The sequence below is a fragment of the Zingiber officinale genome, chromosome 3A, assembly GCF_018446385.1.
Source record: "Zingiber officinale cultivar Zhangliang chromosome 3A, Zo_v1.1, whole genome shotgun sequence".
NCBI lineage: Eukaryota > Viridiplantae > Streptophyta > Magnoliopsida > Zingiberales > Zingiberaceae > Zingiber > Zingiber officinale.
In genome coordinates, this window is record NC_055990.1 from 4,735,157 (window position 1) to 4,807,245 (window position 72,089).

The window sequence follows — 72,089 nt, forward strand, 5'->3', positions numbered from 1 at the left end:
TTAGACTTGTATTTAGCTAGAGTCTTAGTCAAATAAGCAACCATAGCATATAACTTTTTAGTAATTGAATGTGTTACCTCGTCAACTGACTCGTCTGAGTCACTAATTTGACTTGAATCTAATGTTGAGTTGTATTCTGACTCACACTCTAAATTTGAATCTTCTTGGATCGCCATCAATGCTAACATGTTAACATAGTCAATCTGATTCATATTCAGATGATGACTCGTCCCAGGCTTCGTTAGGTTCTTTTTTTTATTTTCTAGTTCATTCTCTTTTTCTTCTAATGAGGGGCAGTTAATTCTTAAATGTTCTTTCTTTTTGCATGTGAAGCATCGAACATTTGCTAGATCTTTGTTCGAGATCACCTTCTTTATGAATCTTCGAGTGAATTTCTTCTGCAGAATCATTATTTACAAAGTGTGTGACTTTTGAAGAGAGCTCATCTTCATCAAATGTTTATTCAAGCTCAGATTCTGACTCGATCTCTTCTTTCAGTTTGGATTTACTAGAAATCAAAGCTATATCCTTCTTTTAATCAAGATTAGGTTATTCATGAAGCTTAAAATCACAAAAGAATTCATCTAAATTAATAATAGATAAGTTCTTAGATACTTTATATGCATCAACCATTGATGTCCACAAGGTGGTTCTTAGAAATATCTTATGTGCATACTTGATTAAGTCGCGATTATCTACCTGTTCGTCGACTATATGGATGTCATTTTGTATTTCTTTAACTGACTGCGTAGCAGACTTAACATTTCACCTTCTCTTATTTGGATAATTTGAAGTTGACTTAATAATAGGTCCTTTTTAGCCGTTCTTAGTCAGGTGAAACTTCATATAGTTCAATTAGTTTCTCCTAGAGTTGTTTAGCACTGTTGAACTGGCCGAATTTGGTCAGTTGTTCCTATGTTAGCCCTCACTACAATGTAGTTGTAGCTCTAGCATTGGATTGAACCATTTTCTTATGATAACTTTCCCAATTTTTAGAAGGAATTGCGATGGCATCTAAATTTTTAAGCATATCAAAACATATCTTGATGCTCAAATACTTTTCTATGTTGTTTAAGAAATAGTACTTCATTCTCCCCTTCTATTAAGTGAAATTATCGTCATTGAAAAGAGGAGGGTGGGTTGTACTGAATCCTTTCTGCAAAGACATATCTCAAAAGCAAAATTTATTCAAGTTGTATTAAGGTTTAGGACAGGATGGTTGTAATTAGAGTTTGGATTTGGGTTCAGGTTAGGTTCAAATTATTAATCAATTTGTTTGTTTGTTCCTTTTCTCAAAGCATAAAGTTTATCCTATGTTAGATTCATATTTTTCTTTGGGCTAATTGAGCAACAGTTTTCAAAATTGATTTTCAAGTCATGGCCAGACACAAGGGTCTTCTTGAGTAACGGAATAATGATCACTTCCTACGACAAAGACTTTTAAAGAAACTAGAGCTAAATTAATTTAAATACAATGCTTTGGTCTAACTTGTCTAGAGTGAGGTTAGTTAGTTTCTTATAGTTCCACTTGACTAGATGGACGAGGTAGGATACCCCTTATCCAACTTAGGCATGCACCTAACTAGGCTTTCCTAGTGTATTATCAGCTCAATCCATCCTAATACCAAATTGTAGGATCAAACTTGATGTTACAGGGAGGGGGGGATGAATAACATTACGAATTTTAAAAATGAGCAGATAATAAATAAAATAGTTGAATCAATTAGAGTTAGCATATTAGAAATAAAATTTACTTAAACTGATTCAATTAAGACAAAGATATTAAAATCATGCAATAGATTTAGCTAATAGTTTAAACATGCAAGTTGATTAATCAAACCAGAAGTATAAACACACAGTGATTTTAAAATATGATTCTTATTTCTAAATTCTCCTAGGTAGAGAAACCTTGTAGAAAAAAATCTAAAAAGTTTAAGCATAATAAAACAAATAAGACAACACTAAAACAAATAAAAATGTTACTCTAGGTATTGCTGAACAGAAATGAAGCGTGTGTTGCAGCACAGAAGGGGAAAGAACATTTAGAGCACGAGCACAAGAGATTAAAAGATGAGTGAATGAGTGTTTTTCAACCACTGCCTCGAAACTCCTTATATAGGACTTCTTAGATCACTTGGAGCCTTCCGATCGCTTGTATTCGTGCTGAAGTGGCTACAACTTCTATCTGTTTGATAAAGTTAATGAAGCTCTCCGGTCGACTGGATGCACTCCAATCGCCTACACAGGGGTTAAACTTCATATTGACCACCTTACTCAAATTGCTGATAACGCCATCTCCCGATCACTTGGAAGCTACTCTGATCGCCCCGACCCTATACAGTTATCTGGATTCTCTGAAATCTTTTCATCGAGAGTTATCACCAGCTAGTCGTCCCCGAACTCCATCTGATTGTCCGGAACCATCAAACATGCTTCTCTGTAATGATTACACTTAATGAGTAGGATACAGAATATAAAGTTACTCACACTTACGTTGGATCTAGATTTTTAGTCTCTAGCTGACTCATCTAGACTAAATTGTCAAGCCACAGCTCCCAGCTACTTCCACTTGTACTTGCTTGCCAAACCTTCAGCTCCCAACTGACTCCACCTGAACTTGAGTTACCTAGCACCCATGTAGGAATTTGTTTGCTAACCTTAATCACTTAGACTTGAGTCACCTAGCCTCCAGGTAGGAATTTATCTGTCAAGCTTTAATCACTTGGACTTGAGTCACCTATCTCCCAATTAGGAATTTGTTTGTTAAATTTTAATCATTTAGAGTTGATTCATCTAGTCTTCAGTTAGAAATTTATCTACTTGGTCTTCAACCAAGACTTAGCTCATGCTTGATTCCCAATCAGGACTTACAAATTCTTAGATCTACTAAGACTTAGTTACTGTCTGATTCACAATCAGAACTTTAACACCTATCAAGTATCATTCACCTTCAAACTTGATATAACTAGTTAGATCACAAAATAATCCAATTTTAATCTCAGACATGTATCGAAACTCTTTCTCAGATAAATTTTGTACACACAACACCAACAAGAACGATGTTGTCGGATTGATGCGAGTCAAACTTTTAATAAATTAAATTCTTGACTGCATTACACCGGCTAGAATCCCTGGGGAAGATGCCGTCGACCATCATCAATGGTCATAGGTTGAGCCATTGTGGTTGATAAAGAAGAGGCGACAATGGTGTGATTCAATCACGTGCGGAGCCGATGGGTGTTATGTTGCAACGGATTATTGGTGCAACTAATTGCCATCAACCTCTTTGTCCCACAGGGTCAATAGAGAAATTGCCCTTTTTCTCAATTGGTTTGCGCGAGAAGTGTAGCAACTTCAGACGATGGGTGAAAATGTGAGCTGGGCGGGTAGGTGGTGAGCTTGGTGATCTTGGGCAAGAAGAAGAGGCAAAAAAAAAAAAAAAAATCCTCTTCTAGGCTGTCAGACCTGGTCTTCTTGCGGGTCCAACAAGATGATGGCTCAACAAGATGATTGATAGTCTTCAAGTTCTCGACTAGATTGCTGTGGCATAAACCCCAAGTTCTGTGGGTGTCTACGATGATGCAAGAATGCCAAAGGTAGTGGGACAAAGTGGCAGGTAGAAAAATCATTCATGGAGGATGGATGAACAACATCAATAATTCATTCTGAACAAGATTAAGAAACTCATTTTGATACTGGATCAGGCAATTCAACTCTAAATACCTAATTCATCTTTAAAGATTATATTAAGTTTAACCAATATGATATATATATCTAAAGAAATAATATAAATCTTAAAACGCTTCTTCTTTTTTTTTTTTTATAAAAGATTCTAAATTTATCTTCAGTTTTCGAACCTTAGCGACTCTAACTTGGGGGTGTTTTATCAATTTAGATCGTGATTTTGCTCTTTAAGAACTAATTTGCACAAAAGATCCATGGATCTTAGAAATTGATGAACGCAATAATTCTGTTCCGACGCCATGATGTACACAGAAGAGATAGTTCTACAAACCTTTCGACAATCAAACATTTTTTTTTAAAAAAAAAAAATAGTTAATTGTTTATTTAGCAACAAATGGAAATCAATCTCGAATAGAATCTGGCGATCGACTGCTTTTATTTATGGGTGGAAGCGTTGATGGCAATTGTGGCAGGAGATCTCCAAGCAGCTGGAGTTCACTCTGCTGGCTATCTCCTTCATCCTCTCCACCTTCTCCATCTCTTCTCTGGCTCGCTCCCAGATCAGTCTGGCTCGCGCGAAGTCTTGCTCCGCCAACTCCAGTTCCCTTCTCGTCATCTCCCTCACTCTCTCAGCGTAAGCATTCTCCAGCGTGGCAACTCGAATCTGCTCCTCACTCTGTCGCTTCAGCTCACATCTCACAGATTCCTCGTTCGAAGACGGACGCAAGCTGCTGGTGCTGATCGACAGATCGAGGTTGAGAAGAGGACGGTCGGAGATCTCATTTCCCGTGAAGAACTTCTCTGCTCCGGCTTCTTCCATGGAGCAAATTAAAGAGACGCAACCGGAGATCGGTAGGAGTTGAGTAACACTCACTATGTACTGACTTCCTGTGGCTACTTTACCAGCATGCCCATGCTGTCATGGGTGCCTTTAGCACCTTAAACATTTTGGTGCGATCATATATATCAGCGTTCATCCAACTGATATCGCTGAAGTTCCTTGTAGGCAACAGGCGTGCTGCTCATACTTTGCTTTTGCCTCCAGGTTTTGGCACTTTATGGGTTGGCACTTGGCGAATGGCAAGGTGAGGGGGTGCAATAATTGCACGGGCACGTGTACCAGTTGGAAGACAGATCCTGTGTGTTTTCTGGCTGAAGCTTGTCGAGAAGAGAGGCAGCTAGCTAGCTGCTACCTCTCACCAATCACCATGAATGATGCATGTCACAGACCATGAATTGAAAGTTCAAATCATTAGTTGGTTCAGAGTGTGGAGAATGTTCAAGCTCTCTCCATTTCGCTTTCCTGCGGTTTCGTTGCGTGTGTAGTTTACCTGGGGATGGTGCTCCTTCTGCATAATTGGATTTGGTATATAGTAGGGGGATGTACCTCCCATCTGACGACGACCACATTTTGCATCTGAGCAGGATGTAAATTTAATGCATGAGTTTATGTCATTTTTCATAAATAGCTAGTTGAAGTCTCCTCGGGGTGGTGCGATAGTTAAGACATGGAGTGTTACCATATGAGGTTTTGGAGTCGAAATTCGGCGTGACCGAGCATAACCTCCCCCATGTCTTGGCCATTTGCACTAATGACTAGTAGTCATCCGTGATTTACCTCCTCCGTGTTGACCTAGGGACTAGTTGACAGAGACGCTGGGGGCGAATGAATCATCTTTTACCACATAAATAGCTAGTTGAAGTTTCAAGGAGACATTTAATTGCTCATTTTATGTTTCTTTAGTATAAATTGGACAAATATCTAAAGTCGCATCAACTATCTGAACCACAAGTGATCTCTTAACTTGTGCTTGTGTCCTAGCCACATTTTGTGCTCGTGCGCACTTAAAGTTTGGAGACGGATCTTCTTATCCGTAAAAGTTAAATTAATTCATGATTAAGTCTTTATATTGGTGGAGCATAATGGACCCCACCTATTAACAGATGGAGATCATTATCTTCCACAAATTCCTTTGTCCCAGTCTAAGAACGGATCAGGATAAGAGGACCAGAGGATCTGGCTCTTTAAAGTTTGGGGTTACTAAAAAGCATCTAAGATTTAAAAATATCTAAAAAATTTATAATTTTTTTCCTCCCATTTTATCCCGGTAAAATTTAAATTTTTATTTCTCTGTTTTTCCTCTCACGTATACATGTAATTTCTCTTTTTTTTCTCTCTCTTCTATGCAATCTCTTCTCTTTTCTCCCTTTTATCATTTTTTTTTCATGCCTACAATAATTATCAAGATTTTTAAAAATCAATATCATAACTTAATTACATAGAGTGCTGATTCATACCACGAGTCTGGCCTGATTTAGATCAGGCCTAATATGGATTTAATATTTTTAAAGATCATGATCATATTCTAGCTGAAAGTTAACATAATATTGTATTATATCTGAATATGGCGAAATAAGTAATGAAAAGTACCGTTGAACTTGCAACCTCAAAAATCTATAGAACTTGAAATAGATTCGATCGGACATGTCTAAATCCATTAGTAGATTTCAACCAATCCTGATCTTTGAAAAATTAGACCCATGTTGAGCCTTATTTGAATCAGATCAAGCCCAGAGGATCTGAATTAGCATTATCACGGGCATGGTCTGATTCAAATCCAAGCTTAACGTGGGCCTGATTTCTCAGAGACTAGAACCACATTGTAGTTAAAAGTTACCATAACATTGTATCACCTTCGGAGAGATCGAACTAAATAATGGAGGACACCGATAGACTCCTTACCGTCTTAAAAATCTCACATGATTTGAAATGAGTTCAATCGGATATGTCTAGGGTCATCAAATGAGTTGAGGTTTCTAAGACTGTAAAGAGTCCTACGATACCCTCCATTATTTATTTCGGCCTCTCCGAAGGTGGTACAATGTTATGCTAACTTTTAGTTAGAATGTAGTCATGGTCTATGAGAAATCAGACCCACGTTAGACCTGACCTGAATCAGACCAAATATATGGTAGTGCAAATTAATACCATCAATGGTGCTAATGTAATTAAGTTGTGATGATGACTTTTAAAAATTATCACTCTAATAGTTATCGCATGCATGTAAAAAAGAGAAAAGACATGATAGCAAAAAATATTAAATGCATAAGAGAGAGGAAAAAAAGAAGAGCTAAAGAGAAAAAGTTTGATTTAGTAGAGGGGTAAAATAGATAAAAGATACACCTTTTGAATATTTTCAAATCTTAGGATCACTTTTGGACAATCCCACACTTTATGTGTGCCTTTTAGACAATACTAAAGTAATTAATTAATAATTGCCAAGGTAATTCATAGGTTTTTCTCAGGTAAAGGACCGGATCATTTCCTTTTCTTGAAATGTTAACATGTCCAACATGTATTAATTAACAAATGAGGTAAGTCTAATAAGGAGTCAACAAAGGGAAAAAAACAAATGAATTGAGGTTAACTAGACATTTGATAGCGGAGAAGTTCAATACGTGTTGATAGTAGTCATAATAGGTTAGGAAAGCTCCCACGGGTTAGTACAGTTAGTACCTATATAAGTGTTTACTCCAATAAGTCGGGTTAATTCCCTACGAGTGCAAAATAATTCATTGGGTGTTTGACCTCCTAATGGAAAGGGTTGCTGTGCTAGGGTAAAATGCCCCTCATGATTTATCTATATATCGATCTTGCTGTGATATCAACTATATTGAGTCACTTGGGGTGAGCAATCATCTTTTGCTCCAATAATAAGTCGGGAAAAATTGAATGTTAAGCATATGATAGAAATCTAAATAGGTCAAGGTGAACTAAATGTTTGATAATTATAGATGTTAAGTATGTGAAGGAAATCTAGGCAAATCATAAAAGACTGATGCTTGACAGCTGGAAGTCTAAATAGGTTATGTAGAACTGAATGCTTATAAATGATGAAATCTAGATAAATCAAGATTAACTACATATTAGGTAAAATTAAAGTCTTAGAAGGGTAAAATCTAACCAAGTGGAAGTCTAAGTCGACCGACATCGACTATATGCTAAGCAAGTGATAAAGCCTAGAGGAGTGAACTCTCAGCATTAGATGTCCTAGTAGATTGAGATAGACTAGATACCACGTAAAGATAAAGATATAGTAAGTTGAGATTTGTACTAAGTAGATGAGGGAGTCTTGAATACCTAGAGTATCTTGGCACCACAAATTCAATCTTATAATGGTTTGAATCAGAGTGCTAATCCAACCGGTGAAATAGAGCAATCAACTGATGAACTTGAAACCACGAAATTACGGTTTGGTTAGATTTAGGATTTACTTCATTTGACTAATGGAGAGGTTGATTGACTAGTGAATTCAAGTTAAAATTCCAACAAACAAAATATTTTGGTTTGGGGACTAATTGATTGGGTAGTCGACTGGTAATGAAAATAGTTGATCGATACTTAAGGAAGTTAGAAAAGGGTTGCTTCTATCAACAATTGAAGTCCCAATTTTTATAGTGTTTAGTCGATTGATAATGCACAACAGTCAACTGCTTGATGGAATCTAACTTCAACAAGATTTTATAAAAGGGGGAAGGCTTGGAATTTTTGGCTAACATTTGTGGACTGTTCTTGGGAGAGTACCATTGCATTTTTGGGCCTCCTTGAGAAATCTAAAGCAAGAGAAAGAAAACAAAGCAAAGATCTCATTGTTTTAATTTCTATTTCTTGAATTGTTTTATTATTGCTCGTATTTTTTTTATTCCCTCTTGCATTTGAGCAACATGTGTTGTAAAGGGTTTGCAAGAGTGATCCAATTTGAGGCTCTTAGATGTGGAGTAGTGGTTGAAGGGAGGATGACCAAACCACATTATATCAGTTTGTGTTTTGTGTATTTGTGCTTTCGATTTTTGTTCTCTATATATTTTGTTGTGTACTTAAAAGCATGAACAAAGTTGAATGGATGAAAATGAGTGAGCATTTATTCACTCCCTCTAGCTACTATCAACGATCTAACAAATGGTATTAGAGTCGATTGACTCTTAATTAGAATAACCATCGAGAAGGCAAGGTGATAGAGGACCGGAATCAAGATGAATTTTAGATATGACCATAGTTTTGATATTCGAGCACCACCATTATTTGGAATAAAAAATTTCACGCATTGGAGGTTAAGGATGGATACTTCATCATGGGGGATATCAAATTTGGTTCATCTTGATTGATGATTTTGAAGTCCTGAAAGACAAGAAGGGGAACAAATGGACCAAGGAGAAAATAAAAGAGTCTCAATCAAACACAAAAGTAATTGAATTATTAATTAGGATTTTGCCTAATAATATTTTGTGTAGGAAAAGAGAGTACAAGAATGCTCATGAATTATGGATAATCAAGTTTCATAAGAGCCCCTCACCATCACAAAGGAAGTAAGAACCTAATGAAAATAACTCATTGGCCAAAGAGTGGTATAATTCAGAAGTTGAGAGGTACTCAATAATATATGAACTGGAAGTTCAAAAATCAATGACTTTTATTTTGAGAGTAACGAGGAAGAAAGACCATTGACATTGAAGTGATAAGAAACCTCAATCTCGGGAGTCAAGGATCATGTTTCAATTGATAAAAGTTAGCATAGTATGCTTTGAGTGTAGAGAAAGGGGGCACTACAAGAATTGGTATCTCACCTTAGTGAGGGAGAAGGTTAAAGTGACACCTAAGGCCAAGGAGAAGCTAAAAGGAATTGTGCCTATGATACACCAAGGAAATAAGCACATAATATGCTTCACTTAGAATGACAAGGGGCACTATGACAACCAATGCCCCACTGAAAGGCAATCCAAGGAGCAAAGGAAAGGAAGCTAAAATCAAGAGAGAGTTTTTAAGGTAAAATCAAAGGTACCATCTTCTTGCAATGTTGCATTTCATAATGATATATATTTGTATAATGATAAGAAGCATACCAAAATTAAGTATTATGATTTTAGTACTTGTTATCATGCAAATGAAAATTTTGATAAACCTAAGGATAATTCAAGATTTATGCATGGTAGGCATGAAACAATCTAGGATTAAGACTTTAAAGAAAGAGAAACAAGTTTGAGGTCAAGACTTTATCAATTAGAAAATATACCGTTAAGAAAAATGACAAAATGATATAATGAGTCTAAGAAGATAAACTTAGATCTAGATCTAAAGAGACATTCAAGGACAAGAGAGGTTTGAGAGACATCATAAATCTAAGGATAATGTGTCAACCTACCATAGAGTTTCCTTTGACTAAGGAACAAAGTCAAAGAAATCTTCTAGGCCTAGGAATGGGAGTGAGGTAACAAGGGAAGTCATTTCTAGAGTTGGCATTGATGAATTATCAAAGTTAAGGCTCCACAAAATCTAAGAGGGTAATTAAAAAGGTATTAAAGGAGGTTATCTTTAGTAAGTGTCTAGCAAACCCAAAGAATTTTAATAAATATTAACTTCTTGAAAGTGTGATTTCATCATACTAAATGTGTATAGGATGTGTCAACTATCAATTGGAAGAATAATTAACTTAATCATAATAATTTGACATTTTAGGATATTTTGAGTATTGTTGGGATACCTAAAAATGAATATTCTAATCCTACTTTAGAAGGTTCTAGAGTGTGCCGATATTTTTAGGAATCACAATTTGATAAAATTGACACATAAGGATGAGTAGGGAGCTTATTTTAGGAAGTTGATAGATTAGATATAAGTTTTATTCAAGGAACATTTGGAATATGTTCAAAATGCACGAAATAGATACCGAATAAACTAATGTAATGGTGCATTCCAATTTGGCTTTGGTATGAATGACAATTAGAACTAGGACTTTAGGTTATTGTTTATTTGAACCTTTTAGCAAATTTTGGATTTTGTATCTTACAAATTAAGAGAATTTTTAGAAAAATGTTTTTTACCAAGTAAATATGGATTAAACAAGCCTCTCTAAAAAATTCAAAAACTTTTAGGGGTTTGATGAATTTTAAGAAAAAGGCATGGCCAAAATTTTCAAAACTGAAGTCAAAAATTTAAGTCAATCAATTGATACTATATCAATCAACAAAGGGATCAATAGAAATCAATTATCTTTAGAGAGCAGTCAATCGATAATTGAATCAAAATAGTTGCACTTACATTCTTGATAGTTGCTTGATTCTTCCGATGCTCATTTCCCTAGTTTTGATTCATTCCTACCCATTAAGAACCTCAAATTGAGTTAAAGTGGTTGCCTTACATTCAAAACACTCCTCTAAGTCCTCCCAAGTTCATTTTTCCTAGATTTGATACATTCAACTCCATCACTAACTTTCTTCCATCAAAGATTTTTGGCAAAAAGTCCTTGATGGATATAGAGGACTTAGACGGAGTCTAAAATGTCACCCTTACATTCTTGAGATTCTCCTTAGTCTTTCTATCTCAATTTTCCTAAAATTGAGGCTTGCATGTCGTTTAAGTACTTTTACAAAAAAAAAGGTTGTGATGGACTTGAAGAGATTGAATCCAAAAGATCACCTTTACATTCTAGACATTCGACTTAGGGAGTGCTTTGTAGAGCTTCTACTAAGCGCTTCTTAGATTCTAGTTATATGAAAACACTTTTAAGTGTTTGTGAAGTTAACTTCTGCTTCAGCTTCTCTAACTTTAACTAAAAGCTGGAAGTAAAAAATTTGATGCTTTTTCTTATTTTTTTTCCTTTTTTGTTTATGGTCTAAAATTAAAAGTTAACATTTATATCCTTAATAAATTTATCATTTTACATAATTTTCATCATGTTTTTTACCTTAATAAATTTATCATTTTACATAATTATTACCACATTTCTATGATATTTATTTTTTAAATAATATTTTATATTTTTATATAATTTGTATTTCTATATTTTTTATGCATATTTTTGTGTATTTATATAAATTTTATCATTTTTTATTTTTTTTTATTAATTTTATATCTTTTTCATTATAAAAAAATAATTTTGATACAATATTTACAATATAATAATAATTATATAACAAATAGTATATCAAAATTATATTTAGATAATTAAAAATGATTAATCTATATAGTTTAAGGATATTGTTGTTATTCAACTAAAAATTAAGTTTGAAAGTAATTATTAGTCAGACACTCCAATTTTATCTTATATTGGCTTTTGACTTCTATTTCCAAACACTTTATACTTTAGCTTCTTAATAACTCCAAAATAATCTCTATAAGAATCACTTTTAAATAATCAAAAGCTCTCCCAAATACTCCCTTAGTCTTTCCATACATAATCTCTTTGGATTTGAGGCTTGCATGATATGGAGGACTCAAATTGAGTCCAAAAGTCACTTACACATTCATGGCATTCTCCTTAGTCTTCTCATACTCAAACTCCCATCATTTGAGGCCTCTATGTCTATCACTGATTACTAAAAAAAATCCTTGAAGGACTTAAAGGGCTTAGATTGAGTTCAAAAGGCCAGCTTTACATTCCTAGAATTCCCCTTAGTCTTCCCGTGATTATTTTCCTTGGATCTAAGGTTAGAGTGTTCATCATGAGCTTTTTGTCAAAAGACCTTGATGGACATGGAGAACTCAAATTAGATCCAAAAGTCCAGCTTCACATTCATGGAATTACCCTCTATTTTTCCATGCTCATTTTCCTTGGATCTGAGTCATGCATGCGTCTTTCCCACAAAAAACCTTAATGGACCAATTAGAGGACTCAAATCGAGGTTAAAAGATCATATTCACATTCCTAACGTCCCCTTTCAATTTTCCCATACTCATTTCTTAGGATCTGAGGCCAAGGGGTCACCTTTACATTCCTAGCATTTTTAAGTCTTTTTTATGCTTAGTTTCTCTAAATTTGAGGCCTATACGACCATCAAAAGGCCAGAAAAGTTCTGGATGGATCTAGAAGATCAAGGTTGACTCCAAGAGGTCACTATTATATTTCTAAGAGCATTTCCAATGTAAATTTTTTAAAAGATTTGTAAAGTTAAAAAAAATCAACAAAAAAGTTCTAATGAGTATAAAAATAAGCTTTGAGATTTTTAGTTGAAGAATATGTTTAATTTTTTAAACTTGTTTTTTTCCTTTGAAGATTGAGCTATTAATCATTAAAAAATAATATTGCATGTTTGACTTTTTAAAATTATTAAATATTTTATTTAATAGTTAAATTATACATATTTTTTAAAAAAATAAATATATTTTATAAGTTAAAAAAGTACAAATGACTATAATTAAATTAAAATTCATAAGTTAATTAAATATTAAATAAAAATTATAAATTAAATTAAATTAAAAAGCATAAGTTCATTAATTTAATAATTAAAAATTACAAATAAATTAAATTAGATATGAGAATTAATTAAAATATTAAGTAAAAATTATATAGAGATATTAAATAAAATAATAATAAATAAAGATATGTGATTTGTAATGTAGGATCTATAACAATTTGTATGGAGGTTTTTTTATTGTGGAGAGAATAGTTGATTTTTTCACTTTTGATATAACATTGATGTGGTATATTCGAAACTACAAAAAAACTTATAGAGAAAGTTTAATTATTGGAGATATCGTAACATTCCTCTCAGTTTGAATCTGAGACCTTTAGAGTTTACCTCACCATACGCCTATGGCCTATGTGTTGTTGCAGGAGAGCACTAGCACGGTAATATATTTGCACCAAAATAGCAAGCATGCTATAAACAGGTAAATAAAAAAATAAGATTCAGAAATTGTTATCTTCCGGTTGAAGCGTCGGCGTGCCGACTATCTTTATAGAATTTATTGTCGTCCACGGTGCAGAGGCTCTTCGCCAAAATTCTTCCAAGATCCGACAACCACTCGCGTCGTCCGTAGGTGCACTCCAAGACGAACGTCGCACTCAGACTCAACCTCAGATCGCGGAACCAAGCCTCAGGACAGCGTACGCACACACAGAGAGAGAAGAAGGAGAAAAGTAGACAGACTATTCGAGAGCTACTGAACGAGGAACAGAGGCGCAACATTTATTCACTTCGAAGAAGTAAGCACTGCTTCGCCAACGAACAAAAGCGTCGGTTCCCTCACACGCGGGATACTGCTTCGCCAGCGAACCAAATCATTGGTTCCCTCACATGCTGGACAGAACCAAACCGTGCGTCGCTTCCTCACGCGCGCGGGACAGAACCAAACCAAACCAAAGACTGGCAAAAACAAACCAGGCCGCCTGCAAGCGTGAGACCCAAGAGCTAGGGATTTGCACCCCCCCCTGCGAGCGATGATCGCGCCCGATTTATGTATTTCCGGCTCGAACCCCCCCCCCCCCCAAACCACCTGATTTAGGCTCGACCCGCGCATGCGTGTAGGTCCCCTTAACTTTGCTAAGCAAGGATGGAAGAGCTCCATATATAAGGTATTCCAACCTTCTTAGTTTAATAATGTGGGACTAAATGCATACATATATGCATTACTAGAACAACAACAAAAAAAAAAACAAAGAATAGTTGAATTAAAAACACGGAACTCAACACTATATACCTACATGTACCTCCCTCTATATCTGTAGCGTCAATACTAAGGGAGCCGCTAAGATAACGGATCTATCTTAAATTTGAGGCCTTTATATTCATTAATGACTTTGGAAAGAAAAAGTCTTTAATGGACCTGGAGGGACCATGATCCCAAAAGATCACTTTTACGTTCCTAACATTCCATTTAGTCTTCCCATAATTGTTTTCCTATGTCAAAAGTTCTCGATGATAAATTTAGTTAGTCTTATTGGCTAGCTTTGGGATAGCAGGTCTGGTCCTAAGGAATTTTTTCACCGGCTGGTAGGATAAATCTAGTGCGAACAATTTAGAAGTTCGCCATCTTTTGATTGTGTGCCTCATTTAGAGGAATAATTCTACAAATACGCCATAGCTAGGGATATAACCGTGGATATCTAGATAACAACTTAGACACCCTACCGCTGCACTATACCCCTGGGGCATTGTCAAAAGTCCTTTATGAATCTAGAGGGGATACAGATTGAGCTCAAGTGTATAATGAAAGTTAATTAGTTTCACACACACACACACACACACACACATATATATATATATATATATATATACTGAGACTAGCCCATGCGTCGTCCACTGAACGACCGTGCACGTGAAGGATATCAAAACTCTATATATAGAGAAAGAGTTTTAAAATCCACTCGAGACGCCCGGGAGTAGTCAGGGGCCCAGATTCACTGAGAGTCGCCCCTGTGTCGCCCATCGAACAGCCATACAGGATAAAAAAAAACCATATATAAAAGAAACTCAAGCAATGCAAACACTTTTCAATTAAATGGTTTGACACCATTGTTTCTACTCCACAGGCTATATATGACTCGTCAATGAGTCACTCCCCAAAGTCCTTCTATTTTTTCTCCTTTAAGGAAAGCCCTTATAGCCTTACAATTAGAAGAAGACAAAAAGATAAGAGTATGAAATGCAATAAGAAAACAATACAAGCTTGGAGTTCATTTTTGTGGACTTGTTTTCACTTGATTTCACTTTCTTTCATTCATATTCATTCTCCTATAAAAGTCTTCATTGCTTTCTTACAGTATTTATGTTCTACTTCAAACCAATTTACTGTCTGGCTTGCTAATGAATACTTCGATTGATTGTTTCTTCTTCTAGTTACCTTCATTGCCTGCCAATGTATACTTCTTTTCCTAGTAAACTAATATACTATAGCTTATATATCATCTCCAGTTGCCTTCTTGCCTTGCTAATACATACTTCAGTGTAATGCTAATTTTCCAATTTGACTATTCAACTGTAGCTTATATATCATCTTCCAACCTTTGTCAAACAATAATTTTCTTCTAGATTTTCTATTAGATCAACAGTTGGCTAGTCGACTGACCTTACCTTAGTAGACAAACCTTCCTTAATTGACTATTCAGTCAATTGATCCATAAAAAAACATTTTATTCTCTCACAAATTATCCCAAGTTGATTCACGCAATAGTCAACTGAATCCAACCTTCAGTCAATCAAATTGTTAACTAAAACTAACATTAAAGTTGAGTCATTGCCAGATTGCCTAAGTCAAGGTGTACCCAAAGTATAAGACACTCATAAACTCTCATCTCACTTAGACTTTCTTGGCAAGACACCGCTCCAAAACTTTCTCATCTTGTCAAAGGGCCTTCCTTTGAGACCTCATTTAGCAAGAGGCCTCACCTCCATTACTATCTTTGCTAAGAGGTATTTAGTCAATATTGTTCTACTAAGACTTCTACTTGCTAGAACATCTTGCTCCTAAACATCATTTCATAAGTATTTGATCAATCTTCACATGTCATGACTTTTACTTGTCATGTATCCAATAAATCTTGACCTAAAGAGACTTCAACTTGTCAAACATCCAATCAACTTTAACTTACATGATCTTTCAACTGCCATGTACTACTTTGATTTCTTTCATTGTCAAGTATCTAATCAACTTTGACCAGGACCAGAACTTCCATAACCTCAGGGTGGTGTGGTGGTTAAAGCATGAGGTGTTGTCACATGAGATTTTAAGGTTGAAACTCGACGCGAACGAGCATGCTTTCCCCATGCCTTGGCCACCTGCATTAATGGCTTATAGTTACTCGTGATTTACCTCCTCTGTGATGGCCTAGAGACGAATTAACAGAGGTGTTGGGACGAGCGGATCACCTTTTGTTATATGAAATTTTAACTTTCCATTTCATCCCCCTTTTAGGATAAATTCTAACTCGTTCCCTACCTAGGTCATGAGAGTTCCGCCTCAAACCTATATTTACTTACTTCCAATTATAAGTACCAAATATTAATAAAGGTTACCACTTATGAAACCAAATGATAAAAACATAGGTCAAATTCAAAATACATTTGCTTGAAACCAACTATTTGATACAGATCAAAAACTCAAGTTGGAATCATCCGACCAAATGTTTTTACAAAAGCTTGATAAACCAATTTTAGGTTCTTTGTACCAAATACAATTGATCCCCACAAGGTGGATTACCTGTCCACCTTGTTTTATGATTCTCCCTATCAAAGTTTCTTCCACCTTAATGAAGCCATTCTCCCTCTTAGAGAAGCATCTCCGCTAAAAGAAATATCTCCCCCTTAAAAGATGTTTCTCCCCCCTAAATAAAGAATATTACACAAACAATATTCCAAAATTGAGAAATAATAAGAAATATAATTTTTAGAATCTTGTCTAAGTGTTGAGAGGTGAAAATTTGAATAAAGTAGTTTGATGTTAGCTAGAGTTTTAAACTGAGTTCAATTAATTGATGTGGTTGTTCAATCAACTGCTCACAAAATCAACCATCATTTCTAGTTCAGTTGAATGAGTTTGTTGATGGTGTCTCTTTTCAGGCTCCTCCTTACCTTCCTTCTATGGGGATACGGTCGCAACAGATTCTCCGAGAAGCCTGCGAATCAACGAGCATCAGTTGGGGGCTAGCATTGCCAAGGTGGCCCCTTCAACAGTCAAGTCAAGAGGCATTTGTGAGTGTCAAGAATAATTATATCTTTACCTACCTTTACAAGGGCTTATAAAGTTGCAGCGGACAAGGGTCCACGGTGACTATCATGCTAGCCTTGGACCAGTTCAAATCTTCTGTCCTGAAAACTCCTCTGTCCCTCTGTCTCACGCAGAAAATGACAAGATGGAATAGTGTTTCTCGTGAGAAACATGTCACGCCGAAGACCAAAAACGTCGAGAAACACTTTCGCGGCGCATCCCTCTCTATGCCCTAACCCTTTCTCCTTCCCATGGCTTCTGTCCCGACGAAGGCCCGCCGGTGTGAAATCTCGTCGTCTTCCAACTGTCGATGGCAACAGGTGACACCATCGAGGCTGCTCCCTTCTCCTTCCCACCTTCGACGCGACCCCTTCCCACCTTCGACGGCAACAGGCAGCACCCCACCTTCGACGGGAGAAGGTAGCACCATCGACATCCCCTTCCGAAGTCGACGACCTCCCCTCTCGAAGGCATCCAGGACCTCTAGCTTCGTCTCCGCCTTTCCTCAACGAAGATCCTACTTCGTCTCCGCCTTTCAGGTATATGGTTCTAGAAAATTCTGCTTCTTTTTTCAAGTTCTTTATCTAGTGGAATCATTTTGTTTTTTATTTTGTTTTTGTCTGTGTTTTTGTTTCTGCTTCTGGTGGAATCTATGTTCTTTATTTGTGTTGTGTAATTCCACCAGGTATGTGCTATGTTCTTGAATCTTAAATCAGTTTGGTTCTGTATCTATTTCTTATGCCAATTTGCACTTTCTCTTTATGTTTCAGTTTCTTGTGCCAATTTGCACTTGTGCCAATTTCTTGGTAAAAAATATGATCTGTGTAACCATTATCTATAACTATTTTGTCATCACATTGTAGAATTTGCATTGTGATATGTGTAGAAAATATATACATTTCTTGATTATTTTTTTTTTATTCAGGATCAAGGTAATTATCATGGAATTGTCGTTGGTTGAATCTACGAGTTGTCGTAGGTTAAATTTTGATGCAAACGAAGACTGTCGGGATAATGAGTTTGATGTTATTGATGAGGGTATGAACTCTACCATGTTATTGATGAGTTTTGACATATCTATCATAGAAGAATTGATGCCAAAAATCGGTATGGAATTTAAGACAAAAGAGAATGCTTATGAATTTTATTTGAAATATGCTAAACAAGTTGGATTTGGCATAAGAAGGAGTAAAAGCCACAATGATAAATCGGGTAAATTAGTTGACAAGATTTTTTGTTGTTGTGCACAAGGAAAAAGAGAAAAAGACAAACGAGATGTTTATGTGAAATCTCATCGTCCTGAAACAAGGTTTGGTTGTGAGTGTAAAATGAAGATTAGTTGTCGAAAAAATGGCAACTTGAGTGTGGAGCAATTTGTTAAAGAGCATAATCATTATCTTTCAAGTCCAAACAAAACTCACCTCTACAGAAGTCATAGGAATATATCTTCTTCTGCGGCAATACAGCTTGAGATGGCAAGTCATGTGGGAATCCCCCCAAAAGCATCTCATGATCTTATGGTGAAACAAGTAAATGGGAGGGAGAATTTAGGTTTTATTCCTCAAGATTACAACAACTACTTGCGATCCAAAAGAACAAGAAATATCAGAGTTGGTAATACAGGAGGTGTATTGGAATATTTGCAGAAAATGCAGTTTAATGATCCTAATTTTTTTTATGCTATTCAAGTTGATGAAGATGATTTGATAACTAATATTTTTTTGTGTGATGCTAAGATGAGAGCTGATTATGGCAATTTTGGAGATATTGTTTTCTTTGACACAACCTACAGGAAGAACAATGAAAGTCAACCAATTGCGTTGTTTGTGGGTGTTAATCATCATAAGCAATCCATAATTTTTTGTGCAGTTTTATTATATGATGAAACATCTTTGACATTCGAGTGGTTTTTGATACATTTACTAAAGCTATGTGTGAAAAAAATAAATAACTATTCTTACAGATCAAGATGCAGCAATGACAAAGGCTTTAACTTCCAAATGGCCTGAAACACATCATCGTTTGTGTATTTGACACATTTATCAAAATGCGGCAATACATTTGAGTGGAGTTTTTTCTGAGTTCAAAGAGTTTACTAAAGATTTTGTCTCATGTATATATGATTTTGATGAAGAAGAAGATTTTATTTCAGCTTGGAAAATGATGTTGACCAAGTATGCACTTGAAAACAATGATTGATTGAGACGTATGTTTTGTATAAAAGAAAAATGGGCTTTAGTATATGGATGACATATGTTTTGTGCAGATATGACTACAACCCAAAGAAGTGAGAGCATGAATAGTATTCTAAAAAGGTACGTCACTTATCAACACAAGTTTTTAGACTTTTTCGATCACTTCCAAAGACTGCTTGATGATCGTCGATATGAGGAGTTAAAAGTTGATTTTAGATCAAATACAAGTATTCCATGTCTATTGTATCCAATTGAAATTTTAAAGCATGCATGTTCTATTTATACTCCTGAGGCATACAAATGTTTTGAACAAGAGTGGTACAAATCTCATGATTCTATTATACAAATTTATGAGGATGTTGGATCGCATACAAAATACAAGGTTACTTCTCACAAAAAGAGTTACCATCATATAGTTACACTTTATTCATAGGGTTAAAAGATTGAGTGTAGCTGTGGAAAATATGTTTTTGCTGGGATTTTGTGTTTTCATATTTTGAAAGTATTTACGATGAAAAATATCATGAAAATCTCAAGTGAGTATATATTGAAAAGGGGAGCACAAAAAGCAAAAGATGGATACTTTGGAATTATTGAACTTGTTGCAAACAAAGGTAGTTTGGATCCAAAAACTTACAACAGTATGCGATATAAAGAATTGAGTGGATTGTATGTTCAACTGGTTACCAAGGCAGCAGAGAGGGAAGACACTTACAAGGTTGTTAAAGACGGTTTGTTGAGTATGTTTCAGATGGTGGATGAGAGGTTACAAGTTAATGAAGCAACTGTCCAACACTTTATTGAAAGAGAGTTTGAAATTGGCGAAGGAAACTCTCTTGGAGTCAAAGGAATAAAAACAAAGAAGAAAGCGGTTTCAGGTAAGAGATTGAAAAGTGGCTTAGATAAGATTTCAAAGAAAAGAAAAGTGGTGAGGAAAAATAACCAAACTTCAATAATTGTTAAGGTTTCACCCCCTTTCTTATTAAAGTGTTGTTTATTTGTTGTCATTTCATTTGAGAAAATATATAGAATTAAATCATTCTATTTTTTTTTGTATATCAGGATATAGAAGAGCATTATGAAAGTATATCCAACATGCCTAGTGTTGAAGGTTTGAGTATGGCCAAAACTCAATTTCAACTACTTTTATCAACACAACTATCTCAGGTTCACTCTGATATTAGTTATTTTCAGACAATTGACTAGGAACGATGGTAAGAAACTAACTCTTCTAATGGATATTTAATTGTTTTATAATTTGAAAGGATTTAGAGAGTATCTAAGGAAAAAGTAGATTGGAATTAGAAATGTATTTTTTTTCTTCTTGAATTCAATGATATTTTTGTTAAACCATTGCCCTGGTGGCTTATATCATATATGAAAGATCCTTTTTCTGCTCTATAAATAACAGCCTATCATGGTTTTCATATCTCATCAGAAACTGTTCCCTTTGCATTTCATTGCTCCATTTTGCATTTGTCCCGTGGCCACACATGGAATACTCTAGTTTGCACCAATAGCTTGCCACAATGAAGAAGAGTTTCTTTGATCAGGTTAAATTTCTATGCTTCATCACTTTAGTATCTTTGTTTTTTTGTAGAACTCACAATTACTTGTTTCCTTCCTAAGGGCTATAAATTACTGTTTGCCAACAACTACAAGACAGTAATACAAACAATAATTTTCTTCTAAATATAGTACAGCAATAGCTAACGGTGTAAGAATAAGCATCCTGCTATCTATTTAATTCTCCCGTTTTATGCTTCCTTACTACATAAAGAGTTTCTCATGTAATGTTTGTTGATGGCTAATGCAAAGTCAACATTGTTTAATGAGCAACTAAGACACACATATTGTCTGATGGCTAGTTTAAATGCTTAACTTTCCTGTCTCAGTCACTTCACAGAATGTTGTTGTCAGCATGCAACATTGTCAAATACTCTGAACACTAGCACTGAGTTTTTTTCTCAGTCTGATGGTTAGTTTTTTTCTCTCAAGGGACATCAATTGTGTGGATGTTGAAATGCACGTCAACAAAAAGTGATTGATGTCAATATAGGTATATGTTTCTATTATGTTATATTAGCATGTATTGATGTACACAAAGATAATTGTTTCCTAATTATGAATATCTTACTTTTGCACATCATAGGCCGGAGGAGGGTTATTCTTACGCAACAAAGAGTGATGATTGATGTCTCCTTTCCATTCTAATGCATGTGAAATTGTGTTCTAGTAACTAAAACGACATTTGTAAAATATACATATTTCTTGTTATTTAGTGAACTATGAGTCTGCAATTTTGGTTGTGATTGAATTATGTTTCTCTATATTGTTGATCAAATTTGCATAAACGTTTTCAAATTTGTATAAATAGTTGTGTGAAAGTTAGTAATAGCAATAGTATGTACATCCATATCCATGGTAATTATCATCTTACAATTTTGCTTCTTGTTCTTGTAATATAAAAAAAAATAGCCATGGTAACAATTTTGCTTCGTGAATTTGTTCAATTCTTCCAGATTCCTCATCTTCCTTGTCCCTATCGATCAAGTCCTATAAGTTCTCTAAAAGCCATTAGAAAAAATGGTCGTGTATATCAATAATATCTTTGAGATTAACAAAGAACAATTCAAAGTGGGAAGCAATCTCGGCAATGCGTGCTAAAGATGGCTTAGACATGGATAAGCAAAGATAATATCATAACATCATTTGTTGACATACGAAGCTAACTGAAGAATACATAACTAATATCCATCCATAAACAATAAAATCACATGTCAACATCATCCATAATTATATTTCTTTATCACATTACTACTAAACCAGACCAACTAACAAACAAAACAAAATATGATAAAAGAAATGATCCCTTGTCACTAATATCCAGATGATAAAGCAGTACATTAATTTCTCATATTGTGTCGGGATAATAATGTATTCACTTCCTACTCTCGGCTCCACTCTTGCTTGTCAGCAGATATATTACTAGTGTCTTGTTTAATTACAAATATAGACTCTTACACTTCAACCATCCATGTTGCCCTCCGTATATAGAATATTCACAGGTTGTTGATTGATCTGAATACCAGCACCAATGTTCTTAATCGGGTACATTACCTGCATCAAATTTAGTATGAGTCGATACTACATTACTTGATGATGTCGTTCGATAGCAACCTAAAATAAATTCAATAAAATTAAAAATGATAAAGGAACCCTTGATCAAAATGACCCCTCTTGAATCTTGAAAGTAAGAAAAAAAGTATCATCAAATTTAAGTGCAACTTATAATATGATGTACCTCCTTAATAATGTGCCGATTATGTCCTTAGGCGCTAGTGTTTTCTTAGTAAAATGTTTAAAATGAATCTAAAGGAAGATTCTTTCTTTATGTTGTAGTTTTTAAATTTATCTTTGTTTTCAAACATGTTCTACGACTTGAAGCTAAAATATAATTATAATTGGTTGTAATGGAATAAATCACACTTCATATTGCTTACAATTGCAAATTAAAACATTTTCTACAAAATACTATATGTAATTAATCCTAAAATACATATAACCTAATAATATCTCAAAATAAAAATACGCAACAATGTATTTGCTTTCTAGTGCACAATTTAGTTTTATGTTGCTCTAGGTATTAATTGGTTAAATTCTTTTTTCTTAATTTAACAACCTTATCCTTTTTGTGGATTCTCACCAATATTTATCTATAGTTTATTCTTACGTAGAGGATTTAAATATTTGTTTATCTTCTATGTTGCTAGGTTTTATTCTTCACATCAATTGGGTGGTGGAACACTAGAAAAGAACAAGACTTGACATTGGTGAGGAAAAAAAAAAAGCAAAGTGTTTCAGAGCATGTATACTGGTGAGATCTATACAACTAAGAACACGGATTCTGCTAAGGCGAGAAAATAAACACGAGGCAAAAACGAAATAAAAACAAATAGTTCCACCCGGATAAATAGCGAAAAAATAATGTAAAAAAGCCATATACTTGAAAAGGTGAAATGACCCAGGATCTTCGTTGAGAAAAAATATTCTAGAAGCTGAAGGTCTGGATGCCTTCGGGAGGAGGTCGTAGACTTGAGGAAGGGCGTCGATAGTGCGCCTTCTCCGTCGAGAAGTGGGGTGCTTCACTGGAAGGAGTCGGTGGGAAAAGTGCCATGAAGGTGGGAAGGAGAGGGCAGCCTACGATGGTGTCTCCTGACTGGAAGGCAGTTGAGCGACGAGTTCGCACGGCCGGGCCTTCATCGAGACAGTAGGTAGGAGAGAAAGGGATAGGGCTAAGGGTTCTGTCGCGAAAGTGTTTGTTGGGGATGCCGTCGTGGGAAAGCGAAGGGGTTGGATGAGCAGCACCCAATCCTTTAACTACACTTGTTAACTAGCAATGAGCTAAAGAGGGTTGGCTAAACTAAAGACAAGAATGAAAAGAATACAAACCGCTAACAAGCTCGTTCATTGATTTCAAATAACACTCCCTACTCACGATTGTAGTAGATCAGACGATCCCTCGATCAGTCGGTGGTTAATCCCAAAAAAAACTCATTAACGATATCTCCTTGTGGAATTGGAAAACCTGCCTAGCTTTCGATCAAAGGCACTTGGATTACTGGGGCACTAGTTGACTACTAATTGGGGTTACCCACACTAATTTTAAATTTCCAGGATAACCTAGCCAGGCTTGGTTATATAGGTGAAGGTTGAAAACCACTTCTGATCGACGCCCTCTGTGGAAATTCGTAGTTACATCCCAACTGACCGATACTGATCGACTACTCAAACTAGCGGTCGGTAGCAAAACTATCTGATCGTGATCTTTAGCCGGCCGAGCAAACGAACAAGTGCTGCGCGCGGTCGACTGCGCGTTATTTGCACGATCAGCGCTGAATCGACGCCAATCATTGCTGTCACGCTCTGATAAAACCCTAAGGCAAACCGAGACTCAAGTACAATCTCTAGTACTCATTACCTCACCTTTATGGCTCACAGCCATGTTCTTGCAGCCTTGAGGCGACCCCTTAAACTTACTTCACTTTGGCTCCTCGTCCCTCGGATGCATTCAAGCCCAGCAGCTCGTCCCAATACCATCGCCGGCGCGTATGCCTCGAAGTTCCTTCCCTCGACCCTTGTCTCAACGCCTTGTCACGATCTCGGATGCTCCATCTGCGGACCCAGAGAGCCATCAGCACAGTCACATACCCTTTGCTTGGCGTTGGCAAAGCTAAGGCTGAAACTGAAAATTTGAACATGAAAACTCATATTCAATGCAAGAATATATTAGTTATTTGGCATAAATCACATATGTCTACATCCATCACAGATTTTTTTTCTTATAAAAAGTATTTGATGGATACAAAGAAACTAAAATTAGAAAAATTTAACATAGTAAGACTAGGGGAGTCTAAGAATACATTGGTGCAAGTTTAAAGTGAATTAGAAGCGTTTAGATCCATGAAGAACTTTTTGCAAAAATCCTTGATGGTTGCAAGGGCATAAAAAATAATGAATATGCGAAGACTCAAGGGTGCGCAAGGAATGCATCATTGTTGATTTGGAGAGAATCGGATGTGCCCAACTCCATAAAAGAAAAGAAAAAAAAAACCTTTTGCAAATGTGATGGCCCTTGTTTGGAGTGAATACTATGTATCTAGGCTCATTAAGAACCTTTTGCCAAAGTCCTTGATAGTCTTAGATCCGAGCATGCCTTCCTCTATATTTTGGCACTGCACTAATGACTAATAATCACTTGTAATTTATCTCCTCAGTGTTGGCCTAGAGACGGATTAGCGGGAGCACTAAAAGCGAGCAAATCATCTTTTTTACCACATTGATAACCTTAGATGGTCTGAAACAAGGAAAGTTATATATGGAAAGATATATGGAAAGATTATGCTAAGTGTCAAAAATGTATCTATGACGATTAGGAATGAACACTAGGCTTCCATATGTATCAAACACTTTGTTTGACACTCAACAATATCTGTATCGATCAACTAAAGACTCTGGAGCAGGCTAGATTAGTCTAGATATAGAGTCGGGAACTACAAGCAAAGAAACAACAAGAACACTCATTCATAGGACACCATCAAAACTTACATGATAAATTGTTAAGGAAATTTTAAAAGGTTTCGACAAACTTTACATTGTAAAGTGGAAGAATCTAAGGGGACTACGAATAGCTCAATACTATGGTGTGCTTTAGGTGGCATTGATGCTGTACTTGCTCAAGGGTATTTTTTTGGGGTGAATATGGCGCCAAAACAAGGAGATTAATGTAAAATAATGGCATTTTATATTTGTAAAGTACCATTTGGTGCAACAAAGACTGGAAAGTTCAAATATTACAAAGGTGAAGGAAAACAGCTTCCGTGGCCCAAAGGAATGAATGTGGTACGGTATTGATGGTTTAAAGTAGCAATACGAGTGGAGTATTTTTGAACTTGACAGACAACTATAAATTAATCTCATAATTTATCTTCTTTGATATAATATTGGGGCAAACTATAAAAGACGTCTAAGGTAAATGTAATCATCTTTTATTACAACGAGTGGAGAGTATTTTGATAATTGCGGTTATTTGTAAAATTCTGAACTCGATTTGAGTATTATTAAAATTTAGATACGGGATTTACTAAATTGTTACCAGAAAACTTTTTCAACTATCTCAATGAGCAGAGAAGATGGCATCAATGCAGACGAAGTCGAGCTGAAACTAGACCTCTTCTTCGATTGTCAAATGTCTGACTAGAACAAGAAGCTTAAGTTACGTTCCATTATCATGCCAACTTCATGATCCAGTGTCTTTTTGGGGTAGGGCATGCATGACACACCCTTTTTTCACGTTGAAAGGATTTGAGAGAGCAAAGGTACACAGGAACCCCCGCCGCTCTCCTTTTGGACTACGATTCATGTATCATGTTCTTCCACTACTATCAACGATTAATAGGCGATGGATTAGGTGAATTCGGATCGGATTGTAAATTGATTACTAAAAAAATTCTCAATCCCAATCTGACCAAAACTCAACCCAAAAATTTTAAATCCGAACCCAAATAATCCACCCAATTTGAAAAAAAAAATGTTATTTTTTTTTTAAAAAAAATTCTTTGATCTCAATATTTCATTTATACTACATTCTGTTATTTATGTACCTAAAACATTTTAATTTTTTAAATAAAATTTAATTTAATCCTAAAAAACTGTTAAATTCTAAATTTAGTTCAATCCGAACCCTACCTGAAACTAAACCAATCCAAAACCTCCAATCCGAATCCAAAAATCTCCAATCTAAATTTGATTTTTTTTTTTTTCGGATCAAATTAGCAGGTCATCATTTTTGAGACCCCTCACCGCCAAAAAGTCTGAAGCACAAGCTCTATTCTATTCAGTTGCATCACTTTGTGCTGGCTGGCTGCAGCACACACTGTGGTGGATGGGCGATAGCAACGTGAGTACTTGTGATCGGTAGGGCATGGCCAAGTGGCCAATGACTGATCAGCTGTCCTTATCTTTGTGGATCAGCCAATCTAAGGTTTTTGCCTCACCATCGTGACTGCTAGCTGACCTTCTGACTGCCGTAGTAGTGGCTCACTGCTGGTGTGGGTGACCACATGCCGGTACCTACCAGCGTGGTCCAAAAGTGTGGATGTTGATTTCATAACAGAGGAAGAAGGGAATCATGGAGCATAATTATTGCAGCAAGTTTTGTCCACAGATAGAGCCATGGAATAAAGAAGCAAAGTTAAGAGAGCTTTAGATAACATTTCACTTTTATGAATGAACACCACTGGAGTATAAGAACCATTACATGATAATGAACTTTTCAAGCCACATGATGTTGATTCAGTCTAAGAATTTGCTGCCTTGGGATTCTTGAAGTTACACAATGGATCTAGATTCTGAATCATACACAACTGAAGTGAAACTTCCCAGTATGCTCAAATTGGGCTAAGAATCAAACAGTATGATAGAACAGGGTAATCCAAGTAGGTAAATAGCAGCAATGTTGTCTACTCGCACTCTCTCCGCCCTCAATTTCTTTATACATTTAAGTTTTGTATTTGTTGTATTGGCTGGAATTTTTATTTTTTTTTGTAACCAATCGTGTAAGGCCCAATATAAAATAAATAGATAATGAATGTTGTTGAACATAAACCATCTATTTTGAAATTGTTTGAACAATAAAAAGATAACTGACGATGTAAGTTACATTCCTATTCATGTTAAGTTCTTCAATTAGAAAAGAGAGAAATAGCAGCAATAGACCATCTAGAGTGAACAACCTGATTCGAGCTTCTGACAAACTTGAGAAATCCACAGAAAAAAGTTCACAACTCTTGCATCCCTCAGCTTCTTCATTGAGCTCTTATAAGTGTTTGATGCTAAGTTGGTCAATTGTAACAATGAGCCTCCATTAGTTCCTCAAGAACCTCACTATGTGCCAAAGTGCCGACACAAAAGGAAATGTCAAGGTCGGAGATGGATTTCGTTTGAGCCATTGAGCTTATTTACCTTGGCTGAGTCAAATTGCTTCTTAAGTCGAGCTTCATTTCTGCTTAGTTGTGTCAACCCTCTCAAGCAACCTTCAGACATTCACTCAATGCCCCTTGCATTATTTTGTAGAGAGGTGCGCACATAAAGGAAGAAGACGGTGTCCTTCGAGGAACAAGAGATTAGACTTGAGGTGCCCATGCTTTAAGGGCAACATCACACCGTGAAGATAGCTTTGAGTATGTATGAAGCTCGTTGGCATCTTTGGTTTGCCAACAATATCAAATTACAAGGACCCTTCAAGCTCCTTAGCAATCTTGAAGATTTTCCATCCACTATGGTGTTGTGGATGACCTAGCATAAATAAGTACTAGGCAGGCGGGGGCAATTGGACATAGCACGAGAGGATCTATCACCTAAATCCTCAAAGGCTTGAGCATCAAGTGCTGTCCCCAAATTTTGGATAAGTTTGGCAACGTTGAGAGATGTAGTGGTAATTTTATTTCTAGCAGCCTTTGGAAGATGTTGATCTTTTCAAGTTCATTAGTCTCAATAGAAATTGGTTCTCATCATTAGGGCCATTAGGAACTCAGCGTCCATAGCTTATTGAGAGGGGAGCTCAACCCCAAGAGTCGACTTGAGGATATTAGGCCTTGGAATTTTGGGATGTGGACCTGAGGTGCGTCAGGAGATCATCTCATATGGTGTTTCTATAGCTAGTGTTATATCAGGGGAGTATCTAACATGGATCAAATTGCCTACTAATCTCAAGAACCACTAGATGAAACGTGCGTGCTCATTATGATGATTAATAGTGAATGATCAATACAAGCACCATGAGTTCGGCCAATGAAAGGTCAACACACATGTCCTGCTAGTTTAGTCAACAAAAGAGATCTATCACAAGGACGAGCTTGGGTTCCCTTAGGCTGCTTCTATATTTGACATTTCCCTAGCAGACAAATACTCATTCTAATGTCAGGGGATTAGCTACACTAACACAATGTTATGGCTATAGGAACGCGATGGTATGTACAATTTTTAGGCGTTAACAATTATTACCACTTTGGCATAATTGGCCCACGTCATCCTCCACGCCTTTTTATTAAACAAAATTTCACCCTTAACCCTTTCAACACTAAAGACAAATCAATTTTCATGCCCATTTCACCTTGAACGATCTACTGGCACATCAATAAACCTGGACCCACTTGAACCAAGCTCCTAACACTTTGGCAAACTTAATTAATTTTCTCAACTTAGATCCAATCTAAATCAAGAGATTAGCAGGCTGTCACATCTATTATAATTTCACTCATACAGGCAACAGCACGCTTGGACAATATAGACCATAGAGCCACGCAAATACTACTACGAATTGCAATGATGATAAAAGGGTGGTTACACAAAGGAAATCCCGCTACAGTGGATTGCAATGCACGAGATGAGCCCGGGGCAACGGAGTACAATTGTCATCGTTGGGTGCTGCTGAAAATTCACATTCGCCATCACAATAAAGAAAATTACTAGGGACAAAATTATATGTAAAACCTTGCTTGCAAACAAACAACAAAAGATCTTTATTAACTAATGATTCACACATTAATTCAAATGACTAGAAAAATTCAATAAAATAAGCATTAGGTATCCCTATTGCTGCATTTTCACTTTTATTCAATTCGAATTTGTTATGTAATTGAATAGCAGAGAAGGTTTCATATTGCAATTTTTTTTAATATGATTGATCCTTGGAATATGATGCGAGTCCTTGGGATATGATGCATTTAATTTAAATGATATCAGATAAAACATGCTACCTTTGAGATCATAAAGTTGAGCTTAAATGCCTTGAGAAGCATACCATAGATCCAATAGACTCTCGGCTGAATGTTTCACCTATTGGAGAATATATCCACCAGTGCAGTAATTGAATAAACGAAAATTTTAACGAAAATCTGTAGATAGAGAGCAAGAGGAAATGATGACTACTAGACAAGAAGGGCAATTGCCCTACTATAAAACAAAAAGATCTTTTTTCTTGTTTTTTTAACACAAATGAGACAGCAGATCGTTTTTCTCCAATATTTCCCACTTTTTGCTACCTATATGCTTTGCCAGAACATCTAAATGGGCTCAAGAAACAGTTTATGATACATACAATATGCTGAGATACATATGAAAATTCACCTTTAAATAACTATTAGTGTTCTGTTGATTTACAAATGTTTTTTACTTGAAGTGCCATGACCTCACATATGTAGTCATTAAAACACTTAGATGGCAAGTAAAAATATTCTCGACTAAAAATGAGAATCTTGTCAGGAAATTTTGTTAATTTAGGCCATATTTCCTAAAGGGAAGAAACGTGAAAGGAAATAAGGTATTGGGAATTTTTCACTAAGCTCTTCCCTCTATTTCCTTTTGGCCTTGTTTACTTGAGAGCGCGGAAATGAAAACTATAGAATGGAAATTTTTTCTTTATTTACTTCGTTAAGAAAAGGATGAATTGCTTTCCATTCTTTTGTTTACTTAATGGGTAGATGGATTTACAAATCCATCCACAGATCAGTTTTTGATCATATTTTCGTCGACCCAAATCGAGCGGAAAACAATTTCCTTCCTCCCAACTATGCAGCTGAATTTCCTCACGCGACCACGAGCGACTGCAGGCAGTGGCCTCGAGCGACCGGACGGCAGCCCCACGCAAGGTCACCTCGCGTGACTGCGATCGGTCGACAGCCTCGTGCAGCCGCTGCACCTCGCGCAAGATTTTTTTTTTCTTCCTAACTTTTTTCCCATTTTATTTTCCTTTCGTTACCTAAAGATTTTATTTTCTTCTCTTTCCTTTCCCTCATCTTTCTCTAGGCATTTTTTTCCGCTTGGAATTCATTTCTTGCTCCATTCCATTGTTCAGACTAAACAGAGAGTTAATGAAAATGGAGGGTGCAAAGAAAAAGACCAGAAAATTATTTCCCCTATTTGAACTAGAAATGCTTACTAGGTGGATGTCAATTTCATCTAACCCAAAAGAGTTAAAATTATTATCTTTTCAAAATCATAATCGATTTATCTTTTAATAGATATATCTTTAGAATTTTAGTTTCATTTTCTATTTCCTTACCTCTAAGGTAAACCTCTTTCTTTTCCATTTCTTTGCAAACTATTAAAAATATTTCTTTATATTTTTCCTATAAATTTATTTCCTAACTTCTTTCTTTCCCATATTTTCTTCCCCTAGACATAACACGGCCTAAGGACTTCCTGAAGAATTGTCTTCTCTTCAATGACTTCCATGCAAAATTTCAAAATTTTCACAACCCTCCAAGTTGGATCTATTCATGTGTTTCAGTCTACTCATTAAAACAAGGATTAATGTTACAGCCGTCAATTTGAGTTGGATCCGTTGGGTTGAACTGCCCCACCAAATAATTTAAGCGGATTGGGTTATGGACAGACCCACTTGGGCACACGACACGCGTGAGTCGACCCACGACGGGCTTGGATTGACTCGTGAGTTGAGAAAAAATTTTTAAAAAAAAAGGGCAGCCCAGTGCACGAAGCTCCCGTCATGCGGGGTCCCGAGGAAAGATCCATTGTACGCAGCCTTATCCTGCTTTTTGCAAGAGGTTGTTTCCAGGATTCGAACCCGTGACATTTTGGTCACATGACAACAACTTTACCGTTGCACCAAGGCTCTCCTTCAGTTGAGAAAAAATTAATTCTCTAAAATTTAAAACTAAAGTAGAAAAGTCAATAGGTTCGTGGGTTTGACGGCTAGTGGGTTCGAAGGCAACTTCATCAGCTTATGGTATGACATTTAATATCAAGAATATTGTATAATTCAGCTTAAAAATTAATCATCTATGTTTTTATCCTAGAGCATATCCACTAAAACAAACATATATTGTAATAATAAACAAGTTGAAAATTTGATAGCATGCTCATGCAAAGCCTATCACAAACATTGAACGCGCTATGATGAAAATGATGCATCTAAACATGCCTATGGCATGCAACTAAATTGAGTAAGATACAAGAAAATTGATGGGGGTATCCTGTTTCAGAGTATGATCCGATCCCTTAAAACTTTTAATCTTTTCTATATATTTTTTTAATTTTTTAGTGGGCTCATAGGTTGACCTGCCTAACCCGTAACCTGCATTAGGTTGGATTGGATTTGGGATTTCCTAACCAGCCAAGATGATGGATAAACTCATCCCGCCTCGTCACGGGTCGGCCCGCCTAGTCATGGGTCGGCCTGCCTCGTCATGGGTCAACCCGTCGCTCTAATTAATGTTATGGGTAGAGTTTTTTTTCCCCATCCCTGAGTAACTCAAACCAAGATGAATCCTCAAAGAAATTGCAACCATTGCAAGGAGTTCAAGTTAAGAACCTTTAAAATAAATAGATAAAATGGTTCACTAAATGGTGTCTGATCTTCATCTTATTTAGTTGGATTTCCCTTTGTGGGAATCATGGATGATTTGAAAACAAAAAAAAACTTTAATTATCTTTTGATTCTCTTTAACTTTTTCTAGACAATATTCTTTATAAAAGAAGCATGCCTAAGTAACTCGAGATAATCAACCAGCTTAGTTATTTATCTGCCTATTTGGGGCCCTATTTTCAAGAAAATTACTTTATTGCCTTATTAGAGTTTATTTGACTAGCATTAAAAGGACAAAACCTTAAATATATGGTAAAGGAACTGAGAGACAAGTCTTCAATAGACATGCGTAGGTTTGAATGAAGTATGCTGACATGAAAAAACAAAGGTCTTGGCTTATTTCTCTCTTTTTTCACAATAAAGTTGAACCTACTGCTTACTGAAACCCCTTCACTCTTTTTGTTCGATAAGTTGATCGACTTCAATACAGACAAATGCATGTGGTATAGTAACATCAACTCAAATTAATAAGGGCACATACACCAAAACATGTGATTTTAACCAATGAAAGGTAGATGTTACTAGGAAGGCATGCTGCTCTAGCTGTAAAATTGTGTGAATAGCTGAATCCCTAAACTAAAACCTTCTTCCTGATACAAAGATAATTCAATATTAGTTCTTGTGTGGGTGCTCGTGTGAGCCTGTTCGATTATGCCAAGTATATTATGCAGAAATGTAATAAAACAACAACAATGTTAACACGTTTGTTTGGAGATTCTGCTCCAATTTTACAACCTATGATTCGCCAGGCGAGTCATGATAACCGACATTTGGACACTTTATTATTATAACTTGGTGTTTCCACCCTCTTATGTATCTACTTATATATTTTTAGTGTGTTTCATGCGGTTGGATCTTTGTTAGTTTCCATCTTAATTCCGGTACAATTTATGGATATTTTGGATATTATTTGATTCTATTACGTTTTGCAGAAATTGTGGGAGACAACAATTGAGAGGAGGAACACCGGGTTGATCAAATCATAACTTGGTTCAATTGTTGGATAAAAGGAGAAGAAATGCCCAATCAAATTCAATATCAAGCCTAGTTCCAAAGCCCAATTTTACAAGTCCAAGAAGAATTGCAATTAAACCGGTTCAGATTGGTTCAGATCGGTTCAATGGAATCGGTTCAAGTGAGAGCTTAAAAGGCAATCTCGGGTTAACGTTTCCTTCGGCTCGGGCACTATTCTTTCTTACTTCCTCGCATTTTCTTCCTCTTCGACGCCTGACACCGCCTTTCCCTCTTCGCGCGATCTTGTCCAATCCGGCGACGACAGCAACTCCGGCGGCCTCTGTTAGCGGCAGCGACCTCATCTCGGTGTCCCCTGCCAGTGGAGTGGTTCTGCGCTGGCGAGCAGCGAGTACCCTTTTCACTTGATCCTTTGAGCGGACAGCGACGGCATGGATCTAGGATTCTCTTGATGACAGAGCGTTCTCTTCCGGCAAGGTATTCCCATCCCTACCTCAGAAGTTCCTTGCCGACGGCGTTGCGAACGTAGGGAGCTTCCAGCAGAGGAATCCGACTGTGTCCTTCTCCGGCGAGTTTCATCCTTCTTATTCCATCACTGAGCTCCGTGGAGGGCTGCTTCTGTAGACGGCGTTGCAAAAGCAGGAGTGTATCCAGAGATTTATTCAGTCCTCAATTCCGGCAGAAGCTCATCATCTTCAAGCTCAACCTCTGTTCTTCAATTCCGACAGGACTCACTCAAGCAAATCCAGCACTGTGTGCTGTGGAGCCTTCTTCTGTGGATGGCATTCCGGAAGCAGAAGACTCCTCCATTTCAGTGAGCAATTCCATTCCAATTTCAGTGGAAACTTCACTATTCGTGATCAGCGATCGTTGTGCTGCTGTCCATCGGCTTTGGCGTTCTAGATCCGGGCCTTTCGTGTGACGGCAAAGGGTAGTCAATTGGAGTTAATTGTGGAAGAGTGGTTTGGATAGTTTTAGTTTAATTTCTGTTTGTTTGTTTCTTGTTTAGTTGTTAGTTAACTTTCTAGTTTGATTGTTTCATGTTAGTTGTTAGCAGTTAATTAGGTTTTGTTTAATTGTTGTTAAATTTGTTTAGTCAATTGCCTTTGATTGTTGCTTCTCTTATGCATTTTCGTGTTAATTGTGTTTGTTTCATGTTATGCTTATTAATGACGAATCTTGTGTCATAGTGTGACAATACGATGCAGGGATAGTCTTCGATAGTTAGATAGGATTGTTAGTTGGTTAATTCATGCTTGTTTGTCATTTCTGTTTATGGCGTTATCCGTAGCGTAGAGTGACACTGCGCTATAGGTTCATCGTTGTTGGTTAGTTAGAGTTTCCTTTATTGCATTAGGAGTAGAAATCCCAAAACAAAACCCACATTGTTCGATTCCATTTGAAAACAAACGTCCTATCACTAGTTCCTCGAGAGAGACGACCCGATCCTCTACTATACTACCTTAGTGTAGGTTAAGGGGTTCGGTAGATTAGAAATTATTAATTTGATCTGAGCGAGTAACAATTGCAAATACTTATCAAGTCACTCCCTAAATCACTTTTTTCACAAGAGGCATTGGTTACAATCGCAACCTTTGGGATGATTACAAAGTAGATCTCCGATCACAAAGAAATAAAATGGCAAGCTAAATAGAAGAGATTTTCGAAGGACTTGATGATTGAAACCTTGGATTGCAAGCCCTTGGAGATTTGTAGCACTTGATCACAGAAAAATATCAAATATGTTCATGCACACTTTTTGCTCAAAACACCTCCAAGGACTATATAGATGCTACTCTTATGAAACATATTTTATCTGCCACTAGTTGGCTGTTTAGAAATAAATGACCATTGAGCAGCCAACGACTACATTGTCAAACTGATGTTCAAGACTCTAGTTGATTATTGCTCAAATAGAACCTTTGTTCACTAAAATCTCACATTCAAATGATCAATTGAACACTCAAGTTACTAAGGTTCTTCTCCATTTGACTGAATTGAGTTGGTGATCACTCCTTTACTCAATACACCCTCGTAAGCCTATGCAAAATCTCAAATTGAGCTAAACTGTAGGCTACAACTAAAACATATACCCCCTCATGAGTCAAAGGCTTCAACTGCCATTAGGTAGTCTACCCTTAACTACCCAAAGATTACAATCACATGTATCTTTCTATTTTCATGTATTCTGATCTTCACTCATCAATGCTCCTCATTAACCTTGAGTAAACCACATGGCAAGCCCTCAATCCCTAAGATGCATCAAGCCCTGTGAGCTTGCTCTGCGTGTCATATTTCACCCTTCATTTGCAAGTCCACTTTGCTTCATGTCGCCATAGAGTACACCTCACATAAGGCTTTCAGTACTTCAAATGCACCAAACTCTCTAAGCTTACTTCACATATAATCATCTCACCTCGCCCAAGTTAACCTAACACATGGCCTCCTAGCCATAAAACCAACAACCAACCAACTCAACTACATTAAGTCACCCAACTCTACGAGCCCCCTTCTGTGCATTGTTCAAAGTCCCTACACTCTTAATGCAAATATCAGAAAAACACAGTTGTTGAAGAGCATCGTTCAACCTAACCACTTGATAGTATTGTTGCACCAACACTAGCTTCATATTGAGCCAAGTAAAACAACTAAATTGGCAATGAAATCAATGTTAAAGGCACCATTTCATATTAACTCTAGTTACACTCTTGCAGCTTGTTGACAAATTTAATTGTAACCCATTATAGCTATTAGATGGGCTTCTGATTAATGATTTAATGAATTGAGATTTGATGCCTTAGAATAATAAAACTTAAACATTACTATGAAGATACCTACATTATAAAAAATATATATATATTTATATATATGATAAGTATATCAACTTTAATATACCAAGAATATCTATTGATTGGATATAGAGAAGCCTATCCAAAAAAAATCGTTTAAAGAAACCTATCAATGCAAATTGACATAGAGAAGCTGCTTGTGTATTTGATATGTGCGTTAAGTATGGATAATGACTTGGCACAAAACATAAAATTCATGGAGCTTGTGACTCAGACAAGATTAAGTATGGATAATGACTTAGGGTGGCCAAGATAACATGCTCAATGGCTTAGAGGTCAGATGAAGTTACAAGAACAATGTATAAGGCATTCAAGGGACCATAAGAAGAGAAGCATTGAGTGGTGTTGAAGAAGCTAGTGGAGCTTGACTTGACATGGCCAAGTTGGTTGGTTTAATGGCTCAAGATTCACTGAAACCAAAGAAGAAGGAATGGGACATCCGAGAGACCACATGACAAGGAGCATAAAGGTGGCAGTGTAACGACAGTTAAAGGAAGCGAACTAAGTAGATAAAGAGTGAAGGATAACATGTGAAATGAGTAGAGGACACAATGAATTTGAGGAACTTAAGACCTAACAGGAAATGGCTTCTGCGGTGAAAGGCAAGCTGTGAAACGTTCTTAGATGAGTTGTGAGAATTGAGCAACCTCTATTTTGGGTTAGAATAGTTCTTGACTAAGGCGATGACTCAATCAATAGATTGGTCGAGATCCACATTCTAGTAGATTGAAAGGTGTTCCCAGTCGACTGGTAAGCTAAGTCGACTAAAGAGTTGACTCATTGGATGGCTCGTAAATAGAATGTTTCTATTTGGAGCTTAGTCAACAGCACGTCAATTGGTATAAGCAGTTAACTGAGTAGAGGAAGGCTACAATGCTAGATGACAGATACAATGAAGTCGAGCAATCCACTAAAGTTGTCATGAGTTGAATTCAGTAATCGTTGCCTAGGATAACAATCGATTAATGTCAAGCCAAGTCAACTAAGAAATCAATTGGAAGATTAATAGTTGGAGTGATCATAAGCAAACAACTGATGCATGGTAATGCGTTCAGTTGACTAGTCTACTACAAAACAAAAAAACTAAAGGCTGAAGACAACTTGAACAACAAGGGTATACAAGGAAAACCAATGATGGCCCCTGGGGACTAGTCTAACTGAGCATATTGTGATACATCTTGAGTTTGTTTCATTTCATAAACTAGATTTGGTGTTGTCTTGTTTATCTTTCCCTATAGTTCTTACCTTCTTGTAAAAGTTGTAAGAGGTTTCTCCACTTTCAAAAGGAATATACAAAGAAGAAAATATAATGGGGATTCATGAGTGGAGATTCAGGACTGATTTATCAAAAAGTTATAGGTCGTGTAATAGAAACAAAAGTTCCAAGCCACTCTATATTAGTTTCTTGGCATTGACTTTGCTTATGTTTATTTTTATTGAGTTTAACATTGTTTGATTGACCACGCTAAATCTTACAAAAGAATTGTATTGGTATGACAAGTGTTATTCACACCCCTCTAACCATCCCATCACCATCTCTAACAATCTTAACAATATAGGGATTATATAAATAAAATTTCCTAATAAAATCAGTAAATTTACAAGGAACAAGTAGTGATGCTTTTCCACAAAAGAGACTCCCAAGTTGTAGAGTTGTTGACTCTACGATGCTAACCTCCCCTATCTTTTAACAACATAATACATTAAAAATGGATAAAAAGGACTAGTACCTTGTCATGTTTCTCCACTTGTCTTTCAAATCAACCTGTTTGAAGATCAGTTAATTGTTATGATGTACAAAGGGAACAAGAAGAAGTTGAAGTATAGAATAGATACCCCAGTTCTATCTCCAAGTATATCGGTGTAAGTCTTCAGTATTATCTTCCAGTTACCTTTTCCAAACCTATCATTCAGTGAAAGAGAAACCATAGATGCAGTTATCAGGGTCGATCAAGAAATACTAAATTAAGATTAATAATAACAGAAAACAAGGGGTAAATAACAGCAGCCTATTATCTTATATATAAACATATCCAATTTCCTACAAATATTTAAGAAAATACCTAACAACAATAAATCCCAAATATCTGGATTGGCTATATGGATCTGAATCCCATCATTGAACTATGTGTGAGGCTGTATTAACATCCAAAATTTTCAATTAAGATTTCATTATGAATTTTTTTGGGTTTTCATTTACACAACAATTACAATGCTGGTTGGCTTTTAAAAAAAAAGAGCTATCTATTATGAGGATATTACATTAATAATTATATACTCATGATCCACTGGCACACACGTTGATGCTTATCAAGTAAAAAAGTGTCTACCTTGCTACAGCATTTCGCAATGTATCTTCTTCCAGCTGACTCCACTTTTTTTTCCGCTTCCTATCACCACAGTTTGTTTTTTCCATCAAAGTCAAAGGAGAAGGCTTCGTGCATCTTGGGCTAGGTAAGCATATTTTCTTTGATGAAGTTTCAGACGTCTCAGATGTAGACTCAATTGAATCATCTCCCCACTGCACAGAGAGAGAAATTACTTCTTTGATAATTATAATAAAGCATCCACACCTTCCCCACAAGTGGGTTCGATGCAATGAAGTAACTGCTTTATAATCATGTAGTATGCATATGAATGCTATGTGATGACCAAAACAACCTATTACCTATTTCCACACATCTCCAAGAAAGTATACCTCATCCACCAACAGAAACGTGATACTTAGAAATAATACTAAATAGGTTTCTTAGTTTGACACCCAACCACACCAAGGAAACCTTTAGTATCTACCTTCTCTCCAGTACCTAATAGATTATCCTACCTTACTCTGGTATTTATAAAACTCACAATTGAGAAAACAATTCATTCATGACCACGAGTAGTGATGAATCAACTAAATAATAGGAAATCTAAAGTTTTCCACACCGGAAACAAATAAGAGCAAAGAATTCATTTGATGTTTAGATAAAAGAAACATAGGGTGCTGAAAAGCACTGAAAATAGACAGGGCAGATCAGTTCCTAAAGGACTGACCCTAAATGGTTGAGATAAACAGGTTTAATGATCAATTGATCAAAGACAATGTTCTGAAAAAGCCACAACTTCCTTTTTATTTTTAATGGTTTCTGCTTCTTCAAATTACAGAATAACTTTTGCCACCCACCTAAAAACAATGATGCATCAACTGAATTGCAAAATTTTAAGTTTACAAGGCCAACAACAATAATAAACAAATAAGCAGGCAAACAATCAAACAGGAGGTCATAGGTCCAAACTATTTGAGATTCATTACACAGATCTTATCGCACAATTGAGCTTTACGCAAGTTATATCACTATTTGATTCTAATATTTGATCTTTCGAGCATTTTTTAAATGTGACAAATAGGATTTTTTTTTTTCATCTGCCTAGCCATTTAAAAACCCATCAATGTCGGTCCCAAGCCGAGATGAAAAAGGATGAGGGTTACGCCCGTTAGGTTGTTAGTCAACATTGACTTTCAAACAAATTTTCAATGTATAGATTAACTATTGTATTAATGATAGGATATTACCAGAAAGAATACGTTGCAGAGTCCGACTGTAGGTTGGATAAAAACCTAAGAACTTGGATGTGGCGTTAAATGTCTAAGATTTGGAATATGAAATCTAAGAACGCTCACTGGTAAAGCAATGAAGGTAGTAGATACAATGATTAAGAGAAGAATTAATATTTTGGATGTACAAGAGGCAAAATTGATAGGAGAGACGGCAAAGATGATAGAGAATTACAGTTTTAAGTTATGATACACAGGAAAAAGTAAAACTAAAAAATGTAATACGTATTGTTGTAGATAGTTCACTAAAGGATGAACTAGTAGATGTAGTTAGAAAAAAGGATGGAATTATAGCTCTTAAAATAGTGGTGGCGAAAGAAACTATTAATGTAATTCGCATATATGCATCTCAAGTAAGATTAGATGAAGACATCAAATCTAGGTTTTGGGACGACCTAGATGAGATATTACAAAACATCCCACCAACCGAAATAATTCTAATAGGAGGATATCTAAATGGGTAAGAGAGAAAAATAAGAAAGATAATAAGATGCATGAGGTTATGGGTTTGGAATAAGAAACGAAGAAGAGAAAAGTATATTAGATTTTACGATAACATATGACTTTATACTAATTAATATGTTTTTCAAAAAAAAAAAAAACATTTGGTCACGTTCAAAACTAAAAATAATAAGTCACAAATTGACTTTCTTATGGTTAGAAAGAAAAATAAAAAAATTTGTAAAGATTACAAGATAAAAAAATTAACTACCTAACATAAGTTAGTTGTGTTGGATATACGCCTCAAACATAGTATCAATAAAAGGGAAATGTGCACAACTTCTAGAATTAAGTGGTGAAAGTTAAAAGATAGGAAGCAACATATATTTAAGGAGAGATAAAAGTATAAGTATTAGGAGAAATACATGGCGACTTGAATACGACATAGGATAAGATTATATTAAAGTTGAAAATAATTGTCAGAAGTGTACTCAATGAGTCAAAGAGACGTGCACTACTAAGTAAAGACTCTTGACGATAGAATGACAAGTATTGAAGAAAGTAAAGAAAAATGAACAACCTAAAAGATATTACACACTCGTGAGAATGAGGAAAACTTTAATAAGTATACAATAACCAAGAAAGAAGTTAAAAAGGCAATGAATGAAGTCAAGAATGAAACTTTTGAACTTTTATATCAAAAAATTGAATACAAAAGAAAGGCAAAGAAATATTCACAAAATAGCTAAAGCGAGAGAGGAAGACAAGTGATCTTATCCAAATAAGATGTATTAAAAATGCATGCAATGGCAAAGGTATTTTCATTAACTTTTTAATGAAAGTTTAGGACCGGATGATATTCTGATAAAGATATAGAAGTGTCTAGAGAAACAAGGTATTGAATAACTAAAGTTATTCAATCAAATATTAAAACTGAAAAAATACCAAATCAATGGAGGTAAGTACTCTAGTTCCTTTATATAAGAACAGAAGAAACGTACAAAATTGTGTAAAATATAGTGGTATTAAATTAATAAGTCACACCATAAAACTTGGGAAAGAGTAATGTAAAAAAAGATTAAGAAAGGAGGCCACGATAACTGAAAATCAATTTAGATTTAAACTTGGAAGGTCGACAATTAGGGTTGTAAACGAGCCGAGCAGAGCCGAACAGCTCGAGGCTCGAGCTCGGGCTTGGTTCTTTATCCCTAAGCTCGAGCTCGGCTCGAGTTCGATTCAAGCTTTAGTTCTTAAGCTCGAGCTTGGCTCATAATAAAATTAAATAGCTTGAGTTCGGCTCGAGCTCGAGCTCGGCTCGAAAAAGCTCGTTTAAAAATTAAACGAGTTTAGTTCAAACTCATTTAAGATAATTAGCAATAATAATTAATAATATATTATTATATTTATTATTTATGTGATATTTAATTATATATACATATATAATAAAATAAACGAGCCTCTAAACGAACATGTTCGAGAGCTCACGAACCAAATATTGTTAAGCTCGAGTTCGGCTAGATAATGTTTTCGAGCTCGAAATTAGGCTCGAGCTCAGATCATAAACTTAATTGAATGAACTCAAATGAACTTTTTTTCGAGCCGAGACCCAAATAGCTCGCGAGTGATTTGGCTCATTTACACCCCTATCGACAATAGAAGCTATACTTCTTAGATAATTAATTGAAAAGTATCAAGAATATAAGCAAGACTTATACATGGTATTCGTCGACCAGGATAAACTTATGCTAGAGTCCCAAGGGGAATTATATGAAGAATTCTAAAAAAAAGAGGTGTCAGTATAATGTATATTGAACTAATTAAACATATGCATGAGTATATAATGACGTGGAGACTCCAGACAGATTAACTGAATCATTTCTCATAAGGATCAACTCTAAGTACCTATCTTTTTACATTAATCATGGACAAACTCATGGGGCACATCCAAGATACGGTACCATGAAATATATATTGTTTGCAGATGATATTATTTTTGTAGATGCGACTCGTGAAGGAGTGAATATTAAACTCGAATCTTGGTGGGAAACGCTAGACTTAAAGGTTTTAGGCCAAGTAGAGTAAAGACAGAATATATGAAATTTTAGTATTATTAGATATAATGAAATAATTATTAAGATTGAAGATGATGAGTTGTGTAACTGAAAGTTTTAAGTATTTAGGACTATTTTTTAAAAAAATATGGATGGATTGAGAGATGTCTTGTATAACATACAAGCACGATGGTTGAAATGAAGAAGAGCGTCAGACGTTCTTTGTTATCATAAAGTACCTTTAAATTTAAAAGGAAAACTTTATAAAATAGTTTTAAACCTGCTATGTTATATGAAACTAAATGTTAAAATATGACTCAAGCATATGAGCAAAAGATGAGAGTTGTAGAGATGAGAATGTTAAGGCAGATGTGCGGACATACAAGGATAGACGAGATAAGAAATAAAAATATTAGAGAGAAAGTTGTGGTTGCGCCTATTGAGGAAAAACTCCGGGAGACAAGTTTAAGATGGTACAAACATGTACTTAAAAAGGTTACGCGATATGAAACTATGACAAGTATGCACATCAAACAAGAAAGACAAAAAAAAACTTAGTTAGCAACTATAAAAAGATAAAATTTATTTAAATATAAATGATAATATAGTAGGGGATAGAGCCTGATGGTATAGAAGAATCCATATAGTCGACCCCACTTAGTGGGATAAGGCTTGATTGTTGGTGTACCTAGTCATTTAGATTCTCCCATTTAATTGTCTATTGAAGCTAACATAAATACTCCTATATAATTTTTTTTCCATTTCCCTTCCTTGAAATTTTACTCATCTATTTTGGCCATTCTTGTTTAAGCTTATTCACTTGTACCATGCAGAATGACTCAAAGATAGTTGTTCATATTATAGTCTTTTAAATTTTCCAAAACTAAAGATCACACAACAATATCCATTTTTACCACTCAATTTTTATCATCTTAATTTCTTAATGATATCTTTATCAATATCTTATTATTAAATAATAGTTCCAAAATGTTTAAAAACCTTGGAAAGCATTTCCTTCACATCAACATTAACTGTAGTCTCACAATTCTTTCTTCTGGTTGAAACTAATTCAGTTTATATATATATATATATATATATATATATAGGCTTAAAGTTGATCCCTGCCGTAAACCTTAGAGAAAGAGTACTTGTTACACTTTAACTTTAATATTAGTGATTACCTTATTCTACATAATTTTTATCAACCTAATGTAATTTCTATATGTTGTTTCCACTATGAGGTCTTGGAGTCGAAACTCGGCACATCCGAGCATTCTTTCCCCCATGCCTTGGCCACCTGCACTAATAGCTAGTAGTCACCCGTGATTTATCTCCTCCGTGTTAGCCTAAGGACGGGTTGGTGGGGCGCTGGAGCGAGTGAATCGTCTTTTGCCACATATATGTTGTTTCCACTAAAATAAACAAAATAACCTAAAAACACTATCATAAATACTTTTTTAAGTTGATAAACATTATATGTAAATCCTTCTTCCTTAATATTCCCCCACTAGTTATCAAATAAATAACATCTCTAGTCGATCATCCCATATAAAACCAAATTATTTTTTGAATTTAGTTTCATATCTTATCCTTGCCTCAATCATCATTTTCTAAAGTTTCACAATGTGACCGATAAACACAATCCTTCTATAATAAGAATATTATGTGTCACCTTTATTGTTTTAATAATATGGTACTAAAGCTCTAACTTTAAACATCAGACAACCTTAGTTTCAAACAATTTTTATTAAATAACTCTTTAGATAACTAAAAATATAAACTTCAACCAAGATATCAACACGACCTACATCGTATTTACTTTCACTTTAAGCTTCTTTAACCTCATTTAATCTAAAATGTGATTAAAAAAACTGACTCATAATTTTCAATCTCTAAAGCTCCTTAAAGAGGGAAGATAACATGCAAGCCATCAAGGAGTCCAATAGACCTACGACATGGAATGACATATAAAAAAATGCAATAGCAGATAAGGATATATATCAATGGTTGGTAGAAAACTTATTTATTGTCTAATACATGAATAGCAACAACATACACAATAAATACGATTTGTCAATTCATGCATAATCCAAAAGAATCTCATCTACAAGCAGCTCATTGATTATTACAATTCTTAAAGGAACATCTAGTTTAAAGAAACGAAGGGGCTAGAGGTATATGTAGATGTTAATTATGTTGGTCACTGAATATTGCAGCTTTCTTGGTGATAATCTGGCATGTAGGAGCAAGAACATGTGGCAGTGGTAGTGCAGTCACAAAATTCTAAGCAATGGCTCACGAAGTGTGTGCGCTACTTTGGTTAAAAAGCAGAAGGCTTAAAAATCAAGTGGAACCCAATGAGACTATTGTGATAATAAGTATGCAATTAGCATAACTCACAATCCAATATAATATGATCAAACTAAGCACATTGAAATGGCACACACTTCGTCAAAAAGAGAATGGGTTAATTTATACCTCTTACGTATCTACACATGAATAATTGCAGATATAATTGCTAAAGGTAATATCTCAGTGTTTCAAGCTTGCGGAGTGTGGGAAGATATGATTTTGTAACCATATATAGGCTGAAACTATTCCATAAATTATATGATATGATGGTGTAGCTAATTTTCATAAAATTCTGATTAGTTTTTGTAGGAAAGTCTATTAAAAATTTTAGGATTTTTATTAGAAAAGTCTATTAATTTATGAAGAACAAGTCATGTTATAAATCTATAAAAAGGATTAGGATCCCATATATTAGATAAATTTTGAGTTAATACATTCTTGAACACATATTGTACCTCATATAAGTGTAGGTAATTTTTTAAGAAATGAAGTAGTGGATATAACATTATGGTTCTCTTTATAAGCATGCCAGTTAGGGCTTCAGTGTGAAACAAAATTAGTGGATTCGTAAAGCAATAATCATGCTTTTATGTATTATGATCCCCTTTAATCTTAGGTGGTAAGTATTTCCAAATAGTAAAGTTAAACTCATGAATTCCAATGTCATTTTGTAATTCATGCAAATTTATAACTTTTTTATTCATATTTTCTTTTTTCTGAATAAACAACAGGAGCACTAAATCAATAAATAGCAAAATTGTTTTTTCCCCCATCATAGAATAGGCAATTAGTGTTGTCAGGTGATAATTTTGATGCTAGATAACATCATTGAAGAAAAGTAATAATTCCATCATAGAATAAATTATGCCTACAGAGATATGAGTATCATTTAGAATAATTAGTTTTTGCTTCTGATTTTTGTCTCAATAACTAGTTCTCTGAGTAACTTGATAAGAGAACTCAAGTTAGGTGGAATTAGATAGGTTCAAGAACGACCATGGTGAATATGAAGGCTCCATGGTAGGTCTTGTTTTACCACTAATTTTGAAACATGAAAGAAAGGGGTGCAAGGGTAGTGTTGACCTTACATGCTTATGCATCCTTGATGAAAACCAAGCTGAAGGAAATCAAAACCATTAGCAAACTAATAAAAAAAAGTTCATAAAAAATATGGTTATGAAGCGGCAGACATGTCCTATTGTCTTTTCTAGAATCTTTTGATGACCCTTATGTTTCTTTTCTCAATACATCCAAATCCATCTTTTGTTCATCGTGGTTTTGGTCTCCTGTTGTCCTTAACACCGCCAAAGCCAAACTCACATCTTGATGAAAAAGGTGGATTTTGTTAGTTTTGATATTCAAAGTAAAACCTTAAATATTGATCACAAGAATAGTTGTTGTAAGGCCAAATATTAATAAAGGTTACCACTTGTGATACCAAATGATAAAAACATAGGTGAATTCAATATTGAATTTGCTTGAAACCAACTATTTGATATAGATCAAAAACTCAAGTTGGAACCATCCTACCTAACATTTTTACCAAAGCTTGATAAACCAAATATAGGTGATACAAAATTAAGAATTGAAATTTTCTTTATACCAACAACAACAACAACAACCAAGCCTTTTCCCATTAGGTGGGGTCGGCTGTAGGAATCATTTTTACGCCATTGAGCTCTATCTCCTATTATATCATCATCTATATTTAAATAAATTTTATCCTGTTTTATTGTTGCTAACCAAGTCTTTTTTGGTCTTCCTCGTCCTCGTTTGATATGCATGTTTATCATAGTTTCACATCGCCTAATCGGAATATTTATTGGTCGTCTAAGTACATGTCTGTACCATCTTAAACGTGTCTCTCGGAGTTTTTCCTCAATAGATGCAACTCCGACTTTCTCTCTAATGCTCTCATTTCTTATTTTGTCCATCTTCATATGTCCATACATCCACCTTAACATCCTCATCTCTGCAACTCTCATCTTCTGCTCATGTGCTCGAGTCATAGCCCAACATTCAGCTCCATATAACATAACAGGTCTAACTGCGATTTTATAGAACTTACCTTTAAGTTTAAGAGGTACTTTACGGTCACATAAAACACTCGACGCTCTCCTCCATTTCACCCATCCTGCTTGTATTTTATGTAAGGCATCTCTCTCAATCCCTCCATCATTTTATAAAAATGATCCTAAATATTTAAATCTCTCGGTTCCGGGCAACTCGTCCTCTCCTATTTTAACAATTGTTTCATTACTTCTAATATTGCTAAACTTAAATTTCATATATTATGTCTTTAATCTGCTAAGCTTAAAATCTTTCCCTTCTAGTGTTTCCCTCCAAGATTCTAGCTTAGCATTTACTCCTTCACGTGTCTCATCTACCAAAATAATATCATCTGCAAACAACATGCACCATGGTATTATGTCTTAAATGTGCGCAGTGAGTTCGTCCAATAATTAGTGTAAAAAGATAGGGACTTAGAGCTGATCCTTGATGTAATCCTATCTTTATTGGAAATGCTTCAGTTTCTCCCCCTGAAGTCTTTACTTTGGTCGTCACATCCTCATACATATCCTTAATTAGTTCAATATATATTACACTAACACCTCTCTTTTCTAAAATTCTCCATATAATTTCTCTTGGGACTCTATCATAAGCTTTTTCTAAGTCAATGAATACCATGTGTAGATCTTGTTTTTGCTCCCGATATTTTTCAATTAATTGGCTAAGAAGATGTATAGCTTCTATTGTCGACCTTCCAGGCATGAACCCAAATTGATTTCCTATCACTGTAATCTCTTTCCTTAATCTTTTTTCTATTACTTTTTCCCAAAGTTTCATAATATGACTCATTAGTTTAATACCCCTATAGTTTGCACAATTTTGTACGTCTCCCTTATTCTTATATGAGGGAACTAGAGTACTTATCCTCCATTGATCAGGTATTTTTTTCGTTTTCAATATCATGTTAAATAATTTTGTAAGTCATTCAATACCTTGTTTCCCTAAGCACTTCCATACCTCTATCGGAATATCATCTGGTCCAACGGCTTTTCCATTGTGCATCTCATTTAAAGTTTGTTTTACTTCTGAAGTTTGAATTCTATGATAAAAATTAAAATTTTTATGATCATTTGACCTAATTAAATTACCTAAGTTAAGTTGGTCACCTAAATCTTCATTAAAAAATTGATGAAAATACCGCTTCCACCACTCTTTTATTTCTCCATCGTTTACTAATACACTATTACATTCATTTTTAATACATTTTATTTGGCTAAGATCTCTTGTTTTTCTTTCTCTCACTTTAGCTATTCTATAAATGTCTCTTTCCCCTTCTTTTGTATCCAATTTTTGATATAACCGTTCAAAAGTTTCATTTTTTATTTCACTCACTACTTTCTTAGCTTCTTTCTTGGCTATTGTATATTTTTTTAAGTTTTCCTCGTTCTTACAAATATATAATTCCTTATAAGCTATTCGTTTTTCCTTCGCTTTCTCTTGTACTTTCTCATTCCACTACCAAGATTCTTTACTTAGTGGTGCATGTCCCTTTGACTCACCGAATACACTCTTAGATATTATTTTCAACTTTGATACCATCTTATCTCAAGTTGTATTCGAGTCATCGTATATTTCACCTAATGCTTGTACTTCTACCTTCTCCTTAAATATATGTTGTTTCCCATCCTTTAACTTCTACTATTTAATTCTAGGAATTGTATATATTTTCTTTCTATTGATACTATGTTTGAGGCGTATATCCAACACTACTACCCTATGTTGGGTAGTTAAGCTTTCTCAGGGATGACTTTGCAATCTTTACAAATCTTTCTATCATTTTTCCTAACCATAAGAAGTCAATTTGAGATTTATTATTCCCACTTTTGAATATGACTAAGTGTTCTTTTCTTTTCTTAAAAAACGTATTAGCTAATATAAGGTCATATTCTATCGCAAAACCTAATATAGTTTTCCCTTCCTCATTCCTCGTTCCAAACTCATAACTCTCATGTACTCTCTCATATTCCTCATTTTTCACTCCGACATGCCCATTTAGATCACCTCCTATTAAAATCATTTCATTTGGTGGAATATTTTGTAATATTTTATCTAAGTCCTCCCAAAACCTTGATTTGATAGCTTCATCTAATCCTACTGTGGTGCATATACATTAATTATGTTCATAGTTTCTTTCGCCACTATTATTTTAAGGGCTATAATTCTATCTCCTTTTCTAACTACTCCTACAACTTCATCCTTTAACAAACTATCTACAATAATACCCACTCCATTTCTTGCTTTACTCTTTCCAGTGTACCATAACTTAAAACCCGAGTTCTCTATCATCTTTGTCTTCTCACCTGTCCATTTTGTCTCTTGTACACACAAAATACTAATTTTTCTCCAAATCATCATATCTACTACCTCCATTGATTTACCAGTGAGAGTTCCTATGTTCCATGTTCCAAATTTTAGATTATTAGTTTTCCTATCATATTTGTTCTTATCTAACCTATGGTATGAGAACTCTTGCCTATTTAACACTACACCCAAGTTCTCATGGAGACGTTACAATCGGACCCTGTAACGCGAACTCTTGCATATTTATCACTACACCCGAGTTCTGGAAATGTAGCGGTCCTTGTCGAGACGTTACAGTCGGACCCTGCAACGCATTCCTTCCGGGGAACAACCTAGCATTAGCACAATAGTTTAATGGATTCATTCATTGAATATTTGCCATAGTTTGACGCTGGCTGGCAACCTAACGCAACCCTCCTCCTTTATCCGGGCTTGAGACCCTGCAACGCGTTCCTTCCAGGGAACAACCTAGCTTGGTATTTTCTTTATACCAAATACAATTAATCCCCTCAAAGTGGATTATCTCTCCTTGTTCTATGCTTCTCCATAAGAAAGGTTTTTTCCACCTTAAGGAAGCAATTTTCCCTCTTAAGGAATCTCCCCTCTAAAGTATGATTTTCCCCTTAAATATAGAATATTACACCAACAATATTCAAGAATTGAGAAATAATAAGATTTATCACTTTTGGAATCTTGTCTAAGCGTTGAAGAGTGAATAAATTGAAACTTGACTAATATAGTCTAATTTTTCAAAAGATTCAGAATGAGTTCAATTGACTGAGTTGAGTCAACTCCTCACAAGATCAATCAATTATCATTTCTGATTCAGTTGTATGAGTCTTGTGTTCTCCAATGATCGAATTTCAAGATATCATAGAAAAGTTGGTGAGGGAGAGAGAAAAATTGGCAATAAAGGCTGAGCAATAGCAAAAGAATACAACTCTGAAGGTTGCTAATAAGGTTGGTAAAAGAAATTACGAAGGCTAATAACAAGGAAAAATCATCATGAAGATTGATCAATAGTAACAAAATCCAGCTATGAAGGCTAATAAAAAGAAATCCAACTATTAAGGCTAATAAAAGAAATCCAGGTACAAAGGCTAACAATAGAGAAAAATCAGCAATAAAGGTCAATCAACAGTGCAAATTCCAGCTATATAGCCAAATAAAAGGAACATGGAAAAATTAAAAATGAAGATCAAGTAGGGAAAAATCCTAATATAAAAGCTGATAAAAAGAATCCAACTATGAAGATTGGTAACAAAGAAAAATCGGCAATGAAGGTCAAGCAACAGTGAAAAATCAAGGTAGAAAGATTGGTAAAAAGAATCCAGCCATGAAGGAAGGCTAGTAAAAAAAGGGAAAAAATGATAATGAAGGTTGAGCAAAAAAGGGAAAATCTAAACATAAAGATGTGCAAAAGAAATCCAGCTGTGAAGGCTATGAAAAGGACAATTTGACAATAAAGGCCGAGCGAAAGGGAAAAATCGAACTATGAATGTTGGTAAAAGAAATCTAGCCATGAAGGTTCATAAAAGGAAAAATAAAAGGGAGAAATCCAACTATAAAGGTTGGTAAAGGAATAAGGGAAAATTGACAATGAACGCCTAGCAAGATAAATCATCAAGAAATGAATCCAGCTATGAAGGCCAGTAAGAGGAAATAGGAAAAATTTGGCAATGGAGGCCGAGAGTTGGTAGAAGGAAACTGAAAACTAAGAATGGATGAGAATATGGAATTAATAATGATGGTGGAACAAAATAGCAAATGTTGGAGGTGATGGTAGTTGTGCGAAGGATGCAGTGGAGGAGATGATTTATGATGATAAGGAGAGAAAGAATTTAAAAATAAACTCTAATAATAAGAAAATCAAATACAAAGATTGAGTTAAAGAAGAAAAAGAACAATAACAAAAATACGTTTAGATTGAGATAAAGAAGATAAAGGACCAAAAGGAAGAAAATAAAAAATTAAAAGAAGTTAACTATAAATATGATTTTAAAGTATAAGAGAAAAATTGCTAAGGATGAGAATAAGAATAACAAGAGGATGAAAGACTAGCAGGCAATTAAAACAAAAGAGAACAAGATAAATGTTTAAAAAATATAGATAAAGATATAAAACAAGAGGGGCAGGAAAGAGGATAAATAAGTCAAGGGAATGATAATAGAAAGATATAGGCAAAAATGAAGAAGTGTAAGGACTATGGTAAAGCAAAATAAGATTAAGAACATGAAGATAAAAATAAAAATAAGGATAAGATATAGAATACGAAAGAAAGAAAAAGGGAAAAAAATAACTTTTTATTAGTAAGGAAAGAATAAAGAGAGAAGGAAAGCACAATAAAGTGAGGTGATGAAAGAAATATGGAACTAAACCATAGATCTAAGTGTTAACGCTACTTGGATAAGGGCAATGTTGAAGTTTGAGCATGATGGTGAATGAAAGGATAATTAATACTAAGACCAAATCACTAAGTTTTGGCTCTAATACCATGTTGAAAATTGAAATTGTATTAACTCCAAACTTGTTTAATATATGGGATCCTAACCTTTTTTATAGACTTTTTTAATGAAAATCCTAAAAACCCCAATAGAATTATCTAAAAACTATGGAAATGAACTACACAATCAATCTCATAATTTATAGAATATTTTCAGCCCATACATGGTTACAAAATCATATTTTCCCACAATATGCATTTCATATTTTTCAATGAATTAAAAATCAGTTAACAAAGTTTACAAAAATGCAAATATCGAATTTTTTGCTTGCGATATCTATGGAAAGAAAATATAACGAGGAAAAGAGGTTGTGATTGAAACAACTATCTTTACTGATACCATAGGATATGACCAGTAAATTTGTTGAGTAAGAACACATTGAAAGTCTCAATTGTTTTTTTAATCTCGCAAATTTCCTAAGAAGTAGAAGAGAATAGACATAAGAATAAATTTGAACAAAACTAACAGCAATTTTGTACTGCAATAACCAATGTATTCAAAATAAAGTAATAAATGAAAATTTATCTGGTAGAACCAAATTAAAATGAGGAACAACAAGGAAAAAAAAGGAATGGTTGTAAAAGAAGAAATAAACTAAACTAAATGGCCTGATTATATGCTATAGCATTCTCTAAGAAAAAATGAGAAGCATGAATCTTTGTTGGGAAATTCAAGTAACCTCATAAGTATGAGCAGTTGGATTTTTATCCATTAGACTTGGCTTTCTAGTTACTTTGATCCCAACATTACTTGCTGCATCTGCCAGCATCTTTTTAGTCCTGTTTAGTTGTTTCTCTGGTAACGGATCTTTGTTTGATTTGAAGGCATCATTTAGTTGTTCCACCTGGTTATTACTAGTTCCCTTGGTTTCAACATTGTCAGCTTCCTTTTCGACACTAGAGGTGGGTCTATTTACACCTTGCTGGTATTGAATGGCATTTGACTCAGCATCAAAGGTCCTCACAACTGATCTATTAGCCAATACCTCCTCTGCTTTCTTTAATGCACACTGAAGAGGATCAACCACTGCAGCCTGAAGATCTGTACAACTTGATTTAAAAGCATCAACCGTTTTTCCATATTCTGGAGTAGTCACATGAAAATTTTTGTCAATTTGGACTACATTGCTTTGCACATCTTTGTACACTGCATAAATCAAGATGTAAAAGCTTGTAAAGTTTGTAACCTACCCAAACTTCAATGATGGAAATGTTGTCAGCATATAAGGAGAGTAAGCAAACAGGAATTACAATTCTATCAAAAATAAGTTGACAAAATCATTTAAGGTAACATACTCGATGCAGATTCTAGTTCTCTGCTACCCGTGTTAACGTCAAGCATCTTAACATCTGGCTGATCACCCTCGTCCTCGACACAGACTTCTCCTGAAGTAGTAGCATTCTTATCAAGAGCCTCTTTCTCAAGGAAGGAAGGCCCAGAGTCATTCAACACAGCGGTCAGACAAGCCCTAATGGCATCCGATGCTCCATTTTTTGCGTTCCTCTCAGGCAGAAGAGAGCCGCTACCAGACGCCGCCGCCTTTACATCCTCCAGCAAATGCCTGAGAGGCAGAGACGCCAACACGTCGGATCCATCCCGTTCGATCTCGGCCACCCTGGAACACAGAGTAACGACGACGGCCGCGAGGGTCCGATCGGAGGAGGAAAGAGCTTCGGCGAGGCAGTCGAAGGCGACCGCACGGTATGCTTCGACGAGGGATCCGTAGAAAGAAGAAGACGCGGCGGAGGTGTCTTCAAGGATGGCCTGAAGCTGGTGGAGGGCGGGGAAGCCGAGGGAGAGGTCGGAAGTGAGGCGGCGGAGGAGGGCGGCGAGACGCAGGCGGAAGGAGAGAGGAGAAGGCAGGGGGAGCGTGCGGAAGGCCTCCGTCGTGAGCTTGTCAGCGTCGGACTGGCGGAGGAGGAACTCCACGATCCACGCACAGTCCATGGTGTCCGATTCCGACATGGCTACAAGGGGAAGCCGTGCGGGGGAAGCCGTGGACGCACTGGAATATCTTTAGAGTTTTTTATTTTTTTTTTTAGGGGCAGACTGGCCTATGCGCTTTTAAGAATGTGAAAATATTTACAAGTTGCTTAATTTACTAAATTTACATTTTCCTCCCTGTTTAATATATTATGTTTCTGCCTATAATTTATAAAATAAAAACAAAACACTATGACCCTAACGTTATCAACTCCTTCGTATAATTTTTCTTTTTTTTTAGGGCAGGAGGGGACCAAAATTAGAAGGGCATTCCAATTTTATTTTGAAATCGTCAAATGGGCACCCACTTTAATTTTTATTAAAATGGTTGTTCGCCCTTATAAAATGACACATGCCCTCTTACACATTTCATGTGCATTTCTATCTATTTTCCATCTAAATTTTATCATACTATAATAATTATGAAATTGTAACTATTATAATAACATACTGTATTGTAATAGTTAGAATTGTGAATTTAATATATCATTACTACTCAATTAATTGCTTAATTACTGAAACATACAAGTTTCTCTTTTAATGTTCTCTTTCTTTTAGTAGTATTATAAAGATATTTGATGTGAAAAATATATCCCAAATATGAAATCCATTTTTTAAAATTATCTCATCAAGTTATAGAATGATACATCATAATTATTGAATTACTCACTGAATTACTTGGAAGATGCAGCATACGCACAACAAAAGTTCACCGACAGGTTTGTTTTACGGTTTATGGGTTTAGGCTTTAAGATTTGTAAACAAACAACTTATCTATGGAATGTCACTCTTCTTCCAATTAAAATATCATTTCTAATTCCTCTTATACGTGGATGAGAATTGTAACAACTGTGAGTTCATTACTACTACAATATTATAGTTGTAGCAGTTACGATTTCGTAACTGCTACAATGTTGTAGCAACTGTGGATTCATAACTGCTACAAGTACGAAATAATAGGTGTTACAACTATTGTAGTTGTTACAATGTGACAGGATTTAGATCGGCAAAAAAATTGTATTGTGAGGGTATCCATGTCATTTTAAGGAAATGGGACACTTTTTTAATAAAAATCAAAATGAGGAGCTACTTTGATGATTCAACAAATGAGGAGCGCTCCTATGATTTTTGCCCCCTTTTTTGTCACACTTGCAACTAGTGATTTAGAATTAAAGGTATTTTTGGCCCAAGTTTATCAAAAATTAAAAGTTTGTCTTCTTTAAAGTTAAGTGGAATGATAAATTAAAAATGAGGTGTGAGTAAAAAAATGAATCTTTTATTTTTTGCTTTCTTTGTCTAGAAAAAAAGGGAAACATTCAAAAGATAAGCATTCATTTTTGTAATTTTCCCGTTTAACAATAAATATAAAAGTAATTAACAATTTGATTATTACAAAAACTTAGGAGGTATTTGGTTAAATGATGGAAATGATTATGGGTATAGGTTTAATAGTAGGATGGAATGAGAATAGGAATGGAAATGAAACCCATCAAGTTATATGAGTTTAGTGATTCCCATAAATCTAGTAATCATTCTCAAAATGTCATTCTCAAACCCACAATCCAAACATTATTTTTTACTATCATTTCATTCCCTCATTTCCAAACTCATCAACCAAACACCCCCTTAATTTATCAGACAACTCGAAATTTTGTTATCATCCCTTCCTTCCACCTTTATATCTTTTTGTATTGTATATTCTCAATTGATCATCTTTACAAGGGAAACAAAGTCAATTTTTCTTCTAATGGTAATATGAAACAAATACTCATAGTTGGAAAGAAAAATGTTCCTCTTGTTCCTTTAGAAGCTAGAGCCTCTCTATCTTTTTGACATCACCACAAGCTTAGAATCCATATTTGATTCATGCAGTGTACAATTGTGGCAATTGTGGCAAAAGATGAAATGCTCGTCCCCAGCGCTCCCGTCGTATCCGACCCAAGGCCATCACGAGGGAGGTAAATCGGAACATCCAAGCGAGTATGTGACGAACAGAGTGTAATACGGAGATAGGGGATTTATTCCCCAGCTGCCCCGAGGATCGATCCTGTGATCTCGTTGTGGCAACACCCATCACATACCAACTCGGATGACCCGTGGGGTCTGATTCATGCAGTGTACAAGATAGAAGAAGTCCTTATCACCTTTTAACTTTTAAAGTAATGGGAAAGCAAATTCAAGGTTGAACTTTGTCTATGTTCAAACATTTGGTAACAAGAAAATCTAAGACCAAATTTTTTATATCTATATATGTGGATCTTATCTTAAATCCAAGTTGCATGATAAATTTGGGCTATGGTTTTTACACATGGTATAAGGATTCCAACTTTGTGAAAGATAAAGGAAAGGTAAATTCAAGGTATAGAATTTTGTCTATATTCCAACATGTGATATTAAGAAAATTTAAGGTTGAATTTCAGTAATTATGTGAATCCCACCAAAACCTAATTGGTTTAACAATTTGTATCTTTGATGTTGATTTTTTATATATGTCAAGCCGGGAGAAAAATAAAAGGCTCAAGTTAAGAACCTTCATTTTACCTAAATTAATTAAACTTAGAAATGAAATCAAATTACTATAACTTAAATAGGTTATCAAATATCAAAAATATATATATATAAAAAATAAAATGTTAGTATAATCGTGCTCAAGTTGGTCGAGGTCAACTATTGGTCGAGCTCAACTAAATGATTGATATTTAGGATTAAGTTATTGAGGAGATTATTGATATAATTACACTCAAATAATCAAGATTGACCTAGTGTTTTGATATTTGATTAATGTGGTTTGACAAGTTGGTCAAAGTTTATCAAATATTTGAAAATTAGAGAAGTCCAAAAAGTGTTGGCATCCATTGCATCCAAAAGGTCAACAAATGTTAGCATTGTGCCTTCATTCCCCTTCATTCTTCACTTGCTATTATGTTGATTTGTGATTGATGTGTTGGTGTCATGACTGACTAAAGGGAGGGTGAATAATCTTGAAAATAAATAATTATCCTTTCTCAATACTCGAACTAAGTTAGGTAAATATTTATATAATAATAGAAAATAAATTCATAAAATAACGACAGAGACAAGAAAGATTTATTTGGTTTACAATAAAAGGATTACTAATCTAAGGCAAATGAAGCTCACTATGAAGATCTCTTTTGGGCGGAGTAGCCTCTTACAATGTTGACAACTTACACAGTAGTAGAACAAAAAGAGAACTCGTTTACAAATGTTATTTTTTTAACTATTGAAATCAGAGCTGTATTTATAGCGCTAATCCAAGCGCCTGGAAGGATTCTGGGCATCTAGGAGTGGATAAAATTTTATCCACGATGCAACGGATCGTGACAACTCGGCAAGTGATAAGCTTTGTGGTCCGGGCGCCTAGACTGGCCCGAGCGCCAGGACTTGGTCCGGGTGCCTGGACTGGGCTGAACCATCCCTCAACCAAGGCGCGAGCTTGAGGCGCCTTGGCTAGCCCCGGGGATCCACGCGCCTGGACTAGGTCGGAGCGCCCGGACTAAAGTCATCAAACTTCTTGACTTTTTTTATCCAAGCCCTCGCTCCAGCACCGCTCGTTTGGGTGATTTCGTTCATCCGGAATAGAGCTCATCCGAACTCATTTTTCGGTCTTCTCGAGTAACCTTCCGCTCCGGCTTCTTGTCTCTCGAAAACGCCTCGCGCCTCCTTCTCTTCTGGCAGCGTACTCTTCCGCAACACCTCGTCCCTCGGATACACTGAGTCCGTCGACTCTTTCCCGTGCCGTCCTTCTCGCTACCTACATCTTTCGCTCAACTTCCTATTCTTCTAAGTTTCTGCACACTTAGATACAAGATATTAAAAAATAACAAGACCTAACTTGACTTGATTGATCATATCAAAACTTCCACGGGGTACTTACATGATCAATCAACTAGATCCACTCATTAGTCGAATCTTCCTCTAATTGATTTAGTTCAAGTCTGCCAATAGCTACTTGAGTCAAGTAAAATCTATCATCAATTGACTAAGTCATTATAGCCTTGAGCTCATCTGACCAGACCATTACAGTACAAGTTTATTGATTAATGACTATTTTTGACTTTCCCATTGTAGTATCAATCGACTGACTATAAATTAATCAACTATCCAATCCACTTAGCCACAAAGAGAAACATTCTATGCATTAGCTAATCATCCTATGGCTGACTCCTTAGTTGATTCAAGTCTCTCTAGTCGATTGGACTCAATTTTAGCCAATTGGAACCTACTATGACCATCCTAATGATCGAGTTTTGTGCCTATGTTAGGATCTACTCTCTCAAGAGTGCATTCTCACAACTCTCATAGCTTACAACTAGACTTACCTTCTGCAGCTTGACTTTGCCACCACAGTCATCTCCTCTTAGGTTACTCATCTTTCTTAGATGCATTAAGCCTTCAACTTACTTCAATTGTCATCCTTCACACCTCCTAGAATGTCATGTACTACCTTTCATAGATCTCTATGGACCTTGAGCCACTGAGTTGCTTACTTGATCATGTTACACTCCATGAGTTGCTCCAACACCATCTCAATCCTTTTCATCCTGGAGTCTCTTGGTCATCTCATATAACATTTTACAATATCCAATAACCTCCAAGGTACTAATTTATTATCTTGATCATGCCAAATCATCATCCATACATTCAACCTCATCGAGTCACATGGTCTCCAAACTCTATGGGCGCCCTATTAAGTCACCATACAACGTAACTCAAACATATATATCAAATCTACATGATAGGTCTAACTTAAACCCTTTTCACATGCAATAAAATCTAAGATTAAATCTAACCACTTGAGGTATAATTACACCAACACTTAACATTAAGCAAGGGGAAGTCTTGATTAATCAAGTTTAGCTGGCACTAGATAGATGATAAAATCCCGCCATTTAGCAAAAGGAAGGCTTGGCAAGTCAAGGTTGACTGATGCTAGATAGATGAGGAAGTCCCGGGATGAGATCTCTTAGCAAGATAAGGACTCAACTTTAGAGTTAGTCAATGTCTAGGATCAAGTAGATTGAAGATTGTATTCAATTAAATAATGGTTGAGTCTATTAGGCTATCAATTCAAGCTAGTTTGCAAATATATAAAATATTTTTATTTCCAAGTTAATCAACTAGGTAAGATCAATTAACTAGTGTTCAATTTAGTCATTTGATCATACAACAAACAAAAAAGTAGAACAAAACTATTGATCTAATTAACAGGGATTGACAGGAGCCATCAAATGACTTAGATAATATAATAGATTAGTTGACAAGATGAAAGGATCAGTCAACTTAAGTATTTGTTGAGGAGCTAGGTAGGTGACTAATGGTAAGATTTAGTCGACTCAACTTTCTGACAGATAGAAGGCTGAAGTAGTTATGAGATTAGTAAATTGGGATAAGTTAGTAGTCGACTAATTAGGTGAAAATAATTGGCAGTTGTTGAGAACAAGAAGGCAAACAAAAGGAGATTGTGGCAATGTTTACAAGTAATTGAATGGGAATGAAATCAAGAAATAGCAAGTGAAAGCAAGCAAAGAGAAAAAAAACAGCTCTGTCTTGTATTGCTTATTCATTGTACTAACTCTATTATATTATAGTAAAGATAATTGTGCTTGATCCTGTCTGAACTAGGAGTCAACGGACGCTGGGGATGTGGCGCTCCCTGCTGGATCCTTGAGTGCTCCGGCGAACCTGCAACAAGACCGAGCCGGGGGGGGGGTGTCCCGGCGACGGCCCTCCGACGCTCAAGTCAGGCGAGGAAATAGCAAAGAAGTGGCTTCAGAGATCCAGACGCGCGTACCTCCGGTGAAGAAATGGAGGCCTTATATAGAGCTATCGAAAGAGCCCAGGCACGTCGATCGAAGCAGTCATCTGCTTCAGACCATACCCAAGTATGGGCCTGTCAGAAGAGCATATATGAGGCCATACTGCTACTGTATCCACCTATCCCTGATGTGACGGCGGGAGCTTCCATCGTGCAATCTCGGGTACGGCCTTATCATCAGACGTGCCTTCTCTGACATCCCATATCTCGAGACGAGCGCATAGGCCGCTCGGCTACCTTTGTACCCTCGCCCTTATCTTGGCCGAGCGGACCACCTGCTCGGCCCTTAGGTCCCAGCCGAGCGGACTCCTGCTCGGCCCTTAGGTCCCAGCCGATCGGACTCCTGCTCGGCCCTTAGATCCTCCTGCCTTGGCGTCAGAAACCCAAGCCCATGGATGGGTTATCTATAGCTCCGCTCGGACCATTATCCGCTGGGCCAGCCCTCCCTCCGTCCTTGCCCCCATTCTTACTCTGGATCACTTGCCTTCCCTTCAAGTCTAGTCGAAGGAGGCAGTGAGTCCGACTGACTGGACTATGTGTCCGAGCGGGCGGTCGTCGCCTTTCCGTCGCTTATAGTATCCGTGGGGCCGTTCGGCCCTTCCTCCAAATTCAGCCGTTCGGCTCTTCATTCCGGTTGTCTTGTCGCTCAACATAGATGTTTGCTTGTCTAGATCTTCTCGAAAATCACGCAAATCCTTTTCATTAAGTCGAAGCATGCGCGGTATGGGCGCATTAATTGTGCCTGGCGACAGAGCGCCACGTGGCTCCTCTTGCGCGGCGGTGATGACCCGTACGATGGGACGCTGGTTATTTCGAAACGGACGGCTAGATGATGACTTCGTCTTCCGTGACCTGCATCCAACGGACGAGGCCGACCAGCCTCGTTCGTATAAAGCCCTCGTCTTCGCCTTTTTACGCCGCATTCTCTGTTTTATCGCGAATTTTCAGTCGAAGGTGCCCGCTGCTGCTGCATCATTCCGGCCGTCCCAGCTTTCGCCTCTCGGTGGTCTTCGGCTCTTTGGTGATCCTTTCTGTCTACCTTCCCTCAGTAAGCTTTTCCCCTCCCCTTACAAGGCCCTCCCCACTTGTTCTACCTTCTTTGCTCCCATTCCTTCGATTTCTCGCTGTCTTTTTGCTCCTTCGAGATGGCAAGCTCCTCTGAACCCGCTGTTGGAGTTCAGGGCCCTTGGTACCTGACTATGGAGAGCCGATTTGATGAGGAGGGCGCTCGGCGCCTTGTTCGGACGTACGGGATTCCCGATGACTATGAAATAGTTGTAGCTGACCCGTCTGATCGGCCCCATGACCCGCCGATCGGCACCATTTGTTTCTTTCTGGACCAATTCCAGGGCGGCCTTAGGTTTCCTACCCATCCCTTTATTTTGGAGGTTTGTAATTATTTTCGCATCCCGCTCGGCCAACTTGTGCCGAATTCCTTTAGGCTGCTGAGCGGGGTAGTCGTCCTCTTTAAGCTGCACAGTATCCCTCTCGACCCCAAAATATTCCACTTCTTTTTCTACCCTAAACAATCTGAGCCGGGCACCTTTATCTTCCAAAGTAGAATAGGCTTTAGATTTTTTGATAATATGCCGACCTCCAACAAACACTGGAAGGAGTTTTTCTTCTACATCCGACTTCCCGAGCGGCCAGCCTTCCGCACCAAATGGCAGACCGCTGTGCCGACTCAGCCGGAGCTCGGCAAGTTCAAAAGCAACCCATCCTATCTTCATGCGGCGAACTGGTTATCCGGTCAGCGATACAAGATCGACCAGTTGCTTCTCAAGGGGGTGTTGTATATTTTCGGATTGTCTCCCGTTCGGGCAAACCTCCCCATCCGCATGAGTAAGGATTCTTTACTCTTAGTCTTTTTTGTCTAATTGATTTTAATTTCTTTTATTGCAGCTGAAGTCATGTGGCGCTCCAAGGCCACCGATCATCTGAAGTTGAAGTCCGTGGAAATCGAAGCGGCGACTAAAAGAGAACTCGCCGAGCGGGGTCTTATCCCCAGCCGCCCGGCAGCTACAGGAGAGGGGGGGACACAGTCGGCTCCTGAAACAGAAGTCACCTCAGCCGCTTCAACGGAGGTTGAAGCGGATCCTGTTTCCTCTGCTCCAGCAGAGCTGGGAGTCCCCCAGGCCGGGGACCCCCCACTGGAAGTTCGGCGGAAACGTCGAAGAGACCCCAGCCTTCCGACTCAGAGCGAACCACAAGTGCCGATCGGGGTAGATTCGCCGGACCGCACACCGACGCAGATCGGGACCCCTGTGTCTTCGCCTACCGCACGGCCCTCAGGCTCTCCTCCCCAAACTCGTCGCCGCTTACGTCGGTTGGGCGAAACTTCCACCATGGGGGAGTCCTCGCATCAGGCGGCCGCGACTGAAGAAGCGCCGTCCGGCCATCCGACCATCAAAACTACCCTCCGATTCCCGTCGGAGGAATATTTACTGTCTTCTGATCGGCCATCAAGCCCTGTCCACGAAATAACCCTGACGGGCCCGCTCGCCAAGCTGTTCGAGGACGCTCAGATTCAAGTGGCCCTCATGACGCCCAAGCAGCTCGGCGATAACAACATGCAGCAGGCCACTCAGGTAAATTCATTTTTCTTTCTGTGCTATGCTACCGTCCAGTTCCTCATTTTATTATTTCCCTTACAGCGCTGGGCTGAGCAAATCGCCACTAGCCATCGGCTAGCCGAGCTGGAGGATCTCTTGGAGAAACTCCAAGTGTCAGGGGGTCCATCGGCCGAGCGGGAGAAACAAACCCTCGAGGCCGAACAGAAGAAGTCCGCCGACTTGGCGACAGAGGTGGCTCGACTTGAAGGCCTGGTCAAGACACGCGACGCAGACGTGAAGCGCGCCAGCAGCCGGAAGAGGCGGGCGATTGCTGATCTGGACAAAATGAAAGTTGAAGTCCGAGCCCTAGATCAGCAATCTAAGAACCTGGAAGCCCAACTAGCTGCCGAACGGGAAGGGCGCTCGGCTGAACGCACCAAAGCGGAGGTGGACCTGAAAGTTCTTCAAGATTCGCTGATTTCCGTCCGAGCGGCGCTCAGACAATATAAGGAGGGAGAGTCGAGTCGCCTAGCAGCAGCTCGCCAAGAATACCTCCGCTCGGAGCGGTTTGGCGCAAAATTCGGTGGCAACGTCTCCTCAACTTTCCTCGAGGCGGTCAAGGTCACCATGGCGTACTTGAAGAAGGGTGGCCACCTTCCCGAGGAAATGCACATTCCAGCCTCCGACCTAGCGGCCATGATTGATGATATCCCGGACGCCTTCTTTAATTTTGAAGACCCAGAGTAAGGCGAGTTGTTTCAAGTGCTTTCTGTATTTTATCCGCTCAGCGGATGCAAAAATTTCTGTACGTGCCGTTCGGCCTCCTTATGTTTCTTTGCTTGCATTTTTTGTTTGCCCTTCATTGTCTCGTTTTAGCGTGTTGCTGCATATTCGTAGCATCAGTTGGACTCCCCTAGCTTCCTACTAAACGGTCGATCGGGTTAACCAATTGACTTATTTCCTCAGAATCGTTTAGCGCTCGGCTATAATAATTGCCTTCAGTGAATGCGAAGTGTTGGCAAACCGACGGCCGATCGGGTCAATCAATCTGGTACTTGCGAACAATCATGATCGGTGGGGCTCTCGATCTTTAACGACGGTGCTCGTCGGAGCGATTATTTATAGCCGATCGGCGCGGCTCCCGATGTTTAACGACGGTGCTCGTCGATCTTCCGCTCGGGGATTTATAGACGCCGGCTCGTCTCGATTTTTAACGTCGGTGCTCGACGGCGCGGATATTTATAGCCGGTCGGCGCGGCTCTCGATTTTTAACGTCGGTGCTCGTCGACCTTCCGCTCGGGGATTTATAGACGCCGGCTCGTCTCTCGATTTTTAACGTCGGTGCTCGACGACCTTCCGCTCGGGGATTTATAGACGCCGGCTCGTCTCTCGATTTTTAACGTCGGTGCTCGACGGCGCGGATATTTATAGCCGGTCGGCGCGGCTCTCGATTTTTAACGACGGTGCTCGTCGGCGCGGATATTTATAGCCGGTCGGCGCGGCTCTCGATTTTTAACGACGGTGCTCGTCGGCCTTCCGCTCGGATTATTTATAGACGCCGGCTCGTCTCTCGATTTTTAACGTCGGTGCTCGTCGGCGCGGATATTTATAGCCGGTCGGCGCGGCTCTCGATGTTTAACGACGGTGCTCGTCGGCCTTCCGCTCGGGGATTTATAGACGCCGGCTCGTCTCTCGATTTTTAACGTCGGTGCTCGACGGCGCGGATATTTATAGCCGGTCGGCGCGGCTCTCGATGTTTAACGACGGTGCTCGTCGGCCTTCCGCTCGGGGATTTATAGACGCCGGCTCGTCTCTCGATTTTTAACGTCGGTGCTCGACGGCGCGGATATTTATAGCCGGTCGGCTCTCGATGTTTAACGACGGTGCTCGTCGGCCTTCCGCTCGGGGATTTATAGACGCCGGCTCGTCTCTCGATTTTTAACGTCGGTGCTCGACGGCGCGGATATTTATAGCCGGTCGGCGCGGCTCTCGATGTTTAACGACGGTGCTCGTCGGCCTTCCGCTCGGGGATTTATAGACGCCGGCTCGTCTCTCGATTTTTAACGTCGGTGCTCGACGGCGCGGATATTTATAGCCGGTCGGCGCGGCTCTCGATGTTTAACGACGGTGCTCGTCGGCCTTTAAGGCTAACTCCTTACCAGGTCAAGCGACCTTGGCCTTCATTTCAAGTCTAGCTTGGATAATTACCCCCTGGCCGAACGGCTCAGGGTCCACTTCATCAAGTATCTTGGCTCGGATAATATACCCCCTTTCGAATGGTACGGGGCCTCCGTTTTTAGAGCGCTTGTCGCCAATTTGATCCGTATACCACCGGCCGAGCGGCTCGGGGCCTTCGTTGTCGAGCGCTTGGCTCGGAAAACCATATACCCGGCCGACCGGCTCAGGCCTCCACATCGAGCGCTTGGCTCGTAAATAATCCTCCCCGAGGTAGCCTCGGCTAAAATGTACCTGGCCGAGCGGCTCAGGCCTTCGCTCCAGGTAATAACTAACGATGCTTATATTCTATACGCAGCCCGGCCGAACGGCCTGGGGTCTTCGGGTCACGATGATAATGCCTTATATTCGCTCTTTTGACTTTTCATCTCTGCATTTCAAGTATTTGGTCGAAAAATGAAATACACGGTGATTTACAGTGATACACCTTTCACCCCGCCCGGTAAGGCTGGAGGTGGTTCGCGCTCCACGGCCTATCTAGCTGCCGTCCGTCCTCCTCCATAATACTCGCCCGAGCGGAGCTTTTCGATGACTTTGAACGCGCCTGCCCATCGAGCTTCACCCTTGACGACCTCTCCACCCGGCTTGCCTTTCTTCCAGCCTAGATCGCCGAATTGGAACGATCTGGGAATTACGCGCCGGTTGTAGTTTTGCTTCATCCGCTGACGGTATGCCATCAGCCGAACAGACGCCTTTGCCCTCTCTTCTTCTACCAAGTCCACTCCATGTTTCTTCGTTCGGCGTTGTCATCATCATAGCTCTGGATGACTCAACGCCGACTTCGACCGGTATGACAACCTCACCGCCATATACCAAATGGAAGCTGTGACTCATCCCTTCTTTTGGCGTCGTTCGGATGGCCCACAAGACGCCGGCACTTCATCCGCCAACTCCTCCCAAATGGTCGAGCCGAGCGAAGAATTTCCCAATGGCGACTTGACCGTTGCTCTGAGGATAGGCCGCGGACGTGAAATGTTGCTCAATGCCGTAGCTTTTGCACCAATCCTCTAACATTTTCCTTGTGAACTGCCGCCCGTTGTCGGACACTAGTCGGCGAGGGATACCGAACCGACAAATGATGTGTTGCTAGATGAATTTTTTAACCATTTGTTCGGTGATCTTTGCCAGCGGCTCGGCCTCCACCCACTTGGAGAAATAGTCCACTGCCACTAGTAAAAATTTCCTTTGCCCGGTCGCCATCGGAAATGAACCCACAATATCCATTCCCCATTGATCGAACGAGCATGAAATGGTTGATGCCTTCATCTCCTCTGCCGGTCGGTGGGAGAAGTTGTGATACTTCTGGCATGAAAGGCATGTAGATACTGTCCAAGCGGCATCTGTTTGTAAAGTTGGCCAAAAGTATCCGGCCAAGAGGATCTTCTTGGCCAATGAGCGTCCGCCCGGATGACCCCCGCATGATCCTTGATGTACTTCCTGGAGGATGTAAGCTGCGTCCTCCGAGCTTACACATTTCAGCAAAGGGCGCGAGAAAGCTTTCTTGTAAAGCTGATCTCCGATGAGTGTAAACCGACCGGCTCTTCTTCTGAGGAGCCGGGCTGCATATTCATCGGACGGTGTGGTGCCCGAACGGAGGAATTCTATAATAGGTGTCCTCCAATCACTTGGAAACGCGAGGCCTTGCATCCGGTCGACATGCGCCACCAGCAGCGTTTTTTCAATTGGTTGCTGAATGGCGACCGGCGTTATTGAGCTCGCGAGTTTGGCTAACTCGTCGGCCGCCTGGTTCTCCGTTCGTGGGATCTTCTGAATAAGCACCTCTCGGAAAGTAGCTTGGAGTTTTTCAAAGGCCTCAGCGTAGAGTTTGAGCCGAACACAGTTGATTTCAAAGGTGCCGGAAAGTTGCTGAGCGGCCAACTGTGAATCAGAATAGAGTGTCACCCGGCCCGCTCCCACATGCCGTGCTGCCTGCAGTCCGGCTATGAGGGCCTCATACTCTGCTTCATTGTTAGTAGCTTTGTAATCTAGCCGGACGGATAGGTGCATCTTTTCTTCCTGAGGTGAGAGTAGTAATATTCCGATCCCGCTTCCGAGTCGAGTGGAAGACCCATCCACATATATCCTCCACAGAGCTTCCGGCTCTGGCCTCTGCACTTCGGTCACAAAATCAGCCAAGGATTGGGCTTTAATCGCCGAGCGGGGCTGATATTGGATGTCAAATTCACTTAATTCTGTCGTCCACTTGATAAGCCGTCCGGACGCTTCTGGATTCAACAACACTCTTCCGAGTGGACTGTTCGTCCGGACAATAATGGTGTGAGCCAAGAAATACGGTCGAAGGCGCCGAGCGGCTAGAACCAAAGCAAAGGCCAACTTCTCGAGCCCGGTGTAACGAGATTCAGCATCTTTTAAAATGTGGCTTAGAAAATACACCGGCTGTTCTTCGCCGTTCGCTCTCACAAGTGCTGAGCCTACAGCATGCTCAGTTGACGACAGATACATATAAAGTGACTCACCCCCGACCGGCTTGGCTAACACTGGCAGAGAATTCAGATATGTCTTCAACTCCTCAAATGCTCGGTCACATTCTTCATCCCACTGGAACTTAGTGGCCTTGCGCAAGATCTTGAAGAATGGCAGGCTCCGGTCGGCGGTTCTGGAGATGAATCTGGATAAAGCAGTTATCCGACCGGTCAACCTTTGCACTTCTCTTGTATTTCTTGGGGGCGGCATGTCTTGCAGTGCTTTAACCTTGCTGGGATTTGCTTCGATTCCCCGCTCGGTCACTATGTACCCCAAGAAACGCCCTCCTTTGGCTCCGAACAGGCACTTTTGGGGATTTAGCTTGACTCCATATTTACGCAGCGTTCGAAAGGTTTCTTCCATATCCTTGAAAAGATCGGCCGCTCGGACGGATTTGATAAGAATGTCGTCCACATAAACTTCCAGATTCCGCCCGATCTTCTCCTTGAACACCTTGTTCATCAAGCGTTGATAGGTGGCACCGACATTCTTCAATCCGAACGGCATCACATTGTAACAATATGTGCCGTCGGCCGTTACTCTTTGATGAGCGGACTTGATGATATCCTTGGTAGGCGTCAAGCATGCAAATTAATTCGTAGAGTCCACCAGCTGATCTATCCGGGGAGGATAAAAATCCTTGGGGCATGCCTTGTTTAAATCTCGAAAGTCGATCACAGACCCTCCACTTGCCGCCCGGCTTGGAGACCAAGACTATGTTGGCCAACCGGGAACTGCACCTCGCGTATGTGGCCGGCCTTGAGTTTTTCCACCTCCTTGGGATAATGGCATTACGCTCATTGAAGTCCCTTTTTCTCCGCTTTGGTAGGCGTCCGGTCGGACATGCAATTCATGCTGTGCTAGGCTTGGCGAAATTCCGGGTAACTCATGTGTCGACCAGACGAAGACATCATGATTTCGTTGGAGGCATTGAATCAACTTCTCCTTCTGTTCTTTCCCCGGATCGAGGCGATAAAAGTCTCCGATCGGGTCGGATGGATCTGGACTTCCTCCTTTTCATCATAAATTAAAGCAGGAGGTTTCTCGGTTATGGCGTGTACCTCAATTCGGGGCGCCTTCCGAGCGGAACAAGCTTCTGCTCGGATCATCTCTATATAGCACCGCCGAGCTGCTAGCTGATCCCCCCGCACTTCTCCTACTTTGTCCTCCACGGGGAACTTTATCTTCTGGTGGAAGGTTGAGACCACCGCTCGGAATTCGTCGAGCGCCGGTCGTCCCAAAATGACGTTGTAGGATGAGGGAAAGTCGACCACCACGAAGTTTATTGTCCTGGTCCTCCTGAGCGGCTCTTCTCCCAGCGAGGTAGCCAGCCGGATTTGTCCGACCGGCTGAACTTCATTGCCCGTAAACCCGTAGAGCGGGGTCGCCATGGGCAGCAGCTCGGCTCGATCAATTTGCAGTTGATCGAACGCCTTCTTGAATATGATGTTGACCGAGCTACCTGTGTCAACAAATATGCGGTGAATGGTGTAATTTGCTATTACCGCTTTAATGAGCAGTGCGTCGTCATGGGGCACTTCTACTCCTTCTAAGTCCCCGGGTCCGAAAGTGATTTCCGGTCCACTTGCCCGCTCTTGGCTGCAGCCGACCGCGTGGATCTGCAGCTGCCGGACACCCGCCTTTCTGGCTCGGTTGGAGTCTCCTCCGGTCGGCCCGCCAGCGATGACATTGATCTCGCCTCGGGAAGTGTTGCTTTTATTTTCTTCTTCACGAGCGGATGGTCGGGATCGTTCTCTGGACGCTCGGCGATTCTCTTGCCTGGGTGAGCGATGCCGATCGGGAGTCTGTTGCCTTGGCCTATTAACTCGAGTCCGATCGGCTTCCCGAATTCTTTGTCGCCGATCGGCTGAGGGAGATCGCCGTCCGGCATTCCGCGACACAGGATGAGCCACGAAGGGAAGACTTCGACAATCCCTGGTGTAGTGCGTATCCGTCTGGTGGAAGGAGCAGAATATCGGGGTCCATTTCTTCTTTGGCTTGCTTCGAGCGGCAGCTACTTCTTGTACCTGGGACCTTACACGAGGGGATCAGATTGCTTCTGCCCTCGGTCCTCTAGGTGGCTGCTGAGCGGCGTGCTGTTTCCGCTCGGCATGAACAGGTGCCCGCTCTGTTGGAGTTTCCTTTTTCCGGGCGGCTTGCGCTTCTTCCACGTTAATGTACTCGTTGGCCCGATGTAGCATGTGATCATAATCTCGGGGCGGCTTGCGGATGAGCGATCGGAAGAAGTCGCCATCCACTAGGCCTTGTGTGAAGGCATTCATCATGGTCTCTGATGTGGCCGTTGGAATATCCATCGCCACTTGGTTGAATCGTTGGATGTAAGCACGAAGCGATTCTCTCGGCTCTTGCTTGATGGCGAACAAGCTGACACTTGTCTTCTGATAACGCCGACTGCTAGCGAAGTGGTGGAGGAAGGCCGTTCGGAAGTCCTTGAAGCTAGTGATAGATCCGTCCGGCAGCCTCCGAAACCACCGTTGAGCCGATCCCGAGAGAGTTGTAAGGAAGACGCGGCACTTTACTCCATCTGTATACTGATGGAGTGTAGCTGTGTTATCAAACTTACCCAGATGATCATCTGGGTCCGTTGTTCCGTTGTACTCTCCGATCGTCGGAGGCACGTAATGCTTGGGCAAAGGGTCTCGTAGAATGGCCTCCGAGAATTGGCGATTGATCCGCTCGGGAGATGAATCTGCTCGGGGAGCTTTCCCCTTTCTGGCGTCTCGCCTGGGCATTTCGTCAGAAGATCCCCTGTCTTTCCGAGCTGGTACGGTTTCAGGGGTGCGGAATAAGGCCCGATGAAACGCCACGGTGGCTTGAGGTGCTTCCGCTCGGCCACCCGACGCAGATGTTGCTTGTTGCTCCTGCCGCTCGCTTTTTCTTTTAGCTCCACAAGTTTGGCGGCCCTCATCGACCAGAGCGTCCAACTCTTCTTGTGAGAGTGCCACATTGTGTACCCTTCCACCTCGTCCATTGTCTTCCGCTCGGATGCAGTGCGTTCCCACGACGGCGCCAATTTGATCCTTTCTGAACTAGGAGGAAGCTGGGGACGTGGCGCTCCTCTGGATCCTTGAGTGCTCGGCGAACTCGCAATAAAGGACCGAGCGGGGGTGTCCGGCGGCGGCCTCCGACGCTCAAGTCGGCGAGGAAATAGCAAAAGTGGCTTCAGAGATCCAGACGACCTCCGGTGAAGAAATGGAGGCCTTATATAGAGCTATCGAAAGAGCCCAGGCACGTCGATCGAAGCAATCATCTGCTTCAGACCATACCCAAGTATGGGCCTGTCAGAAGAGCATATATGAGGCCATACTGCTACTGTATCCACCTATCCCTGATGTGACGGCGGGAGCTTCCATCGTGCAATCTCGGGTACGGCCTTATCATCAGACGTGCCTTCTCTGACATCCCATATCTCGAGACGAGCGCATAGGCCGCTCGGCTACCTTTGTACCCTCGCCCTTATCTTGGCCGAGCGGACCACCTGCTCGGCCCTTAGGTCCCAGCCGAGCGGACTCCTGCTCGGCCCTTAGGTCCCAGCCGATCGGACTCCTGCTCGGCCCTTAGATCCTCCTGCCTTGGCGTCAGAAACCCAAGCCCATGGATGAGTTATCTATAGCTTCGCTCGGACCATTATCCGCTGGGCCAGCCCTCCCTCCGTCCTTAGGCTGGGACCCTTCGGAGGGCGGGCCCCCCATTCTTACCGCTGGATCAGTGCTCATCCAGGTATCCTTCATAATCCGTCCTCAAATGTACTAACTCTATTATAGCTAGGAGCATACAAATGGTGATTTCGTGATAGACTATTTACCCCCTTAGCCTCACTATATATCTAACAAAATATTGTGGACTTTTTGAGAGGTGGCTCAATTAAACTCTATTGTTAGTGCTTATTGTTTTCTTGTCGTACATTTCTAATTTTTCAATTGCACTTATACATTTGGTTTTACAAGATAAATGTTTTGAATTCACCCATCCCTCCTCTAGCCATCATGTCACTCTTCCAATGATCTTATCAAAAGTTTATTCTCATAAACCTCAAGATAGCTTATTAATTCCATCATTGATAAAATATTTAAATTATTTTCCCTCAATTACAACAATAGTAAAGTCATACTTTCCAGTGACTCTAATTAGATTTGCTGACACGTCATTTTTATAATGTTCTTTTACATCTCATTACCTAGCCCCCTTCAATTTTTTTAATTATCTTCCAAGTGTCTAGAGTTTAATATGGTGATGCATTGTGCTTGTTCTTTGAAATTCTTCACTAAAAAAAATAGTATTATCGACGGAAATATCCGTCGGTATTCCATCGGTACATACCCATATCGATGGACTTTTGACGGAATAATTTCCGTCGATAAAATATCCGACGACCCAAGATTACCAACTGAAATCGTAATTCCGTCGGTAATATATACCGACGGAATTAAATTTCCGTCAGCATATTTACCGACGGATATTAAATTCCGTTGGTATAGTTGGTAAATAACACTTTTACCAAATGGAAGAAATCTCCCGACGGAATCTACTGTTCCGTCGGGAAAATTGCAAATATATCGACGAAATCAAAGTTTCCGTCGGTAATCATCGACAGAACTAGCTAGTTCTGTCTGTAATCTATCAAAAATGTAGGTTCGATAATTTCCGACGGAACTCCGTTCCGTCGGTATTCCGATGGGAAATAAAAAAAAAATCACAGATTCATTTCGTTTACACGCTATTCCCATATACATTTTCCAAATATATAAACAAACCATCACCATCGATGGCATCATACAATCCACATAACAAATACAATCCACAACAAATATAATCTACACACACACACATATATATATATATCATATGACAATATAATCACACACGAATAAAATCCATAAAAAAAACATATTCCATACAATCCATAGCTAACCAAATCTATAGAATATATATTCCACACATATTGATATCTAAAGTCAAGTTTACATAATACATACCGAACTAGAATGTACTCTAAATAATACAAGAACACGAAATCATAAAGAAAATTCTGTAAAAAGGTAAATACAAAATGATGTATAAATAAACAGTTTACATATATATGTATAATGAATTTTATATGAAATGATACCTGAACAAAAATGAGCAAATGATGTAGTGAAGAGCCAATATGTAAATAGGACTGAACGTGACTCCTGAAACATATAGTAATAAAATCTTTAAAAATAAACATGTTATAATATCAAAACAGGCTCACATTCTATATAATAAATAAATAACTAAAGTGTAGTTGAAAAACCCTAAAAAAAGCTAATGATCACCGTCTGATAGATCTTGAGTCTCCTGTGACTCAGAACCCTGTGATGCCTAGGTGAAAGAAGCCACGATCGCGGGCATTTGGGCCATGAGATCTTCATTACTCTTGTCACGTTCAGCTCTTTTCTTCTCCTCATCAGCTCTCCACTGATCCATATCAGCCATCCTCTGATCCATTGATTTCAGTTGAGAACGCAGTTCTTGATTTTCACCTCTTAAAGACTGCATCTCACT

At 38.3% G+C, this 72,089-nt stretch overlaps 2 protein-coding genes across 10 annotated transcripts; both read right to left on the bottom strand.

Annotated features, from left to right (window-relative positions):
• Positions 1 to 3,952: 3,952 nt before the first annotated feature.
• Positions 3,953 to 4,758, bottom strand: LOC122053529 (protein indeterminate-domain 16-like). Its single transcript, XM_042615578.1, has one exon. It carries the CDS (start codon positions 4,502 to 4,504, stop codon positions 4,124 to 4,126), a length of 381 nt encoding a protein of 126 aa, XP_042471512.1. The 5' UTR covers positions 4,505 to 4,758; the 3' UTR covers positions 3,953 to 4,123.
• A 22,829-nt stretch (positions 4,759 to 27,587) lies between these two features.
• On the bottom strand, positions 27,588 to 53,471 carry LOC122051074. 9 transcript variants are annotated; one of them, XM_042612015.1, is made up of 7 exons: positions 52,745 to 53,471; positions 52,129 to 52,595; positions 38,463 to 38,653; positions 37,969 to 38,035; positions 37,863 to 37,897; positions 29,682 to 29,819; positions 27,588 to 29,349 (listed from the first exon to the last, which is right to left on the bottom strand). In XM_042612015.1, exons 1-6 carry the CDS (start codon positions 53,412 to 53,414, stop codon positions 29,690 to 29,692), a joined length of 1,560 nt encoding a protein of 519 aa, XP_042467949.1. In that variant the 5' UTR covers positions 53,415 to 53,471; the 3' UTR covers positions 27,588 to 29,349; positions 29,682 to 29,689. The 9 variants fall into 9 exon arrangements, 7 of the variants coding, with proteins under 7 accessions (XP_042467949.1, XP_042467948.1, XP_042467952.1 ...); XM_042612014.1 differs by having other exon boundaries at positions 27,588 to 29,352; XR_006131316.1 differs by having other exon boundaries at positions 27,590 to 29,349; positions 29,682 to 29,760.
• Between the last annotated feature and the right edge of the window lie 18,618 nt (positions 53,472 to 72,089).

Coding starts and splice junctions, on each gene's coding strand:
- LOC122053529 (XM_042615578.1), bottom strand. CDS start 4,504: ATGGAAGAAGCCGGAGCAGAGAAGTTCTTCACGGGAAATGAGATCTCC.
- LOC122051074 (XM_042612015.1), bottom strand. CDS start 53,414: ATGTCGGAATCGGACACCATGGACTGTGCGTGGATCGTGGAGTTCCTC. Junction 52,596..52,744: donor AGAACTAGAATCTGCATCGA/GTATGTTACCTT, acceptor TGATTTATGCAG/TGTACAAAGATGTGCAAAGC. Junction 29,820..37,862: donor AAGTGGAGAAACATGACAAG/GTACTAGTCCTT, acceptor CTCTATCTACAG/ATTTTCGTTAAAATTTTCGT.